Raw genomic sequence first — 72,089 nt, forward strand, 5'->3', positions numbered from 1 at the left:
CTGGTTTATTACAGCGCTGCAATGCTCCAACAGCGAACTCGAGTTTTAATGCTGTCTGACCCGCAACAGTTACGCGGCGACGCTGCGCCTGGTTTCCACTTGCGCACATATAAATACGCTGACATAAAGATTTTTATGAACGCACAATTTGTCTGGATACATAGCCGGTGGATGCGCGCACATATGAAAGTTTAAGTAACGGTTATGACCCTGCAACACTGAAAGTTTAAACCCCATTTGACTGGCAATATGTTTGTACGGCCTCAAACTTAAATTTTCTATTTAAATATTTTTCATTTTTTTCTCCTGAACTGTACTTATATATTAAACTTTGGAAGTGTGTATTGTAGGTAAGTGGCATTGAAATGAAATTAAGGCGGGAAGTGAGGAAAAACGATAATATTCTGCACTTGACGTATATTGGAAGAAATATTTTACTCCATTAATTTGCTGCTAAAGGCATTTTATGCAATGAACCATTGCAAAAAAGAGTTGAAAGCTTTTCAGGTACATAAGAATGCCGTTAATCAATGAAGCCAAATGAGTTACGAAAGGGATAATTTTAAGCTTGAGTGTGATTGCATGGGAAATTTTTGCCACGACGGCTTAAGTGGAGAGTCAGCAATGGCCTGGCATGAACGAGATGAGGTATTGGTGGGGAATATTTATTGATAATGATAGTTGATTGAATTAATTTATGACCATAATGGCATGCATGCGTCGGTGCATTGGAATTATTGAAAGTAAAGCTTTTATAAAGAGAGAATAAACGACAGCAACAAAATTAAAAATACAAAGGATTTAAATCGCAGGCTGCATATGAAAGCAAAGTGAGAAAAATAAATAAATAAATATTTTATAATATTACTTACTTACCTCACTAGCTCTCTCCATGCGCCTCTGCTCCGCGCGCGCCTACTCCCATTCTGTACGCTAAGCGAGCATAAGGTTTCCTCTACCTGGTCTTTCAATCGGAGCAATGGTCTTCCTCTGCGTCGGCTCCCTTGGACTTCGCCCTCGAGCATCTTCTTTGCTGGAGCTTCTTCATCCATACGCACGACATGCCCTAGCCAACGCAGGCGTTGGATGGCGATGCGTTGAACTACGGCGTAACAATGTCGGCGTAGAGCTCATACAGCTCGGGGTTCATTCTTGAACGGTAGTCTTCGCCAACGCGCACAGGACCGAAGATCTTACGAAGAACTTTTCTCTCGAACATCTCAAGAGCGGCTGCATCGCTTTGTGACACTACCCTTGCCTCTGCGCCATAAAGCAACACGGGTATGATGAGCGTCTTGTAAAGTGTCAGTTTGGTCATGCGAGAGAGGGCTCAACTGCTCAATTGCTTACTTAGCCCATAGTAACACCTATTAGCAAGAGTGATTCTCCGTTTGACCTCCAGGCTGATATCGTTGTTGCTGGCACAACTTCGAAGATATAGTTGTCTGAAGCCACACTGATACGGCCCGACCAGTGTGTTGGCAAACGGCTTAAGTCTACCACATAGGACGCTAGACAGGGCCTTGTAAGCGATGGTTAGAAAACTGATGCCACGTTAGTTGGTGCAGATCGTCGGGTCACCCTTCTTCAGTACAGGACAAAGAACACTGAGATTCCAGTCGTCGGGCATACTTTCTGCTAGCCATATTTTGCAAATGAGCTGATGCATGTTCCCTATCAGCACATCGCCACCAGTCTTGAACAATTCGGCGGGGAAGCCGTCAGCGCCAGCCACTTTGTTATTCTTGAGCCGCTGAATGGCAACTCTGACTTCGCCATGATTGGTGGTTTGCCATTGTCTGTCGAGGGGCGACCGCTGTTGGAAAAAAACTTTTTCTTCATTTTGGTGTTTCACCGCGATTCGAACCCACGTTCTCTATGAATTCCGAATGGTAATCACGCACCAACCTATTTTTCGAAGTGACAGCCAGTCCCATTACAGATACTAAAATTATTATTAAAGCGTTTCACGAGTTGATAGGAGTTTTAAATAACTGGAAGTATCCACCGCATAATTTTCCAGCCGGTACCTATCCTTACTACCAGTAGTTAATTGCTTCACTGCCCAAACACCCTGTTAGCTAAACTTGTGCCTACCTTTGCTGGATATAAGACTATATTGTTGACAAAACACACGAACCACCTGAAAATATGTGAAACCATAAAAACATACAACTTTTCTTTCATGTGCTTTAGAAGCACGCGAGATATAAATCAAAAACGTGTCAAGCCAAGCAATAATTTATTTAATTTACATAGAAGAGACATAGAAACTGTCATTGGGGATAGTACAGTGCTTAAGTGCAGTCTGTGCCAAGAGGTGGCACATTTAAGAAACATATGTAGTTGAAGATTTGACAGGAACTAACACTCCAACTAATTCAGCCTCACTCTCACGCTAAGAATGTCAACAATGTTGAAACGTACAAGTGAAATTATTTCCAACTGCTTTTTAAGCAACTCGTTTACAAGCTAACTATGCTCACTTAACTCTTCTCTCTCCACCCCATCAACACTTTCATACATTTTTCTCACTTAGCATTGTTATGTTGCTTCTCTCCTTCCCACTCAGCGTGCGTAAAGTTCTCATAAACTTTTTTCACAACTTCACATTCACCACAAAATTACTTCCAACTTCCGTTGGTATTTCAAATAAAAAAGTCAAAGAGCTAACTCTCACTAGAGACATAAGCATATACATGTACGTGTGAGTATGTTTATATATATGCAGGTGCGTTTGCCGTCGTCCTCGGATTGTGCTGGGTCAAGGTGAAAATGTGCAAACTAGCAACAACTACCGCTAGAAGAGTGTAAAAATAGCGTGAAGAATACCAAAAAAAAAAAACAGTTGCACCACTCTGTACTTATTCTGCGAGTGGGGTGCGTAAGCGAAATAATTTATGCATATAAAATGTATGTATGTATATAAAGTATAATATATAGTTACATTTTATTTGTTCCATAAACTTCGCATAATAAAAACTAACGAAGTACATCGTAAAAATTTTGTGGTCGGCAAGAGATTTGAACAACAATTTGTGGTGTTCTTATATTTTGTTATTTTCCTAAGTGACAAGAAAACAAATAGAGTGAAGTATCTAAGTATCTATTCGCGAACAGCTCCTATAAATGAATGGGAAAAGTTTATGCTTGCGCTTTTGGAATAAGACGGAATGACAAGGTTTGTCATGAGTTCGGTTTTTTCTCCTGTTTTCTCCACTTTTACTTAATCACAACTGGCTAATGTAGAGACGCAGGTATGGTAGAAAAGAGGGGAAAATACTACAAGATCCACCAATCGTAGAGTGTAACCAATTAAAAAAGCTATAAATTTAGTTTTGAAAATTACTTTTATTCAATTCAAATTAAAAAATGTGTGAAAATAATACAAAATTAGGAATCAATTTACTTTTGTTCGAAAAGACCAACTTTTACCTTGACTATGGCCTTGAAACGGTCCAGAAACGAATCGCAAACTGCCGGAATTTGACTTGCAGGCATTTTGGCCCACTCGCGGACAACGACTTTTTTCACCGCCTCGAGGCTGGTGAATCTTTTAGTTTGGACCTTGCTCTCCAAAATGGCCCAAGAGAATAATCCATCGGATTCGCGTCTGATCAATTTGAGAGCCATTGTGTGGGCGTTATGAAGTTCGGAACGTTGTTTTTTAGCCATTCTTGGCTCACTCGAGCTTTGTGAGACGGTGCCGAGTCCTGTTGAAACGTCCATGGTCTGCCACCAAAATTTTTGTCTGCCCACGGCTTCAAAGGAACCTCCAGAATACTTTCCCGATAATATTTCGCATTTACCCCGACGTGTTGCTCGATGAAAATGATTGGAGAGCGCCCATCTTCGGTTACAGCGGCCCAAACCATTTCCTATGGCGGGTGCTGCCTCCTGGTGGATAATCGATGACTCAAATTTTCGTATGAACGGTCGGTCAAATAAATCCTATCGTTTTGGGAGTTATGAATTGCTCAATTTGAAAAAGTTTCTCGTCGGAAAACACAATGTTCGGGAATTGACCGCTTTCGGCCAAGTGAAGCAACTCCTTCGCTCTCTCAAGACTGACTTGTTGCTGCTTTGGTGTGAGCTCATGCGCCTTTTGGATCTGCTAAGGTTCGACTTTGAGATCATTTTTCAGTATACGGCGGATGCTATGGTCAGATATTTTCATTTCTTCCGTCATTTGATTGGCACTTCATGGGGAATATCGCTCAAGTCAGTTACACTTCGAGTGCCGGACCCTGTGTATAATGTACTTGGAAGAAAAAATTTAAAAATTAACTCATTGTATAAGGAAAAGCTACCAGTTAAAGAAATAATAAATAAGTAAGTTTTAATACTAGGCCTCATTTTTTTGAAAAATATAAAAACAATTATATTTTACTGAATTTTATGACACTTTCCAAAGTATTTTTAAATCAAAAGAGGTGTATACTTTAGAATAGCCGAGGGCCTATAGCTGCTAGTGCTAGAAATTAAAATTTTAATTGGTATTTATTTACTTTTTTAAATAAATAATAAAAATAATAATAAGACTTACTTACAGTAGAGATCACTATAATAGCAGCGCAGCATATTGCACAGTTTTGACTTTTTTTATAAAATCTAATTTTTTTTTTTATAAAGGTATAGTGCACCTATAATAAAAGCCATATAAATTTGTAAGCACATTTTAAAAACTATAATAAATTTCCGTCAAAATTTCAACTTTTAAGTCAGTATTTTTTGCCGCTAGGGAACTACACAGCTGCAGTATACAAATAGGCAAACAATGGAGCGCGTAAAGATCAAAAAAAACAGATTTGCATCCCTTAAAATCATTTTTTGTTTTTTTGTTAGGTAAAAAAGTTATTCAAAAGCAAACTTGGATGATTAATTTTGCACCATATTTTATTATAAGAGAGCGTACCCAGGAGGCCATTAATTTATAAACTTCGACAGATGGGATTATCCAACAAAATAACAAATCTGATTGTAAATATATATTCGAATACGAGAACAGCAGTTTGGACAGGAAAGGAAGTATCAGATTACTTTGAAACCGGTACAGGGGTGAAACAAAGTTGCCCGTTATCACCTTTGCTCTTCACATTATACCTCAATGATCTACATGACTGTTTGAAAGGTGGTCTACTGATTAATGGAATAAATGGACGCCTTCTTCTATATGTTTATGATATTGTTCTCTTGGCGGATAATCCTAATGTCATGAAACTTATGATTAAAAAACTAGAAATATATTGCACTGAGTTGAGCATTAAAGTAAATTTAACGAAATCTGATATGATGGTCTTTAGAAAAGGTGGTCAACTAGCCAAGGCAGAAAAATGGTGGTACAATGGTGAGGAAATAAAAGTGGTAGCAGAATATAAATAGCTTGGTGTCATTCTCATATCCAAAATGGCAAACCAGAAATAACTCAGCAAAAGCTAGCATTAGTAGTACATGGAGCGATTTCTTAGCTGAGCCATACATCTCATACAAAGCTAAATGGAAGCGGTTTCAGGCTGTGTGCAGAGCCATACAAACATATGCCGCTCACATCTGGGATTATACGCTGTTCGAAGAAGTAAATAAACTTGAACATTATTTTATTAAAAGAATTTTGAAATTACCTGACTTCACCCCGAATTATGCTATAACGCTACAAACTAACGTAAAAGATAGCTACTTATATTCGTTAGAACTACACATGAAATACATTTGGAAAACTATCTATGCATACAACAGCAGTAGACTCCCGCACAAACTTACACACTGCATATTACGAAAAAACGTGTTTTGGCTCAAACAAAACTTGAAGAAAATATAACTGCTACGGACTAGCAAAATCGCTAAATCCAGCTTTTATCAAACATTAAACTACAAAATTTAAACATGGAAAAACAAAAGGCACTATCAAGCACCACACGAATATATAAACACTTAGATCACTCAATAGGAGAATCATACTTTAGAGAAGATATACGGCTAGCTGACATAACAATAATAGTTAAAGCAAAATGTGGTTTGTTAAAACTGAATGCAATAGCCCATGGAAAAGCGGTAAAAAATTGCACTCTATGCAACTCAAATGAAGAAAAAGATATGTATAACTCCTTAGAAAGGTGCCCCATACTAAAGGAAATCAGACAAAGATACTTAAATACAGAAAAGCTAAGCTACGCTGAAGTAATAGATATACTTAATGGCCACAATTGGAAAAGACAAACTTGCTTTATATACTCAGCCTTACGCTACAGAGATTTTCTTATTGCAGAGTTTAATTTTTGATTAATTTAAGAGCTGTGACAGACAACATCGTTATTGTACAAACATGTTTATTTATTTCTTCATTTACTTTATTATATTATTTGATAACAAGCCGTTGATAGTATCCTCCGAGACAAAATCCCAGAAGCGCTCTCCAACTTGGGTATCAGCGACAAACTTATTCAGCTGGTCATGGCAACACTAACTAACACCACTGGAAAAGTAATTGCACAACAAGCAGTGTCAAAGCCCTTCGAAATCTCCTGGGGCGTAAAACAAGGTGATGCGCTTTCCACATCTTTATTTAATCTCCTTCTTCACTATGCGATAAAAAACGAAGTGAAGTTTGGAAACCTTTTTAGTCGCTCAGGAATAACAATCGCGTACGCGGATGGTATCGCAATAGTGGCAAGGAACAAAAGATATCTCATTGTAACCTTCTGTAATATTGAATTTCGTGCAAAATCAGTAGGCCTTAGAATAAATGAAGGCAAAACTAAATATCTGAAGGTCTCCCGCAGCGAAGAAAGACGAAGTCCTGAAAACATCCAAATCGGGACATTAACCTTTGAAGGTGTTGAACACTCCAAATATTTGGGAGTGTTAATAAAAATGACAACAGCAGTTACGACACAATGCAAGACAGAATAATGGCAGCAAACAAAGCATATTACGCCCACACAAAATTGCTGAAGTCCAAACTGCTCACACGCAATGTAAACTCCGCCTCTACCAGTCCATAATATCAGGTCAATCCATAAGTTCGTGCGTTTCCTAAAGGTGGTTTTAAAATTAATCAAAAAGATGTTTAAAGTATTTATTAATCAATAACATATTTCAATTCATTATTTAAAATGTCTTCCCAACGTTTAGGCAAATTTTTAATTCCCTGCTCAAAAAAACGTTTGTCCTTGGAGCCCAAATACGCTTCGATATCCCTTTTTACAGCTTCTTTTGAGGAGTAGTTCTTTTTATTCATATGGGATTGAAGGTGCGATATCCGGAGAATATGGTGGATGCGGCATTAGCTCCCATCGGAGCTCGTTCAGCTTGCCTTGCGGTATGAGGTCTTGCGTTGTCGTGGTGAAGCAAAACTTTGCTTCTATTCACTGAAGAAGGCCCATTTTTTTAAGTGACTCATTCGGTTTTGATAGCTGATGGGAATAATAATCAGCAGTTATCCTCTGGTTTGGTTCCAGAAGTTCATAATAAACAATACCGGCCATATCCCACCAAATAGACAGGATAATCTTCTTGGGGTGAAGGCCATCTCTAGGGGTCGGTTCTGGTGTTTCATCTTTATCTAACCATTGGCGTTTCCGAGCATGATTTTTGCAAAGGACCCATTTTTCATCACCAGTAACGATACGGTTCAAAAAACTTTCATTTTCAAGCCGTCGCAGCAGCTGAGAACACACATTCACTCTCCGCTGAAGGTTGACGGAAAGTCTAAGCGGAACCCATTTTCCCAGCTTTGAAATCTTTCCCAACTGAACCAGGTGCCTGTGAACTGTTCCATGCGATGAATTTAACCTCTGAGCTATCATATGGACTGTCAAATTTGGCTCAGCTTCCACGAGTTCGAGCAAGGCATCGGAGTAAAAGACTTCAGGACGACCACGTCGCAGTTACCACTTCGGAATTTTGAAAACCACTATTGCGCAGTCCTTACACTCACGGTATCCTCTCCGTGAACAGTGTTTATTTTTGCAGTAGCAGTTGTTGCATTTTTACCACTTTTATAAAAAAATACAAAATATGCCTCTTATACGCGTTCGAAGATTCCATTTTATTTTTGAACAACACGCGCTTCGATTGGCGATTAAAATCACTTGTTGAATGCACAAAATATCAAAGAAAATATAAATTGTTGCGTTATATTCCACGAATAATTTTTTGTATGCAAAAATAGTACAAAAGTGAAATTATTGGTAACGCACGAACTTATGGACTGACCTGATACTACCGGTGCTGTGCTAAGCTGCGAGTGTTGGACATTGACAAGCGAAGACGAAAGTAGCTTAAGAGTTTTCGAACGAAAAGTATCCCGTAGGGTGTTTGGCCCCATACGCTACAACGATGGAACGTACCGAATACGCTACAACGATGAGTTGCTAAACTTATGCCAGGGAGAAGACGTCATGAAATGCATTAAATCCCAAAGGCTACGATGGTTAGGGCACACTGTGCGCATGGAAAACAGCCGCCCCCAAAAATCTTTTTTATCAACAAATTGTCTAATGACCCGAGCCCGAGGACGTCCAAGGTTAACCTGACTTGACCAAGCCATATATATATATTGTATGTATATATATAATTGGCGGGTACACCCTTTTTGGGTGTTTGGCGGAGCTCCTCCTCCTATTTGTGATGTGCGTCTTGCTGTTGTTCCACAAATGGAGGGACCTACAGTTTCAAGCCGACTCCGAACGGCAGACATTTTTATAAGGAGCTTTTTCATGGCAGAAATACATACACTCGGAAGTTTGCCATTGCCTGCCGAGGGGCGACCGCTATTAGAAAAAATGTTTTTCTTAATTTTAGTGTTTTACCGAGATTCAAATCTACGTTCTCTCTCAGAATCCCGAATGGTACTCACGCCATAGCCGACCTGAAAAAGCTGCGAGTTAGGAGCTGGAGATTTGTTGCTATGAACCGTGCAGATTGGAAGAGGATTGTGGATGAAGCTACAGCTCACCCTGAGCTGTAATCGCTACCTGAAGATGATGATGATGATATTAAATGAATTAATGTATGAATCAAATCAGTTGTTAACCATAAATTATAATAAAAAAAAAAGAAATTCCATAATATTACTAGAAAATGCATTTGTACTACTGAAAAAGAATAATAATAATTTGGGACTAATAAATAATTAATATACGTTTTGAGTTGGAGCCAAAATCAGATGATAAGTTTTTCAAGTTATCTCGACTACAGCACCACTTATCGGAAGGTTCTGCGATATTCTTCTTCTGACCTCAAAGCAAACTTATCCCGTGAGTTTGACCTCAATCGCATTTTAACACTTCACTCCACATTTTATGTTTACAAACACAAATAGTTTACTCACACAAAATTTTTTCACTGCATAACTTGTTGCAGCATCAAAAAAAGATCTGCCGTGAATGCCTTCCTTATACTCAATTAAAATGCATTGCCTAGCTTTTAAAAAATACCAAAAAACCGAAAATGTATCCGAAATAATTAAAAGAAACTGCCACGCTTGCATGACATCCCAAATAGTGCCCCTTTCCGGCTTAGGCGATTCTATTAGTGCGCCACGAAATGACGTTTATCAAACAGAGTAGCAGCAGTCAGCAAAAATAAATTAGCCAACAGCTAAAGCGGCTAAAATGTAAAATGAAACCCACAAGAATATGTCGCCCACAGCTTTGACTGAAATTGAATGGCCGCACATAAATTCGCTCAACACTTAACACTTGCAAACAGCAGCTGGTAGTGGCAGCAAAAAGGATATTCAACAAGCCAAAGAAAGCTAAGCCGTTGGAAAATTGCAAATTTATGCGTGAATATTTTCTAGCGCCTCCAAAGGCATAAATAAATGCCGAAAGCTGCCTGCTCAGGCGACATGGGCTAATCTAATTTATGCCACGACGCCAAAAGTCGGCATTCCCACATACATACAAACATACGGACATAAATAGTTGTGGTTTTGCGCTAATACTCAATTTTGACTTGCCAGTCGTTGGCAGTGTGCCACTTGATAGCTTTTAGCCGCATGTGGTAAATTTGGCTTAAGCGGACTAAGTGCAATTTAAGTATAAAACTTTAAAATTGTAATCACAGTTGCCGGTATTGAAATCTGGAGCACTAAATTATACGAGTCTAGGAGATGTGAAAGATTTGTGCACCCGCATGTTGGCTTTGCACGAGATTGGAAGTGATTACAAGTGGCTCAGATTTATCACTTTTGTGCAAAATACATGCATATATACGATTTAAAGCAGATTTTAACATGAAAACTATGAACAACTTTCGTTTTTACTTTCTCACTTAGTTACTCTAGTACTGGAATGGACTAGTCAGATGTTACCCTCAGTTACCCATCGCAGCGTCAAAACTTTATGGGCAGAAATTTTAGTTATAATGATTGATAAAATTTTGCATATTTGCTGACTTCAAAGGTAATGGCGAACAAATGATAAAGTACTTGTGGTTATGAGCGATTCAATACCAAGGTAGCCAATTTTTGGCACAGTTGAAAATTTTTCTGAAAATTGGTGTATATATATGGTTGAGTGATAACGAAGCATCCGGAAACGGGCAGAGGCTGATCGAATTCGCCGGGGCCCGAAACATGGTAGTCTGCAGCACCAGATTCCAGCATAAGAAGATTCACCAAGCAACGTGGCTGTCTCCTGCTCGAAAAACGCGAAACCAAAACGATCATGTTGTGATAGATGGAAGACACGTTTCTAGTGTATTAGATGTGAGTGCGATCCGAGGACCTAACATCGACTCGGATCATTACCTTGTTGCAGCCAAACTGCGCACCCGCCTCTGTGGAGCAAAAAACGTACATCTACCTACGCAAAGAATGTTCAACATCGAAAAGCTGCTACCTCAACAGACAGCCAGAAGACTCGTCACTAGACTCTCACTCCTGCTCTCAGAGAGTACTGCCCAACAAACCGTCATGCACGAGCAATGGAGCAACATTTCTCGTTCTCTACGTACCGCCGCCGAAGAAGAAATCGGATTCCGGCGAGCCCGAAAAAACAGTTGGTACGACGAGGAATGTCATATTGCCCCAGAAAGAAAAGATGCTGCCTATAGAGCCACGCTACGATCAGGACAACGCGAGCCATATGGGATCGCTACAGAGAGCTAAAAACGGAAGCAGAAACGAGAGGCCGAAATACGTGAGTGCGAGGAGCTTGAGATGCTGGCCAATAGTAACAACGCCCGAAACCAGAAAGTTCGGCGGCTAACAGAAAGTTTCAAGACCGGGGCGTTTTCCGGTAAGAACAACGACGCCGAACTGGTGACTGATGTCCAAAGCAATCTTAAATTATCGAGGGAACACTTTTCGAACCTGTTAACAGCATGTCACAGAGAATGTGAAGATCCCGAGAATAGCGATAACGCGGCTAAAGAACAAGAAAGTCGCGGGCGCCGACGGATTGCCGGCTGAGCTATTCAAACATGGCGGCGAGGAGCTGGTAAGGTGCATGCATCAGCTTCTATGCAAAATGTGGTCGGATGAAAGCATGCCTGCCGATTGGAATTTAAGTATGCACTGCCCAATCCATAAGAAGGGTGATCCTGCAATCTGTGCCAATTACCGCGGGATTAGTCTTGAAAATATCGCCTATAAGGTTCTAGCGAACGTATTGTGTAAAAGGCTGAAGCCCACCGTCAACCAACTAATTGGACCTTATCAGTGTGGCTTTAGACCTAGAAAGTCTACCATCGACCAAATATTCACAATACGCCAAATCTTGGAAAAGACCCATGAAAAGAGAATCGGCACACACCATATTTTCGTCGATTTCAATGCTGCATTCGACAGTACGGAAAGGAGTTATTTGTATGCCGCGATGTCTAAATTTGGTGTCCCCTCAAAACTAATACGGCTATGCAAGATGACGTTGCTCAACACCAGCAGCGTAGTCAGAATTGGGAAGGACCTCTCCGAGCCGTTTGATACCAAGCGAGGTTTCAGACAGGGTGACTCGCTGTCGTGTGACTTCTTTCACCTGATGTTGGGGAGCATCGTACAAGCCGCAGAACTTAATCGCTCAGGCACAATATTTTATAAGAGCGTACAATTGTTGGCGTATGCCGATGATATTGACATCATCGGCCTTGACAACCGCGCTGCTAGCTCCGTCTTTTTCAAACTGGATAAAGAGGCAAAGCGAATGGGTCTGGTGGTGAACGAGGACAAAACGAAGTACCTCCTGTCTTGAAATAAACCGTCGGCGCACTCGGGTATAGGAGCCAGCATTAACACCGTTGACAATGTTAACCTGGAAATCCAACGTAGAATATCTCTTGCCAACAAGTGCTACTTTCGACTAAGTGGCAACTGAGTAGTAAAGTCCTCTCTCGACTAATAAAACCAACACTCTACAAGGCTCTTATCATGCCCGTCCTAACGTACAGCGCAGGAAGATCGGGTGGAGAAGGACTTGGGTTCACTTGGTGTGTCCACCTGCCGCCGGTTATTACGAGAAAGAAATGACTGGCGCGCTTTGTTAAACTCGGCCAAAATCGCTTAAGCGGTTATCGCGCCAATTAAGAAGAAGAAGATAAGAAGTAAACTCAGAAAATTAAATATTTATTTGAGATTTATTGAATGTTAAAAAATTTAGTGAAGAATATTTTAAAGAGAAAAATCTGCGGTTCCTCTTAACTAAAAAAAAAAAATTGTTAGTCTTTTTTAGAATACAAAATACTTCTTATAATATTTTTTAAAACGGGTTTTCCAATAACTTGTAACACTAAGCAATAAAACAAAAATTTTTTAAAAAGTATATTTTATTCTAAAAAATTAAGAAAAAATTTGAGTTCAAAAATTAAAAAAAAATTTTTTCCAATAACTTTGCCTAAAACAATTATATTAAAAACTAAATTATGTATAAAGTATATTTGATCCCAAGCTGTTAAAAAAAGTGTGAATGTTAAAAGACGCCAAGGAATAAAATTAAAAATTTTGAAATTAATTCAATACTGAAAATTTTGGTATAGATTTTTTATGAAAATTGTCTTCAGTGCTTTTTAACTTAATTTGTATTTTTATCTTTTCTTTAATACTTTTCACAGTTTTTTTTTAATATATTTTCTAATAACTTTGATTAAAAAAAGTTCATTTTTGTAAATAGCATTGTATATGTGATACTAAAATATTAACAAACAAAAATAAATTTAAAGAAATTTGTTGATAAACATGTTTTCTAATAGCTTTGAATCAAAAAATTAAAAATTTTTGTAAGAAGTATATTTTATCCTAAAAATTAAAGCTGATGATATTTCACTAAGCTGATGATATTTCACTAAGCGAAGGTTAGGTTTGGCTAGCCTGGCAATAAGCTACGCATAGTCCGTTTTGTCCCTAGCGATACCAGGTGGAGACTGACCTCTATGAATGCCGAAAGTAGACATCATGTAGGATGTCGGCGCTTTTGGCGAATCTAAGCAGAGCTAGGAGATACGCTTTTGAGACGTCCCCCAGACCCTCAAACAGTGGGGTTCCCAGGCATTTTAATCGCGTTTTTAAGAATGCCGGACAAACGCACTGAAGGTGTTCTAAAGTTTCCTCAACATCAGAGATTTCCTGCGTTTGTCCGTGTTAGCAATCCCTATCTTGTACGCATGTGCAGCCAATAGATTGTGACCTGTTAGCATACCTATGATAGTTCTGCAGTCCTTTCGCGAGAGCGTACGTACGAATTGAATCAGTTTCTTGTCGTTAGTTCTACACAAGACTTTTGCTGTTCTGCATGTGGTCAGATTAGTCCACCTAGCTTCCACTTGCCTTTTCATGTGGTCGTCCATTTCATTGTATCTTGTATGTATGTAAAGATTTTGGTATGTCGTTCTCTTGTTCAAATGGTAGTCTAACAGCTTTTTTTGCTATCTCATCTACTATTTCGTTCCCCATAATGCCTTTATGACCAGGCACCCAGCAGATATGCAGCCTACTGTTTGGCGCTAGCCTTTCTATATATTCCCTGCTCCGTACAACATTTTTGGACTTAATACAATATGAGCTTATTGCTTTTATTGCTGCTTGACTATCCACGTATATATTGGGTTGGGGAAAAAGAAATGTCGTATTTGTGATCGAAATTTGACGCTTTATTTAACGTACTTAGCATTATCCGATTCAAGTGAAATATGCCCCGTTTTGTTCGCAAACTTGTTGCGCAAAGCAACTTCATTATCCCCCCTTTATAAACCCCCTCCCCCCTCCTTATTTGCAAAAAACATAGACAACCAGTTTTCGCAAGCCTCTTTTGAGGCCAAGGGCGTTTTGCATGGACCGGAAGAGATGATAGTCACTTGGTGCCAGGCCCCACTATATGGTGGGTGCGATAGGACATCCCATCCGAGCTCCCGTAGCTTCTGGCGGGTCATCAAAGATATGTGAGGACGAGCGTAGTCTTGGTGGAATACAACACCATTCCTATTAACCAATTCTAGCCGCTTCTGGTCAATCGCCTGCTTCAAACGGTCAAGTTGCTCACAGTAGAGCACCGAATTAAGGGTATCAACTATGGCCGAGCAGCTCATAGTGCATAATTCCCTTCCAATCCCACCAAACACCCAGCAAAACCTTCCTGGCGGTCAATCCGGGCTTGGCGATGGTTTGGGCCGGCTCGCCGCTTCTCGACCACGATCTTTTTCACTTGGCGTTGTCGTACGTGATCCACTTTTCGTCGCCAGTAACCATCCGCTTCAAAAATGGGTCAAGTTCATTCCGTTTTAGCAGAGAATCGCAAGCGTTGATTCCGTCCGAGAGATTTCTTTACGTCAACACGTGCGGCACCCAAACATCCAGATTTTTTTGGAATCCAATCTTCTGCAAATGGTTCCAAGCGGTTTTGTGGTCTACACCTAGTTCTTGACTAATCGAGCGAATGCTCACATGCCGGTCTCTTTGGATAATTTCAACCATTTTATCAGTCTCTACGACGATTGACCTACCAGTGTGGGGTGCATCTTCGATATCTACTACACCAGAACGAAATCGATCGAACCAACGCTGTGTTGTGCGAATCGTTACAGTATCACAAATTTTTGCCGCCGCCTTCGTTGCATTTTTACCTCTAAGGTAGTAAAAACGTAAAATATGACGAATTTCAAGGCTTGGTGGACTCCATCTTTGACGCGCTATAACTTAAGACTGAAACGTACTATCACAACACTGTCAAAGAGACACTTGTAGTACAGATTATCGTCTTCAAATCGCCGTTTAGTGTGACCCGATGCAATAAGTACAACGCAAGATATGTTTAAATGTCGCGCTCAATTGACAAAATACTACATTACTTTTTCCCCAACCCAATATTAATTGTTAAGTTCTTTCTTGTTCTTGTGTAAGCTAGCTTCTCGGCTTTCCCCACAGCAAAAACTTCCGCTTGGAAAATACTGCTGTGGTGGCACCTTGATGGGCTGCCCTATCTCTAGTTTTGAGCAGTAAATACCTGCTCCCACTCCGTTTAAAGTTTTAGAGCCGTTTGCAGAGAGGTGAAAAGTTCTATGGCCAGGCTTCATGCCTTTGTGCCATCCCTCCTCTTCAATTGTAGTACGAAACCTTCTCTCCCAATTAAAGTGCGGAGTTATGTAGTCGGTGCAACCCGAACTCCACTTGCTGTGTCCAAAGGTTCTACAGGTGAATACTACAGCAGCCACTAACCTCCTCGCGGATTTCGCTGTCAGGTTTTCCGCCTTAATTAAGCGAAACTTTATACCGAAATTCTCACGTTCCCATGACAGTCGGTTCTACGTTACCCGAACGAACCGGATTTATATCCAGCCAAGGACTGTCACTTCAGCAGCATTCCTCATATATATATGGGGCATGTTTATGCTGATACAACAACAACAGCAACACCGAAATTTTCAATATCAAATAAATATCAAAATCTTAATTTTCTTTCAATTTGTTTCAGTTTCCTGCTTATCAAAACGTAGCTCAAACAGCGCATTGATTTCTAAAAATGTTTTTGGCTTACGATGGGAGGTTTTTTTTCCTACAAAATCTTAGACGAAACTATTCGTCTAACGTCAGGCCATTTGTGAAGAAGTTCGCCCGTGAACTTCAAGCTTTTCACCAGATTTGCTAGAATAAAAAGGAGGGATAAGATTATAAAAGATGTAGATTTTATAACAAATTCCACTGTTTACATGAAAAACCTACTCCACATAATATTTCACACAAAATTCCACTTATAAAAATGCTGACAGGTAATCCTATTCTCACACTGTGAAGTGTGACAAATAACTACGATGAACAAAATAAAGCACGACCAAGTCATGATTGCCAACAACCCTTTCTGCCAAATATAATAAAATACAAAACCGAAAAAGTGGCCTTGAATTTTGAATAGTCAAAGAAATGGCTGTAAAATCAGAGTAACAAATGTTTACTTTGGCCCCAAGCGCAATTTGTTAAAAATCACAAAAGCTGACAGCCAAGCAACAAAACTTATCATTAGGAGACCAGAAAAAAGTGTAAAATAATGAAAAGCACGCCAATCTGATAACGAAACGGCACGTGAATAGAAAACATATAGACAAAGAAGGTTTGGCAGCCGCTTGCGCTGGATGAAGAGAAAGTACAAGCAAAGTCAATGGAGATCGCATCAAAATTCAAAGCACGCACGCATACATCCTCACACACGCTCACACGCATGCAAACCATGCCAAAACAATAGCAAATCAGCTCCAATAACAGCAATGGTGGACAGCTAGCGCGCAAGTAAAAACGAAAGGAAGTACGAGGAAGTTAAATGAAGGCAGTGGAAGCGGAAAAGCATTACCTGAATTTAGGCGTTGAGCGTGTGTGTGTGAGTGTCGCATCTACACAGCCAGCTATATAATAATATTCTCGTCGTAAGAAGCATACGCTAGTATAGAGATGGATGGATGGACAATCCACCGGGTGCGAATTAATGGAGAAAATAAAAAAAGGGAGATACTGAAAATAGAAACAAAAACAGTTTCCATAGAAAAATGTAACCGAGTGAAAAGGCAGTGACGCCTATAAAATTTCTCCAAAATATGGCAACAGAAAAATATCTATACAAATGTAACTGCAATAACTATTTGCTCTGGCTGTCATTCTCGCTGTGGCTGCCGCTTAAGGCTGATGACAAGAAATATTTTGTAATTCGAGGGCCACTGGGAATAGTAGAAAGAAAAAATGCTTAAGATAAAAGGAGAAAAAAAAATTGACAAATAATTTTATTGGTTCATCCGAAATGGCCTCTCTGCACTTGTATAGATAGCCACGAAAATTTCTTATAGGAAACTGTACATCGTGCAGAGATAGAGGCTTGAAGTGGAGTCCAAATAATACAAAAATGGAAACTAAACAACAACAACAGCAAGAAAGTATAGAAAACGCCGTTCAGAGAATTGTGTTCAAATGAAGCGGCAAATGTTTTTTTTTTTTTTTGTCGGGACAGACTAGCAAATACAGCACTCAGACACAATTAAGTCCATTGTACAGCACTCGGTATCTCTTTTAATTTTCTTTCAATCTACCCCAGCTCCGAAGAAATCTGAGTAGATTTTGTGGTGCCAAGGAGCCAAGCTGGTCGCTTCTTAACAAAGCAGTGCCAAACACCTCAAGCCTGATTCGAGCGAAGGCGGGGCAGACGCACAGAAAGTGGTCCGCTGTGTCATACTCCTCTCCACATGCTGGGGAGAGTGCGCTGGCTGAGATGCCTACCTTTTCCATGTGCTTTGCCAATAGAAAGTGGCCCGTCATCAGTCCAAACAGGCGGCTAACAGTCCCCTCTGCTTAGTGACAGGAGAAACTGCGACAGTCGGTCGGACATGACAGGTAACATCAGTTTAGTCCATCTACAGCCTCTCTCAGCCTGCCAAGCTCGCTTGTGGATTAGAGTAACCTGTTTGCTAACCGTGGCTTTAATGGTTTAAGAAGGGAGTGGCAGAACGGGCTCTGGGCAACAAAGCCGGCCTCAGAGCATATTCTGGCTAAAGAGTCAGAGATCTCGTTACCCGCTATATCCACGTGTTCTGGGACCCATGTTAGCATCAGGCTATTATGTCTACCAACATAGTTCAGCCTGGACTTACCGGACCCGACTACCCTTGAAGTGGTTGGGGAGCTGTCTAAGGCCATGAGCGCAGCTTGGATATCGCTGCAAACACATTTATATCTGCCTCTCCATCTGTTTTTAACAATGAAGTTCATTGCTTCTTGAACAGGATACACCTCCGCTTGAAACACAGATGCATGCATTCTAAGAGCAAAGAGCAGTTTAGTCCCGCTGGATTCCATGTAGACACCAAAGCCGGAACCGTGCTCGGTCCTGGAACCATCCTTGAAAATGCGAGAACAGTATTTACCGATCTCATTTGACCACAGTTGAACATCTGGCAGCACCACACCACCACACAAGGGGCATGGCGAGGATCGAAGTCCATGCCTACTCGTTTGGCCGTCTCCTTGATGAAAACATCAATTGGTGGTAGAATAACCAGAGCATCGCCCAGTGTTCGGCTCAATCGCATTAATTGAAGTCGATACCGATCCCCAGTAATGGTTTCGCTTAGTTTTCACAGTTCATAAAAAATAACACCAACTTAGTCCCACCCAAATACATAGCAGCGTGAATATTCGACCGAGACGACGACGTAGAAGTATGACCGCGCAGTCCCCCGGTCCAAAGACGTTCAACATCCAACATCCCTTAGTTTTAACTCATAAGGAACCCATGTCCCCTGTTTCTGAATCATTTCCAAAGCATGCAATTGCTTGGAAATTGATTGGCGGGTAACACCTAATACTGAAGCAAGCTCTCCTTGCGTTTGACACGGATCCTCATTGAGCAATGCCTCCAATTTGGCGTCTTCGAAGGGTTTTGTCCTTCCTTTACGCGGACGGTCATCAACATCACTGCAAAAATCACCGATTTTGAAACGACGGAACCAAAATCGGCACGTTGTTTCACTTAAGGGTACCCGGTGGTCTAGAGCACGAAAATTTCACCTATTTTCACAATTTTTTTTTTGCCATTAAAAATTTAAAAAGCGATGTTTCAACTTTTCGGGCTTATTAGTACGTTTATTGAGCATACAAAGAATTTTTTTTTACTTTTGAGACAATTTTTATTATTATAAAAATTCCGCTGAAGATGACCCTCTCGAAAAATCGAACCCGGACGGCGTAGATGATTTCGAGACTTCTACTCATCTGAAACACAAAATTCAAGAAGATTCTTAATCAGAAAGAGTGCAGTTATGGTCGGAACTAGAACAAATCGAAAAAATGAAAAATTTACAAAATGGCGCACCTTTGAAAAAAAAGTTCGTAAAATCGGGTTTTTTTCACTAGTTTTTTAGTTTAAAAAATAGGAAATTATTTAAATAAAATTATGATTCTAGTTCTGACGATAGCGATACATGTTGTGAACAACATATCCAAATTTCAAGTGATTCGGTTGAATAGTTTTTTTGTTTTCAACCCCGCCGTGCCGAAAAATGTCGTTTCAAGACAAATGAGTTTAAAGTTTGAGGGACAGGAGCGCGCGGACCGCTCTCTACCTACTTAATGGGCTGTAGAAGCTGTAATATAGGGAATTTCGGCATGAAATTCTTATATTCTTAAAAGCCTATACTTTCGAAATATCGAAAAAACAAAAAATCAATATTTTGACATTTCTAGACCACGGAGTCCCCTTAAAGCAGCTTCTCCATAAACTTTTTGTAGCTCTCGATGCACTTCAGCCGCCCAGCCGCCGCTTTTTTTCGAATTAAAGAAGAAAATTAACACTTCCCGCAAATGACGATTACTCGGCACAAAATCAGACATTTTCACAAAGCCAAAAGTATACGAGTATGATACAAAAACAAAATCACTAATGTGGTGAAGCAGTTTGTTGACCATATGTCTAAGCTTGGTTTCTGACGTTTAGGTTATGTTAGAATCGACTAGCACACACTGCTGGCGGTAATATTTGTAATATTTGTACAAATTTTTAGATCAATAAATTTAAGTTTTCTGAGAAAAAATTCTGGAAAATTTGCTTTTTTTCAGCCTTCTAACTGTATGTAAACCCTTAAGGAGAGCTAAATACAATACAGGCCGATATTTATATACCCGCGCATATAGGAACTAAACTGGGCTTCACCGCTCTAGCACATCTTAGTCAAATCGATTGAAGTAATCAGGAAAGGAGCATTCAATGCAAATCAGCTACTGGGAGAAATTATTGTAAGAAATCAAAATTGCCACTTTTAATTTAATTTATGTAGGTTGAGGAAATCGAAATAATTTGTATTTGTAAATACTTATGTTTTTCCTATGAGAAATTTAAATTTAGCTTTGATACCAACTTTGCCTTTTGTGATACCTTTAAACTCTTAAAAACTCCTTTTGATTGTATAACATTTTTACGCATTTATTTTGTGTCCTTTAATTTCCTTTAGTGTCATGTTGATATTCCTTCTCAAATACTTACGCCATTTGCAGAATACAACTTTTGCTAGAAAATGAAAAAAAAACGCTTACTCCAACATTGTTGACTGACTGTAACCTGCATCAGCACTGAAATACTTAAAATTTGCAACGCAACGTTTAGGTTGGCTATCAATTTGGGTGGAGCTTTTATTTTTGCCGCAAATTTTTTCGCCGCCAAGAAAAAAAAAACCGGGTAGAGCATTGAAGAGAGCGCGAATAGTAGCTTTGGCGGCACGTGAACGCCATGTGGATGAAAGAGCAGAGCAAAACAGACCTGGCAAATGACTACGTACGAGTATTTAGGTAATCGACACAAATATGGAAGTGGGCGGAATTTCAAGTGTGAAGAACAAAGGAAAGTGAAAAAGCTGCAGCCGACATAGCGCCAAATTTTGTTTACGACTGATATGTACGAGTATAGGTAAGTAGTCAGCAGCAAGATTTTTGGAATATTTCATTTGTTCTCTGAGTCTTTATATTCTGCCATCAGCCATAACCGGTGTGCGTTTTTGCATTTAAAGTGGTTTGCCTTTGCCGGAAACAAGGCAGATATTCTCCGTTTTCATATACTATGAAAAGTATGTGATTTGAAAGCTTTCCCATTGAGTATGCAAACATTTTGAATTTTTTATTCACAAATAGAATAAATGCAAAATTGCATTCGTATATTCAAAGCAAAGTTTTTAAATGAAATAAAATGCGCAATACCATAAGTATTTTTCAGCAATTTCAAACTTGCACTTTAATTGCACTTACACTGAAATTTAATCTGCCATAAAACTGCATACCAAAAATTGTTCTACGAATTCTAAAATTTGGTTCTATATGGTTTTTTTTTACAATGAGCTATGCTTTTATATAAGAAACACATAATGAACACTGAAAATAGTAAACGAAAAATAGTCGTATATCCATAATCACTCGAGAAAATACATTCTGTCAAAAAATATAGGGAATTGTTCATTTAAAAAGTGCGCCTTAATGTTGGTGCAACTGCCCTCTATAGTGTCGCAGAGTTTCAGCGAGACCTGTCAATTAGCTTGTTTTTGGCATTTAATTATATATACAGGGTTGGCCATCTTAAACTGACCCATGTGATTATTAAAAAAATATGGAAAGAGAAACATTTTTTTGTGTTTCATTGTGAAAAACATTTAATTTAGTTCAAGGAGATTCGTTTGCATCACTTTTTGAATATGATATCGCGCAAGTGGTCGCCCTTAGCTCGTATAGCGTAATGTGCCCGTTTTTCGGCGATGGCGGCTATTTCCCGTCGGATATTGGCCTTAAGTGCGCCTAGTGTCTTTGGCTTGTTGACGTTGCCTTGATCTGGTCGCCCATCAACGTCCTCAATGGAGGAAAACGTCGACAAAGTCAAGGAACTGGTGCTGGAAAACAATGATTTGAGTTTGAGGAAGGTAGCTCGTGACATTAGCGTGTCTCACGAATCAATTCGCAACATTTTACACCATCAATTGGGCATGAGACGTATGGCTGCTCGACTCGTTCCAAGAGAGTAGAATTTCTTTCAAAACATTCATCGGAAGAAGGTGACTGAAGACATGCTTGAGCAAGTGAATTTGAACCCAACGTTTATCCAACGCATCATAACAGGTGATGAAACGTGGGTATATGAGTTTGACATGCAAACCAGTCAACAGGCGGCTGACTGGCGCTATCCACATGAGCCGAAACCCAAACAACTACGTCAAAGTCGGCCAAAAGTGAAAGTCATGCTAATCGTTTTCTTTGATTATCATATTGTTGTGTACTCGGAATTCGTTAATTCGTTCTAAATGGTTCTACGATAAATAAAGAATATTATTTGGAAGTTATGCGACGTTTGAGAGAGAAGGAAGGACGTGAGTAGGAACACTGTGAACACTTTTTTGACCAAACACTCCACAAATATCATCGAACAACAACCATTTTCACCGGATTTAGCCTCCTGTGACTCCAAACTTAAATTGCCACCCCGCAGACGCCGCTGTGAGTCGATAGAGGCCATTAAGAAGAATTCGCTGAATTCAAACGCGTTTAAAATGCGCTTTGACGACTGGACTAATCGTTAGCATATGTGCTTCGAATGGAGCCTATTTTGAAAGCGGCAAAATATATTTTGATAATTAAACATTCATTTTGCGGTTTTGAACCACTCCCGGTGTTTTTTTGACAGAATGTAAATATATTAATTTATACGCCTCTTTAAAATACCATATTTTCCCCGATGAAAACGAAAAAGTTTAGATCAAAATGGCGCAATGAAGATATTTTTAGTTTCATCGCAGGGAGTTTTGGTAAAATTTCTTTCTTCTGTGATAGCAAGCAAATAGCAGCCAATTCAAAAACGTATCCGACTGAATTTAAATAAAGAAATATTTGTATTACGAAAATCGACGCTCTATGTTCATCGTGCGCTCAGGCCAATTTATGGTGTTCCGCGATGAGGCCCATTTTTGGCTTAATGGCTATTTCAATAAGCAAAATTGTCGTATTTGGGGTGAAGAGCCATTCTTCTTCTTCTTAATTGGCACCATAACCACATGCGCGATTTTGGCCGAGTTTTACAAAGCGCACCAGTCGTTTCTTTCTCGTGCTAACCGGCGCCAGTTGGACACACCAAATGAAGCCAAACCAAGATCTTACCAACGCAGAGAAGGCCTTCCTCCTCTTCTGCTACCACCAGCTGGTACCGCATCGAATACTTTCAGAGAGTATCCATTCAGACGACGTGACCCAGCCAGCGTATCCGCTGGATCTTTATTCGCTGCGCTATGTCTATGTCGTCGTAAAGCTCATACAGCTCATCGTTCCATCGCCTGCGATATTCAAGACGGCGACATTCGCTACTTTCCATACTTTCCCGTGAAACAATTTACTGCGTCGTCGTTTAGGTGAGCAATTTATCACTCATCGGGGACTAGTAGATTGGCCACCAAGCTCATGTGATATCACACCTTTGGACTTTTAATTGTGGGGGTATGTAAAGTCTAAATGCTTTGTGGATAAACCAGCTTGAGTTGAGGCATAGAAGCCAACATCACTAAAGTTATTCATGAGATACCGACCGAAGTCCTCCAACGAGTCATTCAAAATTGGTATTTACGGATGGCCGAATTACGGCGCAGTGTGGCCAACATTTGAAAGGGATTATCTTTAAAAAATAAATTTCATGAATGGTTTAACATAAAAATAATAAAGGTTACCCAATCAATTTAAAATAATAAAGGTTACACAATATTTTTAGGATGAGGAATACCCTATAACCAGCTCAGATAATTCGTTTACCTAAAAGTGAATGTGCCGGAGATTAGCAGGTTCAAACAAAGAAGCAGGCGGGCAAAGGTATTAGAACTAGTATTATTATCATTTTGGGGGAAAATATATCCATTTTTTTCGTAAAATTTTAGCACAAATGATTTAAAACTACTACTCTTTAGCTCCTGAGTGATGATAATACGACTAATAACTTGCCGGTCAACTTCGGTTATTTCTGTGATATTATCAACATTTTCGACATGAGAAATGCCTGAACGAAATCGATGAAACCAAAATTGCACGTAATTGGCTGTTACAGTACCGGCACCATAAACTTCATTCACAATTTCACCGGCCTTTATCAAAGAAAAATGTAAAATTTACCGAATTTTCTGTTTGTTAACACCCTGTAACTCACAAATGAATTGAACAAACCAAAAATACCAAAATAATTGTTTAGTGTGAAATATCACCTTGTCCACGGGCATAAACTTTTAATTGTTTGATTAGGACTTTACGCGATATCGATCACTACAGCCACCTGCCGAATGATGGACTTCTTCTTCTCCAAACAATATTTCACTCACTCAATAAATTACCAAACACTAGCCGCTATTTTTGTGCATTTCTCAGCCGATTTTCGCATTTCTTCGGTAAAAATGTACTCAGTTTCTGACATAAGGTAGTAGCCCGGTATGACGGGTTCAAAAAATCGATTTTTTTTTACATTTTTCGGAAGAAAAAAATATACCATAAAAATTTCAGACAGAAATTTTAATTATTTTTAAAGTTATAGCTAAAATAAGAGAGCGCGCCGTAGTGGATATGAAAGCGTGAAAACTTTAAAAGCGTTTTTCTCAAAATTTCGGGGAATCACTGACTCAAAACTATTCAACCGATTTAACCCGTTATTCTAGACACACATATCTAGATCCCGGATCTTTAAAACATTTAATTTTTTAATAATAAACTATTTAATTTAAACAATTTATGAAGAAAAAAAATTAGATTTTGAGAACTTTTTCATAAGTCCGCCATTTTCTTTTAGTTTTTTTTTTATTTTTATGTATATTTTAGGTTTGGGACCTAAAATAAAGTTTACAGAATAATAATCTCTTTGAATTTTTTAATTCAGATGACTTTGGAAGGATGTGTGTCTCCCCGAACCAACTCATCTTTTTTTTTTTTAAGGACTCCACTTTGACGTGAAAAATTTTAAACAAATTAATGTAAAATTAACTTTAAAAAAATTTATTTATGTACTTTAAAACACCAATAAAAACACGTAAAAACTTTAAAACGATCGCATTTTATTTTCTTTTTAAAAAAGGTTCATGAAAAAACGTCGAAATTTCGGTCGTTACACCGGACTACTTCCATAATCCCTAAAATTAGGCAATTTGAAATTTATTCGAAAGATCAAAAGCGGCCTTCAGCCTGGTATTTCTGGTCTTGGTATGCACTGAATAAATGAACACTGTTGAAATGTCTGCTAGATACCGCAGGGACTTAGGACCTTCTATTTGAGTCGTCATTCCAGTGAGCAATTTAGCACTTGTCTCGGACCAGTGGATTGGTTGCCAAGATCGTGTGATATCACTACTTTGGACTTTTATTTGTGAGGGTATGTAAAGTTTAAGTATTTTGTGGATAAACCACCGACTTGAGTGCAGCAATTGAAGTCTGTATGGGCTCTAGTTTTGCTTGGTTTCGGCAGTTTTCAATAGATGATACATCAAATGTAGAGCAAATCTTCAAACTATGAATATTTCAGTTTGACGCTTATGATTCTCTGACTAAAAAATAGCTGTTCTTAAATCTTTGGACCTTAATTCGTACTTTGTCCTATTTTCTTGCTTCTTAATGATTCCTAATAAAATACTTTCAAAGTTTTTGAAAATGACAAGCACCAAGGCGTACGCTGCTTCTTCTTCATGCAATCTGCGTCTTTATTAAGCAGAGCCTCAATTTGGACGTTTTTAAACTTTCGGTTGCTTCGGACGTTCTGTGCCTCACACACCAAAATCACCAACTGTCTATGTAAAATATAAAGAAACTCATGCGTTTAAGTATAAAACTCCCTTCAAACATCACATTTATTTGCATATCAATACATAGATATATAGTCATAAAAGTACTGTATTCTATATGTCTTGCAATCAATCAGGAAGTCCTCCGCGCACACAGTCTGCACTTCGAATGTACCTCCAGTTGACTAGCATTGCCATTTTTGCCAAACGGCTGCTGTCCATTCACTTCCAAAAAGTAGTTCCCCTTCAAATTTCTTGGCACTTCATACCCCATAGGATACTCTGCACCCGGACATTTATGCTGACGCACTCCGGTCAATGAGTTGCAACGCTGAGCCAGAAAATTCCATTCATTATTTGGATAAACAGTTTCCGCATAATATTCCCAGGCACGCGCATGCGCACAAATAACATGCGAGCAACCAGTTGGCAAAGGATCAAGTCCACCTGGATAGAAGTCCACATCTCCGAGGGGCTCACGTTTACCCAACACACCCGGATTGGAGTGAATTACATCGATGAATTCGGCATCGCCGCGCATTAAACCTGAGAGCGCATAACCTTCTTTGAAACAAGGTTTGGCTGGATCCAAACCAGTAATGCGTGGCACAAGTTTGCCGGTCTTGTAGCTGTAGTAGCGACCTGCCGCGCCGACAATATGCGCACCTAGACTATGGCCGATCAAGTGAATATTGTGAAGTGGTACAACGGCGGTTAAGAGCTCGAGACCTTCAGCTAGAATAGCGCCGATTGCATCGGTGTTAAGGGACGACCAAGAGTATAGAGTGTCCACAAAATCGGCTACATCGACGGCCTGGGTGGGCGAAAGATAAAAAATATTGAAAATAAAAAAGAAATATAAATATAAATATTAAAAATATCAAAAATTAAATTAAATATTTTTTTAAGTTATTTGAAAAAGCGGAAAATTATAAAGCAAAAAAAAAAAATAAAACGTAAAAGCCATATAACGAGAAAAGCACTCATATATTTTTCTTAGTATATAAAGGGAGATCACAGTGGAGGTACTTTCTCTAATAGGGGTTTTCTGACGGATCACGCATGACTACTCTCAAACTAAATACACAATTTTTTTCCAGTATTCATTGACATTTCATCATGGAATGACTTAAGTCTCAACAACGTTTACAAATCGTGCAATTATATTAGGAAAATCGACGCTCTGTGAAAAATATCATCACGCACTCAGAGGAAATTATGGTTTTCACCAATGAGACCCATTTTTAACTTTTTTTTTTGGTCGGGGCAACTAGCAAGTACAGCACTCATACAACATTAAGGCCATTATACTGCACTCGGATTCCCTTTTAATTTTCTTTCAATCTACCCGACCTCCGAAGAGCCAAGGAGTCAAGGTGGTCGCTTCTTAACACATCAGTGACAAAGACTTCAAGCCTGATTCGAGAGAAGGCGGGGTAGACGCACAGGAAGTGGTCCGCCATCTCATCCTCCTCTTCACAAGCTGGGCAGAGTACACTGTCTGAGTTGCCTACCTTTTCCATGTGCTTCGCCCACAGAAAGTGGCTCGTCATCAGTCCAAACAGCCAACTACAGTCCCCACTGCTTAGTGACATGAGGCACCGCGACAGCCTGTCGGACATGACAGTGGCATCAGTTTAGTCCATCTGCAGGCACTCTCAGCCTGACACGCTCGCTTTTGGGTTGTAGTAATCCATTTGCTAACCGTGATTTCGATGAATGCAGAAGGGCAGTGGCAGAACGGACTCCGGGCCAAAGAGGTTCGCCTCAGAGCCCATCTTAGCTAAGGCGTCAGAGGTCTCGTTACCCCACGTGCTTTGGGGTCCATACTAGCATAAGGCTATTATGTCTACTGACATAGTTCAGACTGTATTTACAATACTCAACTACCGCCGATGTGGTTGCGGGGCTATCTTGGCTGTCGCTGCAGACACTTTTTAGATCTTCCTCCCCATCTGTTTTCCACAACAAAGTGCATCGCTTCTTGAACAGCATACACCGTTTTTAGCTTAATGGCTACATTAATTAGCAAAATTGCCATATTTTGGCTAAAGTCCAACCCGAAAACATTCAAAAACAGCCATTACATCCATTGAAAACAATCGTTTAGTGTGGCCTATGGGCTAGAGGTATCGGAATCATCAGCCCATATTCCTTCAAAGACGAGGCTGGCGCCAATGTTACAGTGAATGGCGAACACTAGAGCGCCATGATAAACGATTTTTTGGTGTCGGATGCCGAATGCCGGAAATTGAGGCGCGTGAACACCACAACTTAGTTCCATCAAGACGGCGATGGCGCTTCTTGCCATACAGCGCGTGAGACAATGGGTTTATTGCGTCGTCGTTTCGGTGAGTTATTTATCTCTCGTCTCGGACCAAGATCATGTGATGTTATACCTTTGGACTTTTGTTTGTGGGGGTATGCATAGGTTAAATGCTTGTAAGTGGAAGCCAACATTATTAAAGCTATTCACGAGATACCGACAGTAGTCCTTTAGCGAGTTTTTACGGATGGCCGAATTACGGCGCAGTGTGGCCAACATTTGAAAGGGATTATGTTTGAAAAATAAATTGCATGAATGGTTCCACACAAAAATAATTAAGGTTTCCCAATCACTTCGTTGTTTTATTTCAATTTAAAATCCGATACCTCCAAATTAATCACCCTTTATATTACATATATCGTACTTGCATGCATAAGCTCAATATTTCATCCGTTAAGCTATTGTATGCTGCTGCTCCTTTAATTTCAATTTTAATTTTCTCAACACTCTTAAGCTTTTGTTCTAATCTTCATTCATTAACTAACTATTTTCGTAAATTCAATGAATTATCCCTTTTTTGAAGTGAAAACTTCTTTAGAATCGTTGGGAGTGATTTGGGAAAAAGTGAAACGAAAAAAGCGACCAACTTGGCTACGAAGCGTTATATTATATGTTGATATAAACGTAGCGACGAGCTAAATAACTTTTAGGCCAGCGCCGACAGCATGGCGCGGTAGCCGAGTGACTAGCAATGTGGGCTTCCGATCCAAAATCCTTGGTTCGAATCACAAGAAAAAAATTTTTTTTATGCAGTTATTTTATTTTATTTTATGATATGTTTATGAGGAGCTTTTTTTCATGGCAGAAATACACTCGGTGTTTTGCCATTGCCTGCTGAGGGGTGAGCGCTATTAGAAAAATAGTTTTCCTTAATTTTGGTGTTTTCACCGAGATTCGAACTGACGTTCTCTCTGTGAATTCTGAATAGTAGTCACGCACTAACCCATTCGGCTACGGCGTTTGTTTAATTTTACTGATGCAAAAATGAGGGAAAATATTTGAATAAAGTTTGCTTACTGTTTACACATTTTCCAAAGGTGACGGAGAACCAAAAAAAAAGTCGATTTTCAAACAAATACGAGTGCATATGTGTAATTGTGTTAGAGTTTCGGTCACGCCCCAGCAAAACCTGCGTGCATATGTGTTTGTAACATTCAAAAAAATGTAATTGTGTTAGAGTTTCGGTCACGCAGGTTTTGCTGGGGACGCTCATAATAGCAACCGCGTAAATATTTTCATTTTTAAATATTTACCGCAATTATGCCGAAAAACAATGCAGAAAAGTGTCGTGAATATCGACAGAAAAAAAATCAATAAATAGCATCACGGAATTCATTCACGAAAATTTAATAAAGTATACACCAGAAGTATCGCGGATACTTAGAAAAGATTACGATAAAGTTCCAATGATTTTAAGTGGCGATTTTAACGTAAATTTTGCATTAGACACAGCGGTTCCTTCAATTGACTTTCTCAATACAACATTCAATTTAAAAATGTGTAACAATCGCACTGAACCGACAACACGATCAAAAACAACAATTGACGCGGTATTTCAAAGATATGTTGACAACATCGAAACCAAAGCATTTGTATCATATTTTAGCTATCATAAGCCACTCGTATCATTTGTTGAAATTGAAAACATTGAGGATGAATAATAATAAAATGAAGAAAATAAAATATGAACTTTATAGCAATATTATAATGAACCTATAATTATCCCGCCCCTAATACTGCTTTCGTCTCATTCTCTCTCAGTTTGTCTTACGGAAGGTTTCACTTCTATCCCGTCTAACCGTTAGACTGGTATTTTTTTTTATTTTCCCCCTACTTTTACTCACCACAAAATTCACATCACCACGACAATTGTAAGCTTTGGCCAACTCATTGATCGGATTCGAGGATTCGATTGTAGTTGTCCAACCGGAAGCTAATATTACCACTTTCTTTTTTGGATCGAATTCGGGACTTTGCCAAATTTCATTCGCTTTCAATATCGGATAACTGTAATTATTGCAGGCTGTGCGTAGCTGAAACTTCATTTTCGTCATGTCTGGCGTTACTAACGGAGTAACCGCATCAGCTGCAATTGCAGCGGAGCCTAAACGACAGGCGATTAATGTCATCAAATACAAATATCCAACCTTTTACTGCACTCGTTACCCGCACTAGTTAAATGTGCATACTTACAAATCTCGTGGACAGCTGTAGACATCAGCTCGAATGGATAGCCGGCCAATAGGTTTTTGCTCGTCTCAAACACACCTTGTGGGGTGGGTATCAAATTGGCTGCTTCTTTGCCGAAGCCTCGCGCTGCATTTTGCACAATGTTGCCCACATTTTGTATACCCTCCGATTTGGGCAACGAATTAACGATGCCTGTGGGGAAATCGAAAGCTGCATCTAGAAAATTTACCGCTCGTGTGCCAGCAACTAACAACGTAAATACTAACACAACCGTGTGGAAACGGGACATTTTGTTAGTTTTTCCCCCCTTTTGCTTGTTTTGTTAAAATTTTCTTTTACTACTTTTTGCGTTATTTATCACCACATGAAGAACTTTAACGATCGTAGTACGAAATGCCTATGAGAAAACTGTTCGCGGCTGCTACACTCAGCGCTTATTTATATATCGAGTTACATATATGTATGTAAGTATAAGAAAGGCAAGCAAAAACAATGAAACTCATTTCACTAATTTGCTCTCCAATTTTGCTCATTATTGATTTGCTCCCGCTCAAGCCTCCGCTGAGTTGGCGAACGATCTACAGTCGTGACTGCAAAAACAATAGCAGAAGTCAATGTAAGTGCGATTAGAGTGAATCGGAGCTAGACCTGAGGAGGGTTTTGTTTATCTTAGTCATCTTTGGTAGTTTATTTCCTAGTCTATTTAGTTTATTTAATTTAATTTATTAAGTGATGGGCAATAACAAATTTATATATGAAATTAAATTAATTAATGAAAAATGTCTACGTCACCTTCGAAAGAAGTAAGAAGGAATGAATAAAGCAGGGTTGCACTTTACTTCTACAAGACTTGGTACCAGCATAGACATTTTTGATTACGGAAAGGACTAAAATCTACTGCACTACTCGAACAGTTATCCACTTGAATAGAATTGCAGCAAAAAGCGGGTAACGGGTGGACGGGTACCCGATGTCAAAGTTCGAACACATTTAGCATAGCATGAAAATGGACGAAATTACGTCGGCAAAATAATTCGATTTATTTCTATTTTCTCCGACAGGTTGAAGACTCAGCATTGCTTTTCTGATCACTTGATGAACAATTTGTTGGTTCACAAGCAAAAGCAGTCAAATCTCAAGAAAATGATTTCGATTCGTCCAAGAAACTCCACAAAATATCAATAATTTAGAAATAAGTTGTATTTTTGTACCAATGAGCTTGAACGAGTTGCTTCGATTCAGTTCAGTTGGGTTTAACCGACCGAATTTTCGAAAAGGAAGTGGATCGGCTGATTAACACTCGTCAACCGGTTACCCGGTGCAATTCTGTTTCGGGCCTACCAGTGACGTGTATTACATAGATAATAAGATGGGAAACTCTTTCATTGTGAAAGAGAGCGCGCATATGAGGACGTTTCAAAACTTGGCAGCATTCACACATTATGGGATTTTGAACAGCTGATAGGTGAAATGGCGAACTGCCAGCGAAAACGCGCCAAAAATAACTAACGAAAACAGCGCGTTTTTGCTTAAAAGTAATTTAATTGAAACATAATAATTTAATTTGAAGGGAGTTTGTACAATTTTCCAAAGCTTTTTATATCCTTTTCGGCTTCTACTTTTAATTCGTCTTATGTACATATCTGAATACATTTTACATACATATAATTTTATTGAAAATGTATGTTGGTTTATGAATGTAAATATGTACAATATATATGTATGTAAGTATTTTATTGTTAAAAAGCCTAGGTAAGGGAATTGAATTTGAGTTTGAAATATATTGCAAACATTCATAACTATTTTTAGATAATAAAAACTTGAAGGTTATCTATTTCAGCTTTACACTTATACACATTTTCGAGTTCATTACTTTATTATTATTATATAGCATTTGGCTATCAATTTTGAATAATTCCATTTAAATGTTTTTCTTATTTTTTGTGTTTATTTTTATCATATGTGGGTGTATACGGTTGATATAAGGCTACTGGGCAACCGCGCACTATATACTAACCTCAATGACGGTGTGGAAACTAAAAATTCCCAATTTTTGTTTAAAAAATACCCATTCAAAGTTTCTTCCGGTGTGGCACTACTGACGAATGTTGTAAAAAATGCACATTTTCGAATCTACAAAGCAATTGGAAGGCCGATACCGACTGATGGAGCAGAAGCTCGTGCAAAAAACAAGAACATGAAACAACTGTTGCGGACTACTGAAATGCATGCCCTTAGGGTCATAGCTGAAAAAACTAGACTAGACCACATAAGAAACGAGGAGATATGAACACAGACAGGGGTGACCGACATTGTAAAATTCATAAGAGTCAGATGATGAGCATGGAACGAACATGTGACACGAGGCCCTAGCAATCAGTTGATTGATGCATTTTTAATCGAGATGAGATACCAGAAGAAAGAATATGACCAGGAAGACACCCAAAAACGATGGGCAGGGAGTTGCATATCTACCTCAGCAGAAAATCAGTCAAGAAAATGATATGAAATGTATGCATTATATTGTACAAGAATGTATAACAACTTATGTGTAATATCCCATAATAACAAAATGTATTTATGTACCCTTGGCAGGCAATGGCAAACCTTCGAGTGTAGTTCTGCCATGAAAAAGCTTCTCATAAAAATATCTGCCGTTCGGAGTCGGCTTGACTCTGTAGGTCCGTCCAACATCAAAACGCACACCACAAAAAGAAGGAAGAGCTCGGCCAAACACCCAAAAAGGGTGTGCGCGTCAATTATATATATATATATATATATATATATATATGTATATTTATGTACAATGTGTATTCGTAAACTTTAATATATAAATATGTATGTATCCTAGTTGTTGTGTAAAGAAAATCAGGCAAAGTCAATAATAAAATATAAAGATGAAGAAGAAGGATTTTAACTTGAAATAAAACGACGAAAGTTCAAATTGATTGGGCAATCTTTATTATTTTTGTATTAAATCATTCATTAAATTTATTTTTTGAAGATAATCCTTTTCAATTGTTGGCTGCAACTACGCCGTAATTCGGCCATCCGTAAGCACCAATTTTGAATGACTCGTGACTCGCTGGAGGACTACGGTCGGTATCTCGTGAACAACTTTAGTAAGTTGGTTTGGTTTAGTTATTTTACATACGCCCACAAACAAAAGTCCAAAGGTATAAGATCACATGATCTTGGTCCGAGACGAGAGATAAATAGCTCACCGAAACGACGACGCAGTAAATCCATTGTTTTGCGGGCTATATGGCAAGTAGCGCCGTCGCCGTCTTGTTAGAACCAAGTTGTGGCAAGCACGCGCTTCATTTTCCGGCATCCGACATCAAGCGGTCGTTTCTCATGGTGCGATAACGTTCGCCATTCACTGTAACATTGGCGCTAGCCACGTCTTTGATGAAATATGGGCCCATGATTCCGGTTCCTGCAGCCATACCAAACGATTTTTTTCTTTAGGCTATTCTTGAGTGACTTCGGGTAAGTCTCTAGCCCAAATAGGCAATTTTGCTTATTAACGTAGAGATTAAGCTAGACATGGGACTCATCGCTGAACCCCATAAGTTGGCCTGAGCGCGCGAAAAACACTTTTCACAGAGCGTCGATTTTCCTAATGCAATTTGGAGTTAAGGCGTAAGTCTTTCCATTATGAAATATCATTGAATACTGAAAAAAATTGTTTGACAGTAGTCATGCGCGATCTGCCAGATAATCCCCTATTAGAGAATGTTCATCCAATCTGATCACTCTTTATTATAATATAATATATTGGAACTGTGATTTTAATGAACTTTATGTTTACTCGTTCAATGGCATGTAATTTATATTGCGTGAGGAAAAACAGGCAAGCAGCCTATAATAAAAAACGAAGAAGACGAGGTGATGAGATAATTAAGTGACTTTTCAGCATGCCATCTATCAAAATAGAAGCCACAATTTTTAAAATAAAAGGAACACTGATTAAAGCTTTTCTTAGTTTCGCTGCCACTATTTTGCCCACAATTGTATTAGAATAATTGTGTATAAGTAATCACTTTGAGAATTGTTGTCACAGCAAATTTTTTATATATTTTTATTTTTTCCTTTTTTTGTTCTTTTATTATATAAACATAAATTGAAATGCGAATGACACAATCAAAACGCTTATCGAATTTTTAATGTAAATTTAATTTTTATTTTTTCTTTATGCATTTATTTGATTAGTTTCATTTCTCACTTTAACAAATTAATAATTGCAATTTGATTGCCTAAATGTGAAGCGTTTCGCATTTGTTCCAGCAGCCTCCACAGATCTTAAGGAAATGTTAACCATTTATAAGATTGAGATAGTCAATGTACATACATATATGTATGTATATGTGTATACATATGTATATGTATATGTATATATGCATATGTATAGTAGCGTTTCTTCGCTATAGTAAATGTGTCTATTAGCTGCATAATAAATAAATTATTTAATGCCTATTTGACGCAGTTTGCGCAAGCAACGTGAAATACACGTTGATCTGCTTTCCGCTTGGAGCTCACTTCCGATAAGGCGCATTTGGTTGGATGGCTTACACAGGTTTTGGTGATAATTTGTTTTTATATGTTTACAGCCGAGTTCATTCTCTCAAAGCGGAAGTTCGTATTTGTCGTAAATATAAAAGATCTTTCAAAAGACGCGCCTAGATGTTGTTTCTGAAATAAAAAAATGTAGATTACTTTAGATTTCACTACTTCTATTCAAAATACGGCTATTAGCAATTATTTGTGAAAAATGACATAATTTAAATGTCCACCAAGAGCACGTCTGCAGGTAAAATCCGCCAAACAGCCCCCTTATGAATGTCTAATTGTTGAGAACGTCCAGATATGTCAAAGGTTGTTCAGCGCTATGGCAACAATATTATGAAGAGAACGTCCAGTTTTTGGTCTACCAGTCTATCTACCTTTTTCTATCGATAGAATCAGTTTCTTGAAATTTGTTCTCTAACCTTTGAACTGGCGACTCATTCGGTCAATTAACTCCACCAAAAAATTTCAAAAAAATAAAAAATTTTGCGATATGTTATTCTTAAAGATAGACCATTTTAATAATAAGTTTCAATAATTTTAACGCGTTGCTCCATCGTGCGAGTATCCATAGTTGAAATGGTACATCTGTTTACTTGGCAAATATCGAAGATGATATAAAAAACGTTCCTTCTAGAAATAACTCACCATTGACATTTAGGCATCACTTTTGAAATGCGCTTTATAATAAATGAAAGCCAGAACTATAAATTCTCGAAAAGATAAATAGAAGTGAAACGGAATACTTTGTGGCACATGGCAGCGGAAACTGAAGAAATTTAAGACAATAAAAAAATTAGTGGTGTAAATATGAAAAAAGCACGTAACAGTAAACAGAAATACTTAGAGATCGTCATTATAGAAATATACCACATTTAAATATTTAATCCCCTTTTTTGAGTATGCCGTTGGTCCGATTTCAAATTTACTGTAGAAATGTTAACCCCGATAATTGTCTGCGCCGAAAAAATTTTCAGTTATTTTTATTATAATATAATAATATAATTTCTTTATATAAAACTATTTTTTTACAATTTTTTTTTTTTTTTTAAGAGAAACTTCTTAGGCGTCGATGGACGAGCGAAAATGAAGAGTAAAATTTCAAGGCCATGCAACGTTTTGGGCATTTTCGTTCCGCGAGAGAGAAAAACGATAGGACGTAGAGGACAAGGAGAGAGAGAGAGCCATATATGTATAGGGTGGGCCATGTAAAATTTGCTCTTTGAATCGGCTATAAAAAAACACTAATCAATATAAAAAATTTTTTTTTTTTATTTTGAAGATCGTCTCTAGTTAGTTCGCATAGCATTTGTCCTTAACGGCTCCCCACAAAAAATAGTCCAACGGACTTAAATCACAGCTCCGAGGCGGCCAATTGATATCGGAATTTCGGCTGATTATTCAGTTTTCAAAAACGGTAGCCAAAAGATCGAGTGTAACTTTGGCAGTGTGACAAGTTGCACCGTCCTGTTGAAAATAAATGTCGTCCATGTCATCCTCTTCAATTTTTGGAAACAAAAACTCGTTGAGCATGTCACGGTAACGCTCACCATTTACTGTAACCGTGGAAGAACCTTTTTGGAAATAGGTTTTCAATATTTCCCAATTTTGTTCAACCGTATAGCGTCCCATTTCGTAAATGTCGAACCTTTAAGTAAATTATGAACACATTTGACATGTCATTTGTGTTACCATTCTCAAAAAAATAGGTGGTTCAAAAAGCAAACGCTATATGGCCCACCCGTTAATTGGCGCGTACACCCTTTTTGGGTGTTTCGCCGAGCTCCTCCACTTATTTGTGGTGTGCGTTTTGATGTTGTTCCACAAATGGAAGGACCTAGAGTTTCAAGCCGACTCCGAACGACAGATATTTTTATGAGGAGCTTTTTCATGGCAGAAATACACTCGGAGGTTTGCCATTGCCTGCTGAGGGGCGACCGCTTTTAAAAAAATGTTTTTTTTAATTTTGATGTTTCACCAAGATTCGAACCTACATTCTCTCTGTAAATTCCGAATGGTAGTCACGCACCAACCCACTCGGCTACGGCGGTTGTCCTTTGTGCCAAAATACGCTTCGATATCCCTTTTTATAGCTTCTTTTGAGGCTTACTTCTTCTTACTAGTATGGGATTGAAGTCCACGGAAAATATGATAATCACAAGGTGCAACATCCGGAGAGGATGGTGGATGCGGCATTAGTTCCCATCCCGAGCTCGTTCAGCTTGCCAAATGTTTGCCTTGCGGTATGAGATCTTGCGTTGTCGTGTTGAAACAAAACTTTGCGTCTATTCACTAAAGACGGTCGATTTTTTCTAAGTGCCTCATTCAGGTTTGATGGTTGATGGGAATAATAATCAGAAGTTATCGTCTGGTTTGGTTCCAGAAGTTCATAATAAACAATACCGGCCATATCCCACCAAATAGACAGGAGAATCTTCTTGGAGTGAAGGCCATCTCTAGGGGTCGGTTCTGGTGTTTCATCTTTATCTAATCATTGGCGTTTGTGAACAGGATTATTGTAAAGGACCCATTTTTCATCACCAGTAACGATACGGTTCAAAAAACTTTCATTTTCAAGCTGTTGCAGCTGCTGAGAACACACATTCACTATTTACTCTCTGCTGAAAGTTGACGACGGAAAGTCTATGCGGAACCCATTTTCCCAGCCTTGAAATCTTTCCCAACTGAACCAGGTGCCTGTGAGCTGTTCCATGCGATGAATTAAACCTCTGAGCTATCATATCGACTCTCAAATTTGGCTCAGCTTTCACGAGTTCGAGCAAGGCGTCGGAGTTAAAGACTTCTGAACGACCAGGGCAAGGGGCTTCCGCCACGTCGCAGTTACCACTTCGGAGTTTTGAAAACCACTCTTGCGCAGTCCTTCACTCACGGTATCCTCTCCGTGAACAGTGTTTATTTCTGCAGCAGCAGTTGTTGCATTTTTACCATTTTTATAAAAAAAATATAGAATATGCCTCTTATACGCGTTCGAAGATTCCATTTTATTTTTTAACAACGCGGGTTTCTATACGCGATTAAAATCACTTGTTGAATGCACAATATATCAAAGAATATATAATCGGTTCCGTTATATTCCGCGAATAATTTTTTGTATGCAAAAATCGTAAAAAAGTGAAATTATGGGTAGAATACGCACGAACTTATGGACTTACCTGATATATTATGTTACTACTGGGCTACTTCTCGTGTTGTGTTCTGCTATGTTAGGCCTTGTTGTGCTGTATTAGGTAATTTTGGTCGTTTTTTCCATGCTAGCAAGTTTTTTATTTCCAGTAATTCATACGATTTTCACTATGAATGTTAACAATTCTTTCTTCTTATTCTTTATTTGCTATTCGTAATCGAATGTAAGCGATTATACAGGGTGGGCCAGATAAGGCCAGCTAATGTTAAGCACAAATAACTTTTTTATTTTTGGACATATTTAATTTTCTCTTTTTGTAGGTTATAATTGAATTGTTGGAAATTTATTATGGAACCCTACCGCAAGACCACCAACAACGACTACAATACGCTATTCGTTTTACACAATTAGCCACACAAATTGATTTTTTAAATAATGTTTTGATTTCGGATGAAGCGCATTTCCATTTAAATGGTTATGCCAACAAACAAAACTGTAGATTGTGGGGCTCTGAAAATCCAAGGGCAACACACCAACATCAGTTGCACCCATCTAAATGTACTGTTTGGTGCGGTGTTATGGACACTAGAGTTATCGGTCCATATTTCTTTGAAAATGAGGATGAAACGCCGGAATCGATTTCAAGAGCTTCTTACAGAACATTGATTGAAAACTTTTTGCGGCCAATGGTGGAGCAGTATCTTAATTTGTGGTTTCAACAAGATGGAGCAACTGCGCATTCTACTAGGCAAACTATGGATCTGCTGCGGGAAATTTTTGGCGAACGTCTGATTTACAAAAATTCATATTTCCCATGGCCACCTCGTTCGCCAGATTTTACTGCGCCCGACTTCTTTTTATGGGGATATTTAAAAGACAAAGTGTATCTTAATAAACCAGAGACTATTAGACAGCTGAAGCAAAATATTCGAGACGAAATATTGAGCCTTCAACCAGAAACATTATGTGGTGTAATGGAAAAGGAGTTAAAAAGAGCCAATCTTTGTATCGAGAAATATGCTGGACATTTGTCTGATGTAATATTTCATACATAATTTCCATAAAATATATTCAATATATAAAAGCAATTAACCAAATTAAATGATTATTGCAAAAGTTATTTGTGTTTAACATAAGTAGGTCTTATTTGGCCCACCCTGTACAACTTACACAATACAATTTTTTTTAAGTGAACTTTTGAACTATATTTCAAATAATTCGCGGGCTCTAGCTGCTTCCAAGAGGGGGCCCACACGAAACCAAGAAAACTATTGTACTTACGTCCGATATCTCTTCGTCCTTCAATCTTGCCTTGCAATATGAGTTGCAACAGTTCTTATTTTGGGTTTCGTAGAATATGTATACCCCAAATATGAAGTTTTTCGTCGTTTGATGCACTTGATTAGTTGTCTGTCGCCGTGAACTATTCGCAACACTTCTTCATTAGAAACGTAGACGGTCTATGGTATCTTGAGCAATCTCCGGAGAAGCCACATTTCAAATGCTTCCAGTCATTTCATGTCGGGGAGTTTTATGGTCCATGTTTCCAATTCTTTAGCATGTGTTTATTTAATCTAACCTAACCCAACCTAACAGAGCAGGCCCGCCGTTGATTAACATTATTCATAACACAACCAGAGAATGTTAAGCGATATATTCTCTAACACAACCAAACTTACTTTACATAAATACTACTCGTATAACATACTTGTGAATGTACCGTAGGATAACAAAGTATTAACAGGCCACAGCAACAATTATGTTGCTCACTCTTTAACTACCAGATTCTCTGAACAATTTAAAACTGAACCCTACAAACAACAATTTATATATTCACAAAAATGGTTGATATTAGCACGCCAAAAATCAATTTATGAGAATTTTAGATACTCCTTGTAAATTAATTCATAGACTCCCGGCAGAATACAGACCATGCAAATCTTTGTGCTGAGTACTGAAATGAATAACGCACGCAATTAAATTGAAGCCGGTAAATACGTCAATACGCCCACCGCCAAAGGTGTTCCCAACTAACAGCTATGAATTTTAATGTTATATTTAAAAAAAAAATTGGAATAATAGAAACTAGCAAAACATGAAATATTTCGAGCATGCAAATCACGCAACAGTTTTACATACATATTTCTTGTCGCCCGCACGCCCAGAGATGAGTAATGATGAGTGTAAGTAAATATAATTATGAAGTATCAGTTTGCAATTATTCGTACCAGCGATAGTGAGTAAACACGCATACATACATATATGCATCAAGTAGTAAGTGCAAATAAACTAAACAAGGCAATTATGTGTCGCAAGTGTATCGGCTTGTTTAATAAAAGTTAAGTGGAAGCGAGAGACCGCACAGACAAGTGCGCGCTTTGGTTTAATTTTTGCCGGTATTCGGGCATGAATGCCGGCGGTGGTGTGAATGCTCTTATCACTCTTATCGCCACTTCTTTAGATGCTAATATAGTATTTCATCACCAAAAAAGCTTGTGACCGGCTTGACCGATTTAGATGATTTTAGTTTGTTTCGTCGCCTCATTGTTGGGCTGGTTCAGAAAAGAAAAAAGTTTAGTAAACCCCAAAGTACGCAATCGCAGAAAATCGAAACTTGCATACATTTCCGTGCGCCGGTATATCAAAAACTTGGAGTATTTACAAGTGAAGTGATTGAAGTGAATAGTCCAGTTATCTGGTAGTTTGACCTGGAAAGTTTTGCGGGAGTTTTAAAACTGGATAATTTTTATAGATTTTCGGATGCTCTTTTCGAATTTCAACTTTGGCATCTCGTATCTGCGACGCTAACGCCGCCATATTGAAAAAATGGCGCCTAAAAACAGTTTTTTTTACCATATCTCCATTCCGACGCATTTTATTAATATAGAAAAACATAAGTATACAAAATTAAAGTAGAGATAATTTCCTACATTTTATGTTATTACGATTTTTTTGTAAAATCAATAGTTTTTGGCGTATGAGCGCCACAAAGTACATTTTAATATGCGTTTTCGAAAAAAACTCATTTCTACACCACCTGAAGGTAGAGTAAGCGGCGCGTTTTTTTTTTTTATCGTGGTATCCCCTGTAGGCCTAACCCACATATGATGCACACTTTCGAAAATTTAGCGCAATCTCCTACGTTTTACCGCTCCTGATGGACCAGGCGTTGCGAGTTCGTCTTGGGCACCGATCAAGACGTCGCAGACTGAAATCTCGTCCGCATCATCTGCGATACGATTATCAGACTCATCACAATCCTCTTCATTGTCCGTTTCATCAAACGTTTGCACGAAAATAGTCGCAGTTTCTTCTTCTTCATCGTAATCCAATTGCACTTGCGAATTTTTAACAAGCACCACTACAATTTGTGCATATAACGGAGCATTTTAACACAGCTTTTCTGCATTCACAGGCCTTCTGACATCCCTTTTTACATTTACAAGAAATAAGTTTTAACAAGGATTCTGCAGCTGGGGGCTCGAGTGTCGTAACAGGAACTAACCCATTTTAGTTTCTGTTCCATTCCCATTGTTCTGCATTTTGTTCATTCCCGTACCACTGCTGAACCTGGTGATAGGTTCGGAATGAATGCTGTCGTGCTGATGCCTCTGTTGGTGGTAGGGACGCAATATTAAATTTATTTTTATATGCTGATTTTGTGAAGCATGCATATCTGTACTCATTTAAAGACATGATTTTCTTACTTTTCACATCACTGTAACCGTATAATTCAAGAAGAAAACGTTCTCATGCTTTAGCAAGAATTTCTGGATCGACATTTGGATTTTTAAATACCTGAATAACCTGGATTAAATTAGGATTTTTTTGGACATTAATGAATTTCATTTTTCCTTGATAAAAGAGCGCACATGCTGTATCACAGCCACTGAATGCATGCAGAAATAAAATATGATCTGCAGCTGTTTGATCTATAATACTTTCAGTGGAATATATTTGTTGGGTAATTTTACCTTTTCCTGGTTTGAGAAAGTACACGTTTCATCGCGTACATAGAGCTGTCAAAAGAATAAGAAGATCTATATCTTCGCCAACCACTATTACGGCGTCGAACGCTGGTGAAACACGTATTGCGATATTGATCATTACCGTATCCGCATCTTTCGTGACTTGTGAGACCACTTTTTTGATTGAACCAGGCTTCCGTTAATAGCTTAAGTCCTGTATTTCGGAAACAAACCACCGCAGCCTTATTGGCAGTGATGGCAATTAAAATATCATCACCGTCTTTTTTGAGAAGTTGTGCTTTCACCGTTTTTATATGTGGGCGGTAATCACCTTCAATTTTGGCTACCAATTCGTCCAAGGAAAACTGACACTCATCGGAATTCTGCTCAAGATAAGAATAAATGAACTGCATCGGAGTATCTATCTCATTCGCTTACGGAACTTTTGCTTTATATTTTTAGGTGGTGGTGCTTGATACATTTTTTTCATGCAAGAATTATGGTACTGTGCATCGGCTGCGACCCAATCATTCACATGCTGAAGACGCTCAACAATTGCTCGACCCCAATCATCATTATGAGCTCCAGCAAATTCAGAAATACTATTTTTCATTGATAATTTTCGCACACTGTACACAAGGCCACGCTTGCACAACCGCTTCTGTTTTTGTTTTGCTATAAACTCTGCTGTTATTTCATCAGCCCATAAAAAAAGAAAATGTTGAGTGCGAGGATCGCAGTGGTAGTTGAGGTGTCGTGACATCACTTCCTCTACGTAATGATGCAGCGATTAACTTTTCATTGTTGTATCGTTTTCGACATACATCATGAACCACTATCGATTTTATTCCCGCCAAAAGTTTAACTTTATTGTCATTTCTTTTAACACTTGATTTACGAAAAGTCTCCAATCCATTTTCCTTCACTTCAATTGTTTAATTTTCTAACAATGGATTATCACAAATAAAACAATTTCTTTCATCAGAAGCCATGACTCTAAAAACACAAACTACACTGTAAAACGGTAGGCGAATACTGATGATTCAGTCTAAACTAGATACTTCTCTTCAGTTCTACCGATAGATGTTTCGTTGAAGGTCGAGAGAGAAAGGGAGCCTTCAACAAAGGCGACACATTACCCTTATACCTGCTTTTCTAAAACCTGCTATAGTAGAAGATTATTGTAGAGAAATATACGAAAAAACGTGGTGGTGTAGGTGAATATTACTTTGTGGCGCTCGTACGCCAAAAACTATCGATTTTAGAAAAAAATCGTAATAACATAAAATGTAGGAAATTTTCTCTAGTTTAATTTTGTGTACATATGTTTTTCTCATAAAATGCGTCGGAATGGAGATATTGTAAAAAAACTGTCTGTGGCGCTAGCGTCGCAGACACGAGGTGTCAAAGTTGAAATTCGAAAAGAGCATGTCAAAATCTATAAAAATTACCTAGTTTGAAAACTACCGGAAAACTTGCCCGGTAACTCCCTTTTTTTACCAAATGTCTGGACTAGAATGCATATTAGGAAATTTTTTAAATATAAAAGAAAATGTTCAACATCGCATGCAAAAAACAGAAACTTAACTTTAAACCGCTAAAAATATTTTTCGGTGGTTCGCAAAGCTAGACGGTACTTTATGTTATAAATTTTCACGCATTTAAAGAATAGGTGGTTGTGGTCCTCTAAACATTTATTTAACCATTAAAATCGCCACAACTTATGACACGGCACTTACCATACCTTGTGAATCACTTATTTAGGTATGTGAGCTTGCAAAAATTAAGTTTCAATTCCTAAAAGCTCTAGAGCTTTACACTTTCTTTTGATTGAATTTGGAACAGCTTAATAACTAACAGAGTACTAAAAGCTACGAATACATTCAGATATTTAAACTTTTGGAAAGTAAAATTATCTTGTAATTTTGTGGAACTGGGATCCAATAACCGAAGCTTTTGCGGATAGGCAGACCAACAACACTGATGAAACTATGGCATCCAGCTAGAATACAGAAGGAAATATTACTATAAAGTATACTTTAAATGTGGTTCATATCACAAAAAACTACTCAACGGAGTGTAAATCATACAAGGTGTGTTCAAAAATAAGGCGAATTTTCAAATTTCGTGGGCTACACACATTCGACTTTCGATTATTGTTTTTTTTATGTTGGTGCACTCGTTTCGAAGATGTGTTCACGCTTTTAGCCATACAGCAGGTTTAGTTTGTTTTATGAGAGGCATAAATAAGACAAGAGTTTTGCGTGCTCGGCAATTTTCTGCTATCGAAAAAACGGCAAAAATACTTTTAATATTTTTCATTATATTTATTTGTTTTTTTTTATTTATTTTTTTTTTTCTTATTGTGGCGAAGTCGTACTTCACAAATTTCTCGTTTGTTAAAATATTTTCTATTTCATGATGTTGCAGTCAATCTCTGTGGGTATTCATGTTCTAATGAAGGTAGCGGTAAAAAGCTGTTCTGCTAATTGAAACAAGAACCTGACGCTTCTTTGTAGAGGATCCCAGCATTTGCAGCAGCCAAATCTAAAATATTGAAAAATATGTGGAGGGACCTACGAGAACTAAATTTTACTGTAGAGTTGTTATTTATTTATTAGACATAGACTGTATAAACTTGCGCCCGGCTTTTGTCGAAAATACTTACTAGGTTGTTGTTGTTGTAGCAGTAACTTTGCCCGATCCGTGTAGTATAAATTACCGGTCGTCTTCGTCTAACTCATCTAACGGAAGGCCCAGGAAACTTGCTGTTTCGACAAGTTGGGTCTAGAGGGAGAGGGGTGTTAGATGAGTGGGTTTGAGGGAGAATGTTAAAATGTGGTTAGCGTCGTTCGGGGTACACTCACATGCCGGACATATGTTTAGTATGTCGGGGTCAATTCTGAATAGGTAGGAGTTTAACCAGCTACAGTATCCAGAACGTAATTGTGCCAGGGTTACGCGGGACTCTCGGAGAAGTTGGAGCTCTTCGTCTACAAAGGGGGGGATGGTTGGACTCCGATGACTGCATTAGAGGGTCGGGAGCTTAAGAAGTTGGTAAGAGTCTCCCGATAAATGCTGTTAATTGTCTGTCTGTTTTGTCTTGAATCTCGTCCGCGTAATTGAGGAGGTGCCGCCTGACGAGCCTGGGAGGTGGCTTAGGCTCAAGCAGGTGTCTGCGGAACCTGCGGTAATACCCTAACAGGAACAGGGACAGGGAGCATATGGGCCTCGTCGTATATATGTTGAAGTGGGGACATCAAAAGACATCCTGTCGCAGTCCGAATGGCAGTATTTTGACAAGTCTGTAGCTTTATCCACAACGTGTCACGAATTCTAAGCGGCCAGGTAGGCGCAGCGTAGTTTAGAACCGACCCACCAATTGCCTTAAATGTCGATAGCAACATTTCTTTGTCTTTGCCTTAAGTGCTGCCGGCAAGCGATTTGAGCACCTTGTTGCGATTTTGGACTTTAGTGGTAATAGCGGTTGTATGCGCTGAGAAAGAGAGCAAACTGTCGAAGGTAACTCCCAAAATTTTGGGGTTATTAACAGTCGGATTTGGTGTGTCGTCGACTTTTGCCTTAAGTTGCTGTTTGACCTCATTTGTCCAGGTGGTGGACTTTGTGGAGGAAAGTTGTAGGTTCTTCGCAGTGGGTGGAGAAGCGAGAAAGACGTGGTGTGGCTGACAGTGTCGAAACCCCTTTTAGCGAATTTGCCTTAATGGCCTCTATCGACTAAAAGCGGCGTCCGCAAAGTGGCAATTTAAGTTTTGGGCAAAGGAAAAAGTCACAGGGGGCTAAATTCGGTGATTACGGTGGTTGTTTGATGATTTGTCAAGTTTTTGGTCTAAAAAGTGTTAACAATATGAGTCTTAGGGGCGGTGCGTTATCATGGTGCAAGATCTATGAGTTTTCTCTCAACAAATTGAGCCGTTTCCTACTCACATTCTCTCTCCAACATCACATAACTTCCAAATATTATTCCGTATTCTTTATTTACCATAGAACCATTTGAAACGAATTCCGAGTGCACGACGACATGATAATCACAGAAAACGAGTAGCATGACTTTCACTTTTGGCCGACTTTGACGTAGTTATTTGGGTTTCGGCTAATGTGTATAATGCCATTCAGCCGCCTGGTTGCATGTTCACTGGTTTGCATGTCAAACTCATATACTTACGTCTCATCACCTGGTATGATGCGCTGAATAAAGGTTGATTCCGAATTCAGTTGCTCAAGCATGTCTTCAGCCAGCTTCTTCCGATGAATTTTTGGAAAGAAATTCAACTCTCTTGGAACGAGTCGAGCAGCCACGCGTCTCATGCCAAATTGTTGGTGTAAAATGTTACGAATTGATTCGTGAGACACGCCAAGGTCACGAGCTACCTCTTTCCAACTTAAATGATGATTTTCCAGCACCATTTCCTTGACTTTGTCGATGTTTTCATCTATTGAAGACGCTGATGGGCGACCAGAGCGGGGAAAATCTTCCAGACTTCTCTCTCCTCTCGCATACCCGCACACTCGCCATAGGCTTTCTGCAACATTTTCAACGATTTTCCCCCAAACTAATATAATTTATGAAATTTTTCCAAAAAAAAAAGTTAAGCTTCAATTTTATTGCAATCATTAGCCAATCAACAAATTTCCAAGTGGGTATAACTATTCAAATTATTTACCGGGCCTGCCTTTAACAGAACCCTATTACATAGTTTTTTAATGCTGTACAGTGAGATTGGCGTTTTTCACAGGCTGACCTGAAACAAATTTACCGCATCAACTTTTATATGTTTCTTTTTGTAGCCCGGTATAATCTAAAAGTATAACGGTCAATGAAGTTATATTATTTTTCGGTTAATACCATTCGGCTATAATTTTTTCAACCTAATTTCAGTTGCGTACGTGTCAATAATTTAAGTATGTAAAAGGGAGGAAAAGGAAGGTTGCTTCACTTTGGGTTCCTATTTTTTTTTTTTTTTGGTTTTTTTTTTCTTTTTTTTAATTTTATTTTTTTTTATTTACTTTTTAATTTTTATTATTTTTATTTTATTTATATATTTTTTTTAACTGCACTCAAAAAAAAACTTCTTCGGTTCAAGTTAAAACGACTATTGAAATGAGGAAATATGGGAATGATTTGGCGCCTATGAAAAGGCATCCTCTTTTCAGTATCTGATATTTTCTCAAAATGAAGAAAAAATGTTTACATGCTTTCGAGAAAAACTTTCCCGATTTAAGGAATTTGTTTTTATATTTGTAATAAATTTTATGTTTGAAATAGATAATATTTTGCTAAAAGAAAATAAAAATATTACTCATTTCAGAGTAAAATTTGCTGGAATTAGGGAAACTGTTATTTTGTTTCTAGTAAAAATTTACTAAAAGAAAAATAGCTTTTTTCTCAATTTTCTACCTGAATTTTCAGATTATGAAATGTTTTAAATATTGAATAAAAATGCAAAAAATTTGGTTTTAGTTTTTTATTTTTGCATTTGTAAGCATTGAGAACATTGCACGTGTACATCCATTCCAATTATTTCTTATTTTAAGTCTTATTTTGTTTTTTCAAATCATTTAAAATTGCACAATAGACCCATTTTTCTCGCGAGATTTCAAGGAAATGTTATAGAAATACTGCTGGACAAAAAGCCAAATGGACCTACATTCGGGCGGATGCTCAAGGTTAAGTACATGGAATGTTTTAAAACACACATCAATACACTTGATTAGGTTATCGAACTTATAAAATATATCGGCGAAATGCACATAATATTCCTTGCAATAAAAATAATCCAATCCAATGGAACATATAATTGGCTTAAACGTACTTTTATCCATATAATCTGCATCTACCATTAATTTCAATTTTGACTGAAGTTCACTACTTGTCGGTGCCCACAGTAAGAAACTATTTCTTGAATCTGCAATAGTGTACTTGATGAAGTGTTTTTTTTTGTCTGTTTGCATGTTCTATATATTCGGCCAGTTGGAATAAAGACAGAGTGTAGAAGATAAAAAATGAGTCTTTTGCATCTGAAATTAGATTGTTAAAAAAAATGAGGGCTTAAGACATATTAAATACCAGCATTGATGCTTCCTTCTTTAAACTGCCTCCAAGTAGTTAAGCTGTTTGAATCTTTAATGTAAATTTCTAGCAAAGGTGGAATCGCTTGGCAGAAGCTCTCCCATTTATCAAATAACAAATTTTGCTTTTCGGGGTACAGCTTCTTAAAATCCAGTTCTATCTAAGATAGGAATGAAGAACAATAAATTATTTTTTATGTAAATAAAACTCACGAATTATATATATATATTATATAAATGACCAAAACTCTGCTTATACTGAGGCCATTCTTCTAAAATTGTATTTAAATTGGCATCTTTTTGTAGCATTTGTCGTCGCACAGCAAAAGTCGCTTCCCATTTTAGTTGAACTTCATCGAATGGTTCAACGTTATACTTTAACCATGATTTTTCTTGAATGCAATCTAAATGTAATTTTTTTATTAAATGAAGGTTACATTAAATGCAGATTATATTATTTAATAATCTCTCATTTAAAATTTAAATTAAACCAAAATATACTCATGAGTTAAGAAAGCCATATCGTCGTTGCGATTGCAAAACTGCATAAAACCAAAACGAATTGACCAAAGAAACTGAAGTTTCACGTACACTCTTTTGCAGAATTACTATTTGTATATTGATCTCTGTCATAATATTAATAAATTATAAGTTCAGTGAAAAAATGGAGCTATACTTTTGTAAAAAATCAGTTTTCTCTTCCTTCACCACTTATGTAGTTTTGTATATTGGATATACGCGGTATTGCTTTCGCAACGACGATATATGTACCTATGTACATACATATATACCTGTTACGCAAGAATTAATCTCCGTTCCTTTTGTTGTTGGTTCTACATCTCTTTTGGAAATAAGAACATCCCGTCTAAGTTTCAATAACACACTGTGGTACTTAGCATACAGAGATCCACCTGGCTTTTTTCCTTTCTTATGAATGTAATATATATCCTGTGTAAATGAAATCGAGGTTAGAAAACTTTTTTTAATAAAAATTTTAGGTTGTGATCAGACTTTAGATTCACTCGTAAATAAATCCACAATTTTATTGACGAAAGCTTCAAATGTTTTAGGGTTTGGATGTACTTCAGCAGAAATAAAATAATTTGCAACTGTTGCAGCTAGAAGTTTCCTATACTTTGGAGTGAGACACTTTTTTTGCGCATAGTATTTCAGGATTTGTGATCCACCCGCCGACTTACTGAGTATTGCTTCAAAAGATTCCTTATATGAAGTACAGAAATGTAATAATGTATAAAATAAATAAATAACTAAAGTAAAAGTAATAAAAAAAACATTTACCTCGCCACGATATTCATTTGCCAATAAAGCGCATGCCTCAGTGTGAATGGCTTGTGTTTTTATTCCCTAGTGAAGTAAAACAAAGATTATGAATTTTTGCATGCATATCTGTATGTGTGTATATGCACAAAATAACAAAATACCTGTTGCGCTTGCCAATTGAGCAGATTATGCTCAAAAATTACCCTTGGTCCAAACTGCGATGTGTCGATCAATGTATCCAAATGGCTTGGCTTTAGGAGCTTCAATGATTCCTTAGTTAGACCGCTTTCTATAATTGAAATGATTAGCAATAACTAAAATGAGCAAAATAAAATATCCATAAACTTACCAATAAACACGTTCAAAAACGGTTCGCCTTCCAACTCAATTAAAATTTCTATTAATTCATCCATTGCACGACAAAATATATAATCACGAAGAAAAAAACAATCAACTACGTATGTTCGTAAAAGCAATGAGCATTCGATAAGATAATTGTAAGTAAAGTAAAAAATAACAAAGAAGAATGTAACATCAAAATGAGGACTACGGGTTTATGTTTCAAACAGATTTATAGTCATTTAAAAGAAAAAATACTCAAAAGCGATAAAATTTAATGAATTTGGAAGAGTTCAAAATAAAGAATAGTTTTCTTTATTTTAGGGAGGGAATTTTTTCTGAGTGTGGTTCTGTTCTTTTTTCATGTTTTGTAATATTGTAAAAAAATAATAAAATAGAGAGTATTTCAAGAAACTCTGCGTTTTTTAAACGTAAAGCAATAGTTCATTTCATATTTATCAAATCAGACGGAGTATTGTGCTTTGTTGTCAAACTGAGGCATAGTTTGACGGGGTGCTAAAGTACTCCGAATGAATCCATCTCGAGCGCAACTTCCGCATACTTGAAGCGATGCTTCAGTAACGAGTTTCACCATTCACTCCACCGCAAATGTGTGGCATGGATATTTAGGGAACGCCCAATTCTCATACACCTTGCTGCATGATAAAATCTCCATAAGAATTTCATTTGTTACGTTCTTTAGAACGGGGAGAGAAATTATATTTACCGAAGACCAGTTTATCATTTTGCTGTAATCATCAGCATCAAAATCGAGATTGGGTAGACATTGGGCGACATGCATGTAGTAAACTATTTCGCGCTTGCAAAATTTTTGCGAGAGCATCATCATTGTTAAAAAGATGTTTTCCGGAAGAGCAAAATATGCGTTCCAAGAAATAGAAACATTAACAACATATAAATATTTATGTGCAAGGTACCAAGTCCGTCTGATAGTTTCAAACAGGAGCCTTGGCCCATTTCCAAGAGAGCTATTATTTCGTATTTTAAACCACATTAGGACATAGACGGTCAGTAAATATTTTACAAGATCTTTGAGTTTTATTTCATGGCGCACTAGGTTTTTCTCGCGTATAATTTTGTTTTTATCTATTATGAGCTTTCGTGATTCGGAAGAGATCAAACCAACAAGCATTGCCGTTGCTCTATCACTTACGCCATATCGCTGACTTATAACTGCAGTTTCCTGCAATCCCATACGCATTTGAGAAATAGAGGGGGAATCAAAACCAATGAATAAGTTCGGTGGACTAGTGACAGAATTAGAGGTGTCACTTTCTGAACCATCATTCACTTCCGATATATTGGAGCCGAATGTAGAGCAAGAGGGATAGTTTTCTGGACCACAGAATTATTAATTAGTAATTTGCTTGGTCATCTCATCGCGGCGTCGTTGTCTTTCTATAAGTTTCCTCGTTTCAGGTATGTCCACTATTCCGATACGGCCTATACATGAGCAAGTTGTAAAATCTTCACACTTATAAGCTGAAATATCAAAAAGTCAGCAAGCATTCGCCTTAAAGTCATCAGCACGTTTTTTTCAAAGCAGGACTTCTATGTGCAGAATACAAACCCTTTTTAATCTCTCTGTACTTTTTTAGGATCCTCATTTATCATGTACATATATTACTTCTAATGATTGCGGATGATATCATTTTGTTAGCAGATCACCCAGGCAAACTACAAGAGATGATTAATAGCCTTGAAAGCTACTGCAACCTGTGGAATCTTGAAGTAAACCGCTCAAAGTCTCAAATAATGGTGTTCAAAAATGGTGGGGAAACTTAGTAAAGAGAAGAAATGGTATTATAGTAAGGAAGAAATACAGACTGTGTCTCAAATTACTTACTTAGGAGTGGAAATACTCGTAACACCTCAGATGAATTTAAAAAACATGTTGAAAACAGAACAGCTGCAGCAAAGAATGGCATTAATGCTACGTAGACTTGTCTTTTAAAAAAGAAAGAAGTTTCAATTGAAGCTAAATGGAAACTTTTTCTTGCAGTTTGTCGTTCAATACAATCATACGCAGCACAGGTGTGGGGTTTCGGGTGGTTTAAAGAAGTTGATATATTGCAAAAGTATTTTGTAAAGCGAATTCTGAAGCTACCTACATACAAACTGGCATGCAAGAAAATCATTTGTTCATCTTAGAACTATTCCTTGAGTATATGCACTGAATTTTATTTATATACTCAGAAAATCGGCTGCCACATTATCTGTCCAAAATTGTTATAAAGAAAGAAGTCTTTTGGATTAGAGATCTAAAGAACTTGTTTAGTAAAAACGATGTCATTTGCCGAACAGATAACATACAATCAGAAAACTGGATAGAAGATGCAAAATTTTTTTTAACAAACCACAACCAGGCTAGGATGAATGTGTACATATAGTATGATATTAGATTGGTCAAAAGGTCTGGTTTATTTAAAACAAAATATGATATAGAATCAAGCATGTGGATAATGAGGGCTAGAAGTGACATGGTAATTTTAAATAACAAGAGATTTGACACAGAAAATAAAACTTGCTCAATGAGTAATTTTGGCGAGCTTGAAAACATGGCACATTTCTTGGCGCGCTGCCCAATATTAAGAGAATACAGACAAGTCTTTTTCGGAAAATTTACCTTAAATGTTTCACAGCTGATTGAGATTCTCAATGGGGAAAATGATCATTGGGATAAACTTTCGCGTTTCTTTAAATATGTCTCTAGATACAGAGATTACTCAGTAAAAGCGTTTAACTGGTTTTAAAAAACCATAAACCGAATAATTGTTCTGTACGAAAAATAAATCGACAGACGGCTCATGCCATTGTCGTTAAATTATTGTAAATATTTATTTTTCTTAATATTACAATAAGTAAATTTCAAATTTTGTATATTTTACTTTTATTTGCAATAAATACTACTACTAAGTACTAGTCCATGAAATTAGGCAATTTGAAATTTCTTCGAAAGAACAAAAGGGGCCATCAGCCTGGTCTCTCTGGTCTTGGTATGTGCTGAATTTATCAACACTGTTGAAATGTGTGCTGAATACCGCAGGCGCTTAAGGCCTTCTATTTGAGTGTATTGACTATTTGCAACATATGGCTGAGTGTTATCGTCCGGCAATATCTTTCGACCGTAACTTGACACTTTAGACAGTCACTTTTTTTTCAATTATCCGACTTGAGTGCAGCAACTGCAGTCGGTCCGGGCTGTAGTTTCGCTTGGTCTCAACAGTTTTTAATAGATGATACTGCCTTTGAGTGTAGAGCAAATCTTCGAACTATGAATACTTGTGTTTGGGGTTTATGTAGACACCCATTAACGGAACTCAGAGCAATGATTTTCTGGCTAAGAGCTTAGCTTTTCTTAAATCTTTGGACCCTTAAATCGTACTTTGTCCTATTTTCTTGCTTCTTAATGATTCCTACTAAAATACGTTCAAAGTTTTTGAAAATGACAAGCACCAAGGCGTACGCTGCTTCTTCTTCTTCATGCAATCTGCGTCTTTATTAAGCAGAGCCTCAATTTCGACGTTTTTAAACTTTCGGTTGCTTCGGACGTTCCGTGCCTCACACACCAAAATCACTAACTGTCTATGTAAAATATAAAGAAACTCATGCGTTTAAGTATAAAACTCCCTTCAAACATCACATTTATTTACATATCAATACATAGATATATAGTCATAAAAGTACATACGAGTAAGTACTGTATTCTATATGTCTTGCAATCAATCAGAAATTCCTCTGCGCACACAGTCCGCACTTCGAATGGAGGTACAGTTGCCTAGCATTGCCATTTACACCAAACGGCTTCTGTCCATTCACTTCCAAAAAGTAGTTCCCCTTCAAATTTCTTGGTACTTCATATCCCATAGTATACTCTGCACGCGGACATGTATGATGACGCACTCCGCTCAATGAGTTGCAACGGTGAGCCAGAAAATTCCTTTCACTGTTTGGGTAAACAGTTTCCGCATAATATTCCCAGGCACGCGCATGCGCACAAAACACATCAAAGCAACCAGTTGGCAAAGGATGAAGTCCACCTGGATAGAAATCCACATCACCGAGGGGTTCACGTTTACCCATCACACCCGGATTGGAGTGAATTACATCGATGAATTCGGCATCACCGCGCATTAAACCTGAGAGCGCATAACCTTCTTTGAAACAGGGCTTGGCTGGATCCAAACCAGTAATGCGTGGCACAAGTCTGCCGGTGTTGTAGCTGTAGTAACGACTTGCCGCGCCGAAAATATGCGCACCTAGACCATGACCGATCAAGTGAATATTCTGAAGTGGTACAACGTCGGTTAAGTGCTCGAGACCTTCAGCTATAAAAGCGCCGATTGCATCGGTGTTAAGGGACGACCAAGCGTATAGAGTGTCCACAGAATCGGCCACATCGACGGCCTGTGTGGGGGAAAGATAAAAAATATTGGAAATAAAAAAAGAAATATGAATATATATATTAAAAATATCAAAAATTAAACTAAATATTTTTTTAAGTTATTTGAAAAAGTGGAAAATTATAAAACAAAAAAAAAATAAAACGTAAAAGCCATATAACGAGAAAAGCACTCATATATTTTTCTTAGTATATATATAAAGGGAGATCAAAGTGGAGGTACTTTCTCTAACAGGGGTTTTTTCACAGATCACGCATGACTACTCTCAAACTAAATACACAATTTTTTCCAGTATTCATTGACATTTCATCATGGAATGACTTAAGTCTCAACAACGTTTACAAATCGTGCAATTATATTAGGAAAATCGACGCTCTGTGAAAAATATCATCACGCACTCAGAGGAAATTATGGTTTTCACCAATGAGGCCCATTTTTAACTTTATTTTTTGGTCGGGGCAACTAGCAAGTACAGCAGTCATACAACATTAAGGCCATTATACTGCACTCGGATTCCCTTTTAATTTTCTTTCAATCTACCCGACCTCCGAAGAGCCAAGGAGTCAAGGTGGTCGCTTCTTAACACATCAGTGCCAAAGACCTCAAGCTTGATTCGCGAGAAGGCGGAGCAAACGCACAGGAAGTGGTTCGCCGTCCATCCTCCTCTACACACGCTGGGCAGAGTACACTGTCTGAGATGCCTACATTTTCCATGTGCTTCGCACACGCAAAGTGGCTCGACATCAGTCCCTTCTGCTTAGTGACAGAATGATTTGCGACAGTCGATCCGACATGAAATCAACCATTACATCCATTGAAATCAATCGTTTAGAATGGCCTATGGGCTAGAGGTATCGGAATTATCGGCTCATATTTCTTCAAAGACGAGGCTAGCGCCAATGTAACAGTGAATGGCGAACACTATAGCGCCATGATAAACGATTTTTTGGTGTCGGATGCCGAATGCCGGAAATTGAAGCGCGTGATCACCACAATTTAGTTCCAACAAGACGACGACGGCACTTCTTGCCATACAGCCCATGAAACAATGGATTTACTGTGTCGTCGTTTCGATGAGTTATTTATCTCTCGTCTCGGTCCAGTGGATTGGCCTCCCAGATCGTGTGATATCACTACTATGGGGGCTATGTAAAGTTTAAGTGCTTTGTGGATAAACCAGCTTCGATTGAGGCATGTCAAGCCAACATTATTAAAGTTATTCACGAGATACCGACCGAAGTCATCCAGCGAGTTACGAGTCATTCAAAATTGTTGTTTACGGATGGCCGAATTACGGCGTAGTTGCGGCCAACATTTGAAAGGGATTATCTTTAAAAAATAAATTTAATGAATGGTTCTACCCCAATCAATTAGAATTTCCTTGTTTTATTTCAATTTGAAATCCAATACCTCCAAATTAATAACCCTTTATATACGCAAGGTATATCGTACAATATTTGCATGCGTAAGCTCAATTTTTCATCCGTTAAGCTATTTTATGCTGCTGCTCCTTTCATTTCAATTTTAAATGTTTGTTCTAATCTTCATTCATTAAGTAACTATTTTCGTAAATTCAATGAATTATCCCTTTTTTTATTTTCCCCCTACTTTTACTCACCACAAAATTCACATCACCACGACAATTGAAAGCTTTGGCCAACTCATTGATCGGATTCGAGGATTCGATTGTAGTTTTCCAACCGGAAGCGAATATTACCACTTTCTTTTTTGGATCGAATTCGGGACTTTGCCAAATTTCATTCGCTTTCAATACCGGATAACTGTAGCTATTGCAGGCTGTGCGTAGCTGAAACTTCATTTTCGTCAGGTCGGGCGTTACTAACGGAGTAATCGCATCACCTGCAATTGCAGCGGAGCCTAAACGACAGGCGATTAATGTCATCAAATACAAATATCCAACCTTTTACTGCACTCGTTACCACCACTAATTAAATGTGCATACTTACAAATCTCGTGGACAGCTGAAGACATCAGCTCGAATGGATAGCCGGCCAATAGGTTTTTGCTCGTGTCAAACACATCTTGTGGCGTGGGTATCAAATTAGCTGCTGTGTTGCCAATGCCTCGCACTGTATTCTCCACAGTATTGCCCACAGTTTGTATATCCAGCGATTTGGGCAACGAATTAACGATGCCTGTGGGCACATCGAGAATTACATCTAGAATATTGACCGCTCGCGTGCCAGCAACTAACAAAGTAAGTACTAACACAACCATGTGGAAACGGGACATTTTGCTAGTTTTTCCCCCCTTCTGCTTGTTTTGTTAAAATTTTCTTTTACTACTTTTTGCGTTACTTATCACCACATGAAGAATTTTCACGATCGCAATACGAAATGCCTATGGGAAAACTGTTCGCGTCTGCTACCCTCAGCGCTTATTTATATATCGAGTCACATATATGTATGTATGAGAAAGGCAAGCAAAAACAATGAAACTCATTTCACTAATTTGCTCTCCAATTTTGCTCATTATTGATTTGCTCCCGCTCAAGCCTCCGCTGAGTTGGCGATCGATCTACAGTCGTGATTGCAAAAACAATAGCAGAAGTCAATGTAAGTGGGATTAGAACGAATTGAGCCGATTAGTATTTTAGACCTGAGGGTCTTCTTTATTAGTCATCTTCTGTAGTTTATTGCCTAGTCTATTTAGTTTAATTTATTAATTGATAAGCAATGAAAAATTTCATGAAATTATATTCCTGAGTACGCGTTGTCTACGTCGCCCTAAGAAGAAGTAAGAAGGGTTGCACTTTACTTCTACAGGACTTGGTGTCCCCATAAACATTTTTGATTACGGAAAGAACTAAAATCTACTGCACTACTCGATCAGTTATCCACTTGAATAGAATTGCAGCAAAAAGCGGGTAACGGGGGGACGGGTACCCGATGTCAAAGTTCGAACACATTTAGCATAGCATGAAAATGGACGAAATTACGTCGGCAAAATAATTCGATTTATTTCTATTTTCTCCGACAGGTTGAAGACTCAGCATTGCTTTTCTGATCACTTGATGAACAATTTGTTGGTTCACAAGCAACAGCAGTCAAATCACAAGAAAATAATTTCGATTTGTCTAAGAAACTCCGCAAAATGTCAATAATTTAAAAATAAGTTGTATTTTTGTACCAATGAGCTTTAACGAGTTGCTTCAGTTCAGTTCAGTTGGGTTTAACCGACCGAATTTTTCGAAGGAAGTGGATCAGCTGATTAACATTCGTCAACCCGTTACCCGGTGTAATTCTGTTTCGGTTCTACCAGAGACGTGTATTATGAGGGGTGATCAATTTAAATATTTTGGTGTAGATGTATTTAGCAATCGAAATTTAATAACAGAGGTGCGAGAGAGATGCGCAAACGGTGCACGGATATCAGGGTTCCTGCGAGAATGGGTGGAACATGGAAAATAAAACACTAATCTACAAAACAATTGTAAGGCCGATACCGACTGATAGAGCAGAAGCTCGTGCAAAAGACAAGAAAACGAAACAACTGCTGCGGACTACTAAAATGCATGCCCTTAGGATCATAGCTGAGAAACCTAGACTAGACCACATAAGAAACGAGGAGTTATGAACACAGACAGGGGTGACCGACACTGTAAAATTCATAAGAGCCAGATGACGAGCATGGAAAGAGCATGTGACACGAGCCCCCAGCAATCGGTTGATAAAAATAGCTCGAGATGAGATACCAGAAGGAAGAAGACGACCAGGAAGACCACCCAAAATGATAGGCGGAAAGTTGGATATCTACCTCAGCAGAAAATCAATCACAACAATGATTGGCAAAGCCAATAATAAAAATAAAGAAGAAGAAGAAGGATTTTAAATTGAAATAAAACGACGAAAATTCAAATTGATTGGGTAACCTTTATTATTTTTATGTTAAACCATTCATTAAATTTATTTTTTGAAGATAATCCCTTTCAAACGTTGGCCGCAACTACGCCGTATTTCGGCCATCCGTAAGCACCAATTTTGAATGACTCGAGACTCGCTGAAGGTCTTCGGTCCGTATCTCATGAATAACTTTAGTCATGTTGGCTTCCAATGACAAGCATTTCGGCTTTATATACGCCCACAAACAAAAGTCCAAAGGTATAACATCACATGATCTTGGTCTGAGACGAGAGATAAATAACTCACCGAAACGACGACGCAATAAACTCATTATTTCACGGGGTGTATGCCAAGTAGCGCCGACTTGTTGGAACCACGCGCTTCATTTTCCGGCATCCGGCATCAAAAAGTTGTTTTGCATCGCGCGATAGCGTTCGCCATTCACTGTTACATTGGCGCCAGCCTCGTCTTTGAAGAAAGATGGGCCGATGATTCCGATTACTCCAGCCCAGAGGCCACTCTAAACAATTGTTTTCAATAAATATAAAGGTTGTTCTTGAATGACTTCGGGTTGGTCTCCAGGCAAACTACGACAATTTTGCTTATTAACGTAGAGATTAAGCGAGAAATGGGACTCATCGCTAAACACCATTATTTTGGCCGAGCGCGCGAAAAACGCGTTTCACACAGCGTTGATTTTCGTAATAAAATTTTATGATTCGTAAATGGTGTTAAAGCATAAGTGTATTCGTGATGAAATGTCAATGAATACTGAAAAAAATTGTGTATTTAGTTTGACAGTAGTCATGTGCGATCTGTCAGAAACCCCCTTATTAGAGAAAGTTCAATCAATCTGATCACTCTTTATTATTATATATTGGAACTGTGATTTTAATGAACTTTATGTTTACTCGTTCAATGGCATGTAATTTATATTGCGTGAAGAAAAACAGGCCAGCAGCCTATAATAAAAGTCGAAGGAGATGAGGTGATAAGATAATTAAGTGACTTTTCAGCATGGCCTCTATCAAAATAGAATCCTCAACTTTTAAAATTAAAGGAACACTGATTACAGATTTTCTGCGCTTCGCTGCCACTATTTTGCCCACAATTGTATTAGAATAATTGTGTGCAAGTAGTCACTTTGAGAATTGTTGTCACAGCAAATTTGTTATATATTTTTATTTTTCCTATTTTTTGTTCTTTTATTAAATATACATAAATAAAAATGCCAATAACGCAATCAAAACGCTTATCGAATTTTTAATGTATTATAAATAATTTTTTTTTCCTTAATGCATTTATTTGATTCGTTTAATTTCTCAGTTTATTAAATTAATGATTGCAATTTTATTGCCTAAGTGTCAAGTGTTTCGCATTTGTTCCAGCAGATCTTTAGGAAAGGTTAACCATTTCTTGGAATGAGATAGTCAATAAGATAAGACGCATTTTGTTGAATGGCCTACACAGGTTTTGGTGATAATTTGTTTTTATTTTTGTGCAGCCGAGTTCATTCTCTCAAGGTCTTTGAAAAGGCGCGCCTAGATGTTGTTTCTAAAATAAAAAATGTAGATTACTTCAGATTTTACTACTTCTGTTCAAAATACAGCTATTAGCAATTATTTGTGAAACATGGCATCATCTAAATGTCCACCAAGAGCACGTATTCGTCTGCAGATAAAATCTGCCAAGCAGTATCATCCTGAATGTCTAATTGTTGGGAACGTGGGGATATCTATGGAATGTTAAGGGATGTTCAACGCTACATTGCCAATATTCTCAACAGGGCGTCTAGTTTTTGGTCTGCCAGTCTATCTACCTTTTTCTTTCCTCGATAGAATCAGTTTCTTGAAATTTGTTCTCACACCTTTGAACTGGCGACTCATTCGGTCAATTAACTCCACCAAAAAATTAAAAAAAAAAAAATTTGCGATAGGTTTTTCTTAAAGATAGACCATTTTAGTAATAAGTTTCAATAATTTTAACGCGTTGCTCCATCGTGCGAGTATCCATAGTTGAAATGGTACATCTGTTTACTTGGCAAATATCGAAGATGATATAAAAAACGTTCCTTCTAGAAATAACTCACCATTGACATTTAGGCATCATTTTTGAAATGCGCTTTATAATAAATCAAAGCCAGAACTATAAATTCTCGAAAAGATAAATAGAAGTGAAACGGAATAGTTTGTGGCATGGAAGCGGAAACTGAAGAAATTTAAGACAATAAAAAAAATGAGTGATGTAAATATGTAAAAAAACAATTGACAGTAAACAGAAATACTTAAAGATCGTCATTATAGACATATGCCTCACTAAAATAACGGGTGATTTTTCAGCTATTATCTTTTTAAACGAATTTCAATATAAAAATTTGCAAGTATATTTTTGAAAGTATAAACTATCATAATACGAAAAAAAATAAAATCGATTTTTTCGAAATTCTAGAGCAGAAAGGCGGCTTAAATTTAAAAAATTGTATGTCCCGTGACCAATTCGGGGAACCCGAGATTGTATAAAAAATATCCCGAAATTATTCAATATTCCGACATAAACATAATGACGGGTGATTTTTTAGCTATTATTGTATTTTTTTAAACAGTTGGTTTAAACAGCTGACGCACGTTTCGTGTTTCGTTTCACTGTCAAACATCTTCAGTTTGGTCGTCTTACAAACAAACAACGCTTGCAAATCATTGATTTTTATTATAAAATTGCATGTTCTGTTAAGAAAGTTTAAAGTCGAAAAATTGTGTTCAGCGACGAAGCTCATTTTTGGATCAATGGAGTGAAGATCAGCCAGAATGCATTGCAAGAGCTACCAATGTATCCAGAAAAGGCCACAATTTGGTGCGGTTTATGGGCTGAAGGTATCATTGGACCGTTCTTCTTCAAAGATGCTGGGAATCGTAATGTAACTGTGAATGGTGAGCGCTAACGTGAAATGATATCCAACTATTTTTTGCCCAAAATGCAAGAGCTTGACTTGCATGACATGTGGTTTCAGCAAGACGGTGCCACATGCCACACAGCAGGCGTAACAATGGACTTGTTGAGAGGCGAGTTCGGTGAACATTTTATTTCACGTTCGGGACCTGTCAATCTGTCAATTGGCCACCCAGATCGTGCGATATAAAGCCTTTAGATTATTTTTTGTGGGGCTATGTTAAAGCTCATGTCTATTCAGACAAGCCTGCTTCAATTAACGCATTGGAAGACCACATTAAAGAATTTATTTGATAGATACCGGCCGAAACATTGGAAAGAGTATGCCAAAATTGGACTAAGCGGATGGACCATTTGAAGCGCAGTCGCGGTCAACATTTGCATGAAATAATCTTCAAACATTAAATTATATGGACTGTATAATCGATTTAAATAAAAATTGCATGCATTTTTCTGAATTTTTTTGAAAAACTTTCCTATAGGTCTTAAAAAATCACCCTTTAGTTGCTGATACTTTTTATTGGAAAATGGAAAGAATAAATTAATACAATATTCGCTATATAATAAATAAAAATCTTAGTTTTAACTTAGTTTTGGTATGGTATGTTATGTTGCCGTGAAGCATTACATCTTTTTTTTTTTTGTTTTACTTGTTCCCAGTAAAGCAGAAATTATGTAAGATAACTGAAAAGTGAGTGTCAGAATAGTGAAGATTATAAGCAAAAGAAATGTAAACAAACTTCCGCAATATCGTTCGCTCAACGGTTGGCTCAGTCAAATTCAGTGAGAGCCGAGTAACGCTGCCACGATATCAAGAATGATAGAAAGAAGATTGCGCCCATCGGGAGTGCGTGACGTCACGTTTTTCCGAGTTGTGCAGCATTGCCAACCATTTGCACTTCGCAATAAATTTAGTGCTTTTTTATACCCAAAATGCGAAAATTTTGAAGTTTCGTGTTTGTTTTTTTTTATTTTAAAGCTACCGAAACTTTCAGTTAAAAAAAAACTGTATTATTACACAAAAGAAGGTTAAAAGAGGCCACTCTAAGAAGATTTTAGGGCTAATGAAAATTAGTTGGTTCTTATAAAATTTGATATTTTGAAAGTGTAAATTTAATTTTTTGCTCCTTCTAAGGTTATGCAAGAATATTAAATGTCCCTTTCTCAACTCCTCTTAAGATTCAAAATCTTTTTACACATTTTAAAAGACGTTTGAATTTACTGAATGCGGATTAAAACCATGGAGGTGTAATCGTTTCTTCCGGCCATCAATCCTAAGTGCGACATAGGGCATCAAGAGGTGTATTCATTCTGACATTTTTACAAAAAGAGTACTTTATCTAGTTACATAAGCTCCAGTATAGCAAAAATGTCGTTCCCTTAACAAAAGAGTTTCGCTTAACAAAAAAATCTCATAAATTAAATGGTACATAAGCATAACACATTAATTTAAAAAATCCAAAATTTTAAAGGCAATTTGTCTCGCATACAATTTCTTTAAGTAATTCAATACAAATTCGGTGTTTTATTTTCTTTAAATGGGCCTTTTAGTGCGAAATGGTAATCTGGCCATACTGGTGCTAAAACTACGTAACTCATTGTCAAATTCGCTGAGCGCAAAGTAACGCGACCACGTTAGGCGCCATCTCATTATTCTTTCCATCATGCCACGATATATGCGAATTTTTGCCTGCAGCTGATAACGATTTTTTCACCGCAATTGTGCACAATTATTGCATCTTCCGCATGTGGCCAAAGACAGCATTCTAAATACCATTTCCTGTTTATTGTTTATACTAGGCTCTATGCAGATATTTTATTGAGAAAACCGAATTCTCTGGAGCTTTGCAGGCGCACTCTTAGTCATACTAACTTTCAAAAACTATAATATTTAGTAGAGTGTAAAAATATAACTGGATGTGGCACTGGTGAAATATGTACTTAGGTATTATTACCCAAAATACCAATTATTAGATTTAGATAGATTTGTCTTTCTGTATTTTATTTAAGTGTAAACTATTTTTCTCATAGCCAACTCTCTATGACGATGTCGCGATTTATAATGAAATGAATCTTTGCTAATTATTTATTCACCTCATGAGATTTGAAGGGGCCTGCTTCCAAACAATTATTTCCATATACCAAATGTAGACATATGTACGCTTTCATTGCGTATTATGTACGTTTTTTCTACAAAGCGAAATATGAGTGCATACGATTTCAGCAAATGCTTTCCTTTTCTAAGGTTTGATAAGCTATAGCACTGCGTACCAAAAATATTCCCAAAACTTTGTTGCTTCGTCGCGGGGTGCATGCAATTATGAAGCGAAAAACTGCGCTGCAAATTACTAATTTCTTTTACTTGAAATGCTCACAATTTTAAATTTATTTATTAAAAACTGCTTAGTGGTACTTGACAGAGCTAACTGAAGGAATTTCATAATAGGTATTTTTTTGTAAAGGGTGGTTAAGTTTCCAGGGCCGGTGTTGATTTTGAATAAAATAAAATTTTTTTTAGAAAATTATTGCCAATCCTCTTTATTATGATAATATTGGTATGGCTCAATTACTTATGGAACAAAATATCGGCCAAATGGTCGCCGCGGCCTCGGCGGCACACCTCCATCCGATGGTCCGAATTTTCGGACGATAGCGAACACTATTCACAGTAACTGTCTGACCGACCTCATTTTGGAAAAAATACGGCCCAATGATGCCGGCGGCCCATAAACCGCACCAAACAGTCACTTTTTGTGGGTGCATTGGTTTTTCGGCAATCAGTCTTGGATTAACATTCGCCCAAATGCGGTTATTCTGCTTATTGACGAATCCACTGAGGTGAAAATGTGCCTCATCACTGAAGATGAAGCGCGCGATATGCATTTGGATTTGAACGCCCGTGTTCATAATAAGCCTGAATAACTTTAACGCGTTACTCGATTGTATAACTTTCCATGGTTCAAATTGAGTTAGTCTGAAATTGAAAAATGTTAAATGAAATGGAGAAAAGCACTTTACGTTTAGGTGTGGTTTACATTCAACATCGGCCCTTGAAATTTAACCACCCTTTATAATAGTTTGAGTTAACAGAGTTTCTTTTTATATCTACTTACGAGTATATGTAGTAATATACGAAATTTTGAAGTCCTCAGAGTGGTGTGGGTTACGTTATGTTTCGTTAAGCTATATTCAGTTAAGTTTATATTATGTTGTGGTATGTTATCTTATGTTAAGTTGTGCTATGCTTTGTTATGTTGTGCTATGTCTGTATTTTTATGTTACTCTATGTTCCGTTAAGCTATGTTCAGTTATGTTTATATTACGTTGTGGTATGCCATCATATGTGCTACTTCTCGTGTTATGATCTGCCTAGCATACCTTGTTGTGCTGTATTAGATAATTTTGGTAGTTTTTCCCTTGCTAGCAAGTTTTTTTATTTCCAGTAATTTATACGATTTTCTCTCACTATGAATGTCAACAATTCTTTCTTCTTATTTTTTATTTGCTATTAGTAACCAAATGTAAGCGATTATGCAATTTAAAGGTAATACAATTTTTTTTAATTGAAAATTTGAACTATATTTCAAATAATTCGCGGGCTCTAGCTGCTGCCAAGAGGGGACCCACACGAAACCAAGAAAACTGCTTACGTCCGATATCTCTTCGTCCTTCAACCTTGCTCTGCAATATGAGTTGCAAGAGTTCATATTTCGGGTTTCGTAGAATATACCCCAAATATGAAGTTTTTCGTCGTTTGATGCACTTGATTAGTTGTCTGTCGCCGTGAACTCTTCGCAGCTCTTCTTCATTAGAAACGTGGTCGGTCCATGGTATCTTGAGCAATCTCTGGAGAAGCCACATTTCAATTGCTTCCATTCTTTTCATGTCGGAGAGTTTTATGATCCATATTTCCATGTCATACAACAATTCTTTAGCATATGTTAATTTAATCTAACATAACCCAACCTAACAGAGCAGGCCCGCAGTTGATTAACATTATTCATAACACAACCAGAGAATGTTAAGCGATACATTCTCTAATACAACCAAACTTACTTTACATAAATACTACTCGTATAACATACTTGTGAATGCACCGTAGGATAACAAAGGCCACAGCAACAATTATGTTGCTCACACTTTAACTACCAGATTCTCTGAACAATATAAAAATAAACTTCACAAACAACAATTTATATGTTCACAAAAATGGTTGATATTAGCACGCCAAAAATCAATTGATGAGAATTTTAGATACTCGTAGTAAATTAATTCATATATTCCCGGCAGAATACAGGCCATGCTAATCTTGGTGTTGACTACTGAAATGAATAACGCACGCAGTTAAATTGAAGCCGGTAAATACGTCAATACGCCCACCGCCAAAGGTGTTCCCAACTAACAGCTATGAATTTTAGTGTTAAATTAAAAAAAATTAGAATAATAAAAACTAGCAAAACATGAAGTATTTCGAGCATGCAAATCACGCAACAGTTTTACATACATATTTCTTGTCGCCCGCACGCCCAGAGATGAGTAATGATGAGTGTAAGTAAATATAATTATGAAGTATCAGTTTGCAATTATTCGTACCAGCGATAGAGAGTAAACACGCATACATACACACATGCATCAAGTAGTAAGTGCAAATAAACTAAACAAGGCAATTATGTGTCGCAAGTGTATCGGCTTGTTTAATAAAAGTTAAGTGGAAGCGAGAGACATCACAGACAAGTGCGCGCTTTGGTTTAATTGTTGCCGGTATTCGGGCATGAATGCCGGCGGTGGTGTGAATGCTCTTATCACTCTTATCGCCACTTCTTTAGATGCTAATATTTCAGATGCTAGTATTTCATGACCAAAAAAGCTTGTGACCGGCTTGACCGATTTAGATGATTTTAGTTTGTTTCGTCGCCTCATTGTTGGGCTGGTTCAGAAAAGAAAAAAGTTTAGTAGACCCCAAAGTACGCAATCGCAGAAAATCGAAACTTGCATACATTTCCGTGCGTCGGTATATCAAAAACTTGGAGTATTTACAAGTGAAGTGATTGAAGTGAATAGTCCAGCCATCTGGTAGTTTGACCTGGAAAGTTTTGCGGGAGTTTTGAAACTGGATAATTTTTATAGATTTTGGGATGCTCTTTTCGAATTTCAACGTTGTCACCTCGTATCTGCGACGCTAACGCCGCCATATTGAAAAAATGGCGCCTAAAAACAGTTTTTTTTTACCATATCTCCATTCCGACGCATTTTATTAGAAAAACATAAGTATACAAAATTAAAGTAGAGATAATTTCCTACATTTTATGTTATTACGATTTTTTTGTAAAATCAATAGTTTTTGGCGTATGAGCGCCACAAAGTACATTTTAATATGCGTTTTCAAAAAAAACTCATTTCTACACCACCTGAAGGTAGAGTAAGCGGTGCGTTTTTTTTATCGTGGTATCCCCTGTAGGCATTATCCACATGTGATGCACACTTTCGAAAATTTAACCCAGCTTTTCTGCATCCACAGGCCTTCTGACATCCCTTTTTACATTTACAAGAAATAAGTTTTAACAAGGATTCTGGAGCTGGAACAGGAGCTAATCCATTTTTGTTTCTGTTCCATTCCCATTGTTCTGCATTTTGTTCATTCCCGTACCACTGCTGAACCTGGTGATAGGTTCGGAATGAATGCTGTCGTGCTGCTGCCTCTGTTGGTGATAGAGACGCAATATTAAATTTATTTTTATATGCTGATTTTGTGAAGCATGCATATATGTACTCATTTAACCTTCCTACGGTCTTCGGGTCATTTTTGACCCATTTCAGGAAAAAAATTAATTTTTTTCAAGAACCAAATTTTTTCAGGACTTGATGTTTCGTGACTTTTTCTAATTTATTATATTTTATATAATAAGCGTAAAATTAAAAAAAAAAAATAATTTAGGCTCTGTCGCGTAGAAATTTTTATACATCTACGACCCTCGGGTCAAATTTGACCCAACGTATAAATCAGACGTTATTTGAATTAAATTTATTTGCTAATTGCAAATTTTCGGCTCAGCGGTTGCAATGTATTATTTAATCTGCTTTTATTGAGTTCACAGTAAACATAAATTTAAAAGCACGTGCTTTGTTTGGTTATTCGACTATTTATTTCGTAACGATGTGTGATAGTGAAAGTGAATTCTTTTTGGCCGCGTTTTCGGATGATGAGGAATCATGTTCTGAATTCGAAGATCATGTTGAGGTTGCAGATTCTTCCGACAGTGATTTTAGTGATGACGAAAATTCTCTTGTGCCTTCTGAAATGATGTCGTCAAAAAATGGTCAAATAAACTTTTCAAAAACTCCTCTTGTAACAAGTGCCGGAAGAGCTTCAAGAGAAAATATTATCAGCTTGATTCCAGGACTAACGCGTTACTCGTGCTCACGAATTACCGAAAAAGAAATTTCTAGCTTTGAACTATTTTTTCCACCTCCTTTGATACGTACGATATTGACCTACACAAACATTGAGGGAAAACGAATATACGGTGAAGAATGGCTGGATATTGAAAACATCGAACTATTTGCATTTATTGGATTGCTAATATTAGCTGGCGTTTTTCAATCAAATAACGAAAGCTGTGAAAGTCTTTGGAACCCTGAAAGCGGAAGACCAATATTCGCTGCAACTATGCCTTTGAAGACTTTCAAAAAAATATCGAGTGTGATTAGGTTCGACAACAGGGCAACTCGAAGTGAACGAAGATCGTTGGATAAATTTACTCCTATACGTGATTTGTGGAATCAATGGGTTGAGATATTACCTAAGCTTTACAATCCAACGGAAAACATGACCATCATGAACAATTAGTAGCTTTCAGAGGAAGACATCCATTCCGCCAGTACATGCCAGCAAAGCCTGCAAAGTATGGAATAAAATTTTGGGTACTTTGTGATTCAACAACGAGCTATGTTTGGAACATCCAACCTTACACTGGCAAGGCAATCGGAAGAACCCCCGAAAAAAATCAAGGCATGCGTGTTGTTCTTGATTTGATTGAAGGGCTAAAAGGACATAACCTCACAACCGACAATTTTTTCACGTCTTAATAGGCACAAAAATTATTGGAGAAACGTATTACAATAGTAGGAACAATACGCAAAAACAAGCCCGAACTACCACCAGACTTAGTGAACATAAAAAGAAGACCACTAAATTCATCAATATTCGCTTTTACCGAACAAACAACTCTCGTTTCGTACATACCTAAGAAGAATAGAGCTGTGACTCTACTTAGCACTCTACGCCATGATTCAAAAATTAGTAATCGTCGGGATAAAAAGCCAGAAATAATACTGGACTACAATATGGTAAACGTAAAAGTGGTGTAGACACATTGGACAAAGCTGTAAGCGGTTACACTTACAAACGAATGACAAAACGGTGGCCTCAAGTAGTATTTAGTAACATAATCGACATTTCAGCTTATAACGCTTTCGTTTTATTCAAATCCGCCAACCACACCTGGGAAGAGGGCTGTCTTACAAAGCGCCGTTTTTACTTGGAAAACCTTGGTATGCAGCTCGTAACACCCTATATAAAAAAGCGACAAACTTTATCATGAGCACATTTTTCACTTGAAATTGCTAAAAAAAATACGAAAGGATTCTCAACTGGATGCACAATCATCATCATCAGGTCAATTTGGAAACACGTCGGAAAAGAAAATAACTAAAAGAAGTCGATGTCAACTATGCCCAAAAACCGATAACAAAACAGGATTAGTTTGCGACATTTGTAATAAATATATATGTAAACAACATTCTAAAACTATTACTTTGTGTCCAAACTGTCTGAAATAATTTATTTCTGTTTTCTTTCATTATTAAATACCCTTTTTATTTCAAGTTTTCGTTATTCATGAATAACTTTTTGTTATTGAATAAACGTTTTTGTTAAAGTTTGTATTATTCACATTAAAATAAAATAAACATTTTCATAAATATATTAATAAAAAATATAATAATGGAATAAATATATTTGGATTTTCATTTTTATTTAAGATACCCATTTAATGAAAAAAAAACCTAACAGTAAAAATAATCAAAAACCAAGTGTAAACCTTGAAAATATAGTATTGGGTCAAATTTGACCCGAAGTCCGTCCGCGTCAGTTAATTTGAAGACCGTAGGAAGGTTAAAGACATGATTTTCTTACTTTTCACATCACTGTAACCGTATAATTCAAGAAGAAATCGTTCTCATGCTTTAGCAAGAATTTCTGGATCGACGTTTGGATTTTTAAATACCTGAATAACCTGGATTAAATTAGGATTTTTTCGGACATTAATGAATTTCATTTTTCCTTGATAAAAGAGCGCACATACTGTATCACAGCCACTGAATGCATGCAGAAATAAAATATGATCTGCAGTTGTTTGATCTATAATACTTTCAGTGGAAAATATTTGTTGGGTAATTTTACCTTTTCCTGGTTTGAGAAAGTACACGTTTCATCGCGTACATAGAGCTGTCAAAAGAATAAGAAGATCTATATCTTCGCCGACCACTATTACGGCGTCGAACGCTGGTGAAACACGTATTGCGATATTGATCATTGCCGTATCCGCATCTTTCGTGACTTGTGAGACCACTTTTTTGATTGAACCAGGCTTCCGTTAATAACTTAAGTCCTGTATTTCGGAAACAAATCACCGCAGCCTTATTGGCAGTGAGGGCAATTAAAATATCATCACCGTCTTTTTTGAGAAGTTGTGCTTTGACTGTTTTTATGTGTGGGCGGTAATCACCTTCAATTTTGGCTACCAATTCGTCCAAGGAAAACTGACACTCATCGGAATTCTGCTCAAGATAAGAATAAATGAACTGCATCGGAGTATCTATCTCATTCGCTTACGGAACTTTTGCTTTATATTTTTAGGTGGTGGTGCTTGATACATTTTTTTCATGCAAGAATTATGGTACTGTGCATCGGCTGCGACCCAATCATTCACATGCTGAAGACGCTCAACAATTGCTCGACCCCAATCATCATTATGAGCTCCAGCAAATTCAGAAATACTACTTTTCATTGATGATTTTCGCACACTGTACACAACGCCACGCTTGCACAACCGCGCTTCTGCTTTTGTTTTGCTATAAACTCTGCTGTTATTTCATCAGCCCATAAAAAAAGAAAATGTTGAGTGCGAGGATCGCAGTGGTAGTTGAGGTGTCGTCACATCACTTCCTCTACGTAATGATGCAGCGATTAACTTTTCATTGTTGTATCGTTTTCAACATACATCATGAACCACTATCGATTTTATTCCCGTCAAAAGTTTAACTTTATTGTCATTTCTTTTAACACTTGATTTACGAAAAGTCTCCAATCCATTTTCCTTCAGTTCAATTGTTTCATTTTCTAATAATGGATTATCACAAATAAAACAATTTCCTTCATCAGAAGCCATGACACTAAAAACACAAACTACACTGTAAAACGGTAGGCGAATACTGATGATTCAGTCTAAACTAGATACTTCTCTTCAGTTCTACCGACAGATGTTTCGTTGAAGGTCGAGAGAGAAAGGGAGCCTTCAACAAAGGCGACACATTACCCTTATACCTGCTTTTCTAAAACCTGCTATAGTAGAAGATTATTGTAGAGATATATACGAAAAAACGTGGTGGTGTAGGTGAATATTACTTTGTGGCGCTCGTACGCCAAAATCTATCGATTTTAGAAAAAAATCGTAATAACATAAAATGTAGGAAATTTTCTCTAGTTTAATTTTGTTTGCATATGTTTTTCATAAAATGCGTCGGAATGGAGATATTGTAAAAAAACTGTCTGTTGCGCTAGCGTCGCAGATACGAGGTGCCAAAGTTGAAATTCGAAAAGAGCATGTCAAAATCTATAAAAATTACCTAGTTTGAAAACTCCCGGAAAACTTTCCAGGTAATTTCATTTTTTTACCAAATGTCTGGACTAGAATGCATGTTAGGAAATTTTTTAAATATAAAAGAAAATGTTCAACATCGCATGCAAAAAACAGAAACTTAACTTTAAACCGCTAAAAATATTTTTCGGTGATTCGCAAAGCTAGTCGGTGCTTATAATGTTTATATGTTATAAATTTTCACGCATTTAAAGAATAGGTGGTTGTGGTCCTCTAAACATTTATTTAACCATTAAAATCGCCACAACTTATGACACGGCACTCACCATACCTTGTGAATCACTTATCTATGTGAGCTTGCAAAAATTAAGTTTCAATTCCTAAAAGCTCTAGAGCTTTACACTTTCTTTTGATTGAATTTGGAACAGCTTAATAACTAACAGAGTACTAAAAGCTACGAATACATTCAGATATTTAAACTTTTGGAAAGCAAAATTATCTTGTAATTTTGTGGAACTGGGATCCAATAAAAACCGAAGCTTTTGTGGATAGGCAGACCAACAACACTGATGAAACTTTGGCATCCAGCTATAATACAGAAGGAAATATTACTATAAAGTATACTTTAAATGTGGTTCATGTCACAAAAAACTACTCAACGGAGTGGAAATCATACGAGATGTGTTCAAAAATAAGGCGAATTTTCAAATTTCGTGGGCTACACACATTCGACTTTCGATTATTGTTTTTTTTATGTTGGTGCACTTGTTTCGAAGATGTGTTCACGCTTTTAGCCATACAGCAGGTTTAGTTTGTTTGTGAGAGGCATAAATAAGACAAGAGTTTTGCGTGCTCGGCAATTTTCTGCTATCGAAAAAACGGCAAAAATACTTTTAATATTTTTCATTATATTTATTTGTTTTTTTTTATTTATTCTTTTTTTTTTTGTTATTGTGGCGAAGTCGTACTTCACAAATTTCTCGTTTGTTAAAATATTTTCTATTTCATGATGTTGCAGTCAATCTCTGTGGGTATTCATGTTCTAATGAAGGTAGCGGTAAAAAGCTGTTCTGCTAATTGAAACAAGAACCTGACGCTTCTTTGTAGAGGATCCCAGCATTTGCAGCAGCCAAATCTAAAATATTGAAAAATATGTGGAGGGACCTAGGAGAACTAAATTTTACTGTAGAGTTGTTATTTATTTATTAGACATAGACTGTATAAACTTGCGCCCGGCTTTTGTCGAAAATACTTGCTAGGTTGTTGTTGTTGTAGCAGTAACTTTGCCCTATCAGTGTAGTATAAATCACCGGTCGTCTTCGTCTAACTCATCTAACGGTAG

At 37.6% G+C, this 72,089-nt stretch overlaps 3 protein-coding genes across 3 annotated transcripts; all 3 read right to left on the bottom strand.

Annotated features, from left to right (window-relative positions):
• Window positions 1-25,839: 25,839 nt before the first annotated feature.
• LOC129239261 (vitellogenin-3-like) lies at window positions 25,840-30,641 on the bottom strand. Its single transcript, XM_054874630.1, has 3 exons — window positions 30,251-30,641; window positions 29,902-30,161; window positions 25,840-26,545 (listed from the first exon to the last, which is right to left on the bottom strand). The coding sequence occupies exons 1-3, from the start codon at window positions 30,534-30,536 to the stop codon at window positions 25,865-25,867; spliced, it is 1,227 nt and encodes a 408-aa protein (XP_054730605.1). The 5' UTR covers window positions 30,537-30,641; the 3' UTR covers window positions 25,840-25,864.
• Window positions 30,642-41,086: 10,445 nt separating this feature from the next.
• On the bottom strand, window positions 41,087-49,733 carry LOC129238114 (uncharacterized). The gene is made up of 7 exons (XM_054873153.1): window positions 49,647-49,733; window positions 49,459-49,586; window positions 49,316-49,381; window positions 49,028-49,237; window positions 48,808-48,964; window positions 48,259-48,420; window positions 41,087-41,322 (listed from the first exon to the last, which is right to left on the bottom strand). The coding sequence occupies exons 1-7, from the start codon at window positions 49,708-49,710 to the stop codon at window positions 41,087-41,089; spliced, it is 1,023 nt and encodes a 340-aa protein (XP_054729128.1). The 5' UTR covers window positions 49,711-49,733.
• A 3,543-nt stretch (window positions 49,734-53,276) lies between these two features.
• On the bottom strand, window positions 53,277-56,427 carry LOC129238134 (vitellogenin-3-like). The gene is made up of 3 exons (XM_054873170.1): window positions 56,028-56,427; window positions 55,679-55,938; window positions 53,277-54,064 (listed from the first exon to the last, which is right to left on the bottom strand). Exons 1-3 carry the CDS (start codon window positions 56,311-56,313, stop codon window positions 53,384-53,386), a joined length of 1,227 nt encoding a protein of 408 aa, XP_054729145.1. The 5' UTR covers window positions 56,314-56,427; the 3' UTR covers window positions 53,277-53,383.
• Window positions 56,428-72,089: the final 15,662 nt, after the last annotated feature.

The sequence above is a fragment of the Anastrepha obliqua genome, chromosome 2 (assembly GCF_027943255.1).
Source record: "Anastrepha obliqua isolate idAnaObli1 chromosome 2, idAnaObli1_1.0, whole genome shotgun sequence".
NCBI classification, from domain to species: Eukaryota; Metazoa; Arthropoda; class Insecta; order Diptera; family Tephritidae; genus Anastrepha; species Anastrepha obliqua.

Bases quoted from the DNA above. Each gene is read 5' to 3' on its own strand.
- LOC129239261 (XM_054874630.1), bottom strand. From the start codon at position 30,536: ATGTCCCGTTTCCACACGGTTGTGTTAGTATTTACGTTGTTAGTTGCT. The intron at 30,162-30,250 runs GTAAGTATGCAC...CCTGTCGTTTAG, and splicing joins TACAGCTGTCCACGAGATTT to GCTCCGCTGCAATTGCAGCT. The intron at 26,546-29,901 runs GTGAGTAAAAGT...TCGCCCACCCAG, and splicing joins GTGGTGATGTGAATTTTGTG to GCCGTCGATGTAGCCGATTT.
- LOC129238114 (XM_054873153.1), bottom strand. From the start codon at position 49,710: ATGGATGAATTAATAGAAATTTTAATTGAGTTGGAAGGCGAACCGTTT. The intron at 49,238-49,315 runs GTAAATGTTTTT...ACTTCATATAAG, and splicing joins CAAATGAATATCGTGGCGAG to GAATCTTTTGAAGCAATACT. The intron at 48,421-48,807 runs GTATATATGTAT...AATTACATTTAG, and splicing joins GATTAATTCTTGCGTAACAG to ATTGCATTCAAGAAAAATCA.
- LOC129238134 (XM_054873170.1), bottom strand. From the start codon at position 56,313: ATGTCCCGTTTCCACATGGTTGTGTTAGTACTTACTTTGTTAGTTGCT. The intron at 55,939-56,027 runs GTAAGTATGCAC...CCTGTCGTTTAG, and splicing joins TTCAGCTGTCCACGAGATTT to GCTCCGCTGCAATTGCAGGT. The intron at 54,065-55,678 runs GTGAGTAAAAGT...TCCCCCACACAG, and splicing joins GTGGTGATGTGAATTTTGTG to GCCGTCGATGTGGCCGATTC.